We start from the raw sequence: 72,089 nt of genomic DNA, 5'->3' as shown, positions 1-72,089 counted from the left end.
TCTTGGAAGACCAAGTTGAGCACGTCGTCGGGTGTGGAGTTATGTGCCACATTTAGTTTGGTCAAAGCTTGCAGCAAAGCTTGGCGATGTGGGAATGAGCTTGACACTAGTTGCCAGACTGAAAGATCAGCCTTTGTCTTTTGTAGTTTCTTGAGTAGATGGTCGGTAGAGCCTTCTTCATTATCACTTGGTGTGACTACATTGGTTGGACCGTTTGCTATGGGACCATTTTGAGAAGTATTTTGGTATGGGCGCCCTGAACGAGTGAGGTGATCTACATCTTGATCTTCACAATTCTGGATTATTTCCTCACTGATTTTGACTAAGTAGTGTTCAGTGAGATACAGGTCTTCGTCATCATCAACCCATATTCCATTGATAGTAACAAGCTCCCTCATTCTTATGATTTCAGCTTCTAATTAGATAATCTGGTCGACTAGTTCATCAACCATGGCTACTACTTCTTGCATTGTGGTGTTTTGAGAGAAAAGTAGTGGTGCACATTCTTTAGGTGTGGCGTTGGGGCCACGTAAGGTTGCCACTGCACTCTCTAGTTCCAATACTTGCCTATCCACACTTTTTGCCCATGCGATGAAATCAATGATGGTTGGGAAAATGGTGGAGTAGTTCCCTTCATTTTCTATTGCATGAACTTTGTCTTCAACTGGGGAAATGAGATGTGAACAATCTATGGTAGATTCTTCATTTGTAATCACTAGAACTCCAAGAGGATTCTTAGTGTTGTTAGGCTTACCTCTAGGCGGTATTGGTAGGCGACTGTCTTCAATCATATCTTGAAGTACATTTTTCAGTTTGTAGCATTTCTCTGTATCATGTCCCTTACCTCTATGGTATTCGCAGTATGAATTCTCATCCCAGAACTTGGATTTCTTTTCTGGTTCAGACGTAGGGCCTATGGGTTGAAGTTTCCCAAGTTTCATCAATCTTTTCAGAGCGTTGGAATATGTGTCCCCTAGATTTGTAAATTTCCTTGGAGGGGTACTCTTCTTAGATGGCTCAAGGAGGTTAACTTCATCAGTCTTGCTAGTAGAGCCATAAGAACGACTCGTTGAGCCTTGGTATCCACGACCTATCGTTTTGGACAAGAGCCCTTTACGAATGTCATCTTCGATCCTTGTCCCTAGTACGGTCAAATCTTTGAAAGTCTTGATGTTTTGATACCTCAAGAGATTTGCATATATGGGCTTTAGGTTGTCCACGAATTTCTCCACAAGGGTAGCCTCATCCGGAAGTTCAACAAGTTGAGTACTAGTCTTCCTCCACCGACTTAGAAAATCGGTGAAATCTTCTTTGTCATTCTGGGTAAGAACCTCTAAGGTGCGCATGTTGACTTGGATTTCAGCATTATCCGCATATTGTTTAGCAAACTCGATTGCGGCATCGTCCCAAGTAGCGATTTTCTTGTGATCTAGCGAATAGAACCATTGTTTTGGGATGGTGTCAAGAGATGAAGGAAAGATCCTTAAGAAAATCTCGGGTTTAATGCCTTTGATAGACATGTAATCCTTGAAGGCACGGATATGGTTCAAAGGGTTTTCATGCCCCTTGAATTTAGGGATATCCGTCATGTTGAAGTTGGTTGGCAACTTGGAACTCACGGCCTCATACTTGAGATTATTCTCCCTATAAATGGCATCCCCTTTAAGATACATCAATTGCTCCTCTAAGTATTGGAGTCGTTTCTCAGCTGCAATCATACCCATGGGAGGGTTTTCATCCCCGAAGTCATTCATGAAGTCATCAACGATTTCACTTTCTCGAGGAGGCATCCTCATTTCCACGGCATATATTCGGCCCTCAATGGTGTCAAGGAGATCATGCACTTGGTTTTGAGTAACATGGAGACGAGCTAGCGCGGTTAGGATTTGATCATTACTATCCTGGAGTTGATTGGAGTTCACATCGCTTGTTCCAGGCATCTTGAAAACTGAATAAGAGACCGACGATGAATCAAAACACGATCAACCACTCTAGCACACTTACTTGAAAAGAAATGTTTGGACTCGTGAAGTGGGAGTGTGCCACTTGTGTCGTGAGCTTTGAGGAAATGACAAAGTTTGAAAAATGTTGGTCCTAGTCAACTTTAGTGTAGTTGTAGGAGTGGACTCGAAGTGAGGTTTTGAAGTGGGTTTTGAGGCCCGAATTTTGACTCGATATTTGGACAGAGTTTCGGCTTGTTTTGCGCTAACATTAGGCCCAAGTTCGAAATTTTACATGTTAAAGAAGGATTTTGAATTTTACAAAATTCGTCATGGTTTTGTTTAGAAAAGGGTGATCACGTATGGTACAAACAATATACAAGCATTATAACGGGATGCTGAGTGCATTTAGAAGGGTTTTGGTTTAAAGGGTGGGTTGCCATACCGAACATTCAAACCCGAATTCTGTGGAGAGGCTCGTACCAAACAAGAGTAAGGCCGATTCCTAGTCCATTTCCTCAAGTAGTGAAAGTTCTTGATACAAACAAGAGTAAGTACCATGGTATGGATGACATCAATCACTACCCATCCTTAGGCCCAAATAAGAATTAGGACCGTCTAGACGGGACAATTGGTCGAATGGGTTGGGTTGGGCCTAGGAAAGCCGAATAAACGATCTAAGAAGACCGAGTTATGAAAACCGACAATTGTCTTGTACAAATATTCCCTAACCTTGTTCAAGTTTCACCCTTTTGGCTACACGTAAGTGTATTATCCCAGTGGAGTCGCCAAAGCGTGGACACGGGCCACGGGGCGCTTGGGAAACAAGCGTTTGCATTTGTGGAGTCGCCACCAATTTATTGTGGGAAATTGGATTTTTGTCTTGTGTTAAGGGAAAAGTTATGCGAATTATTTATGGATCGAGAGTAGAGTAATGGAAATGAATTGAATGTTATTGTGGAGTTAGATTGAGCATGTTGGGAATTTTGGAGAGTATGCTCATCTTTAATTGGAATATCATATTTGAGGAGTAAGGATCGTTAATGACAGTAAGTGAGTTATGAAAGATTTTATGATTTATTCGTTAAGGAGTTAATTGGTCATCATACGTTTAAAGGATTGTTTAAGAGAGACAAACCATTATTTATGGACTTGTGAGATGTTAATGTTAAAGTACTCTAGCGTTGACTTAGCGAACGGACATGTTGACAATGACTGTAATGTATCGTGGTGTTCATCTTTTTAGGGTATAGAGATTATTATGGATGAATTAGTTAAGTGTGATTAGATGAGGTTTTTGAGAGTGGAAGGACTTGAGAGTTGGATGTCTTGAGAGTTTAAGATCTTGAGAGTTGAAGATCTTAAGAGTTAAAGGTTTTGAGATCAGTTGATAATCTGAGGAGGGTATAGTGTTTGTAAAAGGGGCAACTATATGGAGATTTGTTGGTCTTGAGGTATTCTGGAGATATGATGGAAGGATGTTAAGAGACGTTGTTACCTTAAGTGATGATTGTACGAGAATTGTAAGAACCTGGTTATCTGTTTTATTTATTTTATCTTAAGGTATCGTCTTCGCGTAGATAAACTTGTTTTGGAGTCGTCTATCCTTGTCATCCTTGCACGTGTTAACCATACCTCTTTTATTTGAACCTTCGGACCAAAAGTTCCTTTGTATCTTTGTCCTCTGTCTGTTTTATCTATCATTACTCTCTTTTTGTTCTTTATTTCTGTGGACACGGGCCACGGGGGTGCTTGGGAAACAAGCGTTTGCATTTGTGGAGTCGCCACCAATTTATTGTGGGAAATTGGAAACCGTTTGAATACCTCGTGCCATGTCAAGACACAAAGTAGTGACATGAACACCAAGAACTCGTTACCCTTAGCATTCTATATCTAGAATGACTCTCGTGGATGCCAATGAACACGGATGTTCACAGAGATCTGGAGTAAGGGGTGAGGGTACGTATTAGGAAGCTCTTTTGATCGAACACCTAATCCCTCCCACCTCGATAGCGGCCTCTACTAATGATTAGGGAAAATCGTCTATACTTGATATATTGTCGATTATATGCATGCAATGCAACATCCATTAAATTAATCCTAGCATGTGAGAATTAACTAAGTCGGTGAACACGTAATTTAGCATGCATTTGGGTCAAAGTAGGAATTAAGTTCAATTACATGTGAAGGCATACAAGTGATAAAAAGCACAATGATAAATAAAATAAAGGAAAATACAATAATGAAAATTACAATAATTACATCGGGTTTAATGATTTATGTCGAAAATACATCTAAAACGAATAATTTGGAAAAGAAAGTATAAACAAATTAACGAACAGATTATTAGGCGATAATACGAGTAATAGTTAATTAAATATGTAAACTAATAAATTAGGTCAAGGCAGCACGGGAATTCAGAGACAGAAGTCAACCAGGAACAGGCGCAGCAGAGCTGCGCCCTCTGGAAGAGACGCAGCAGTCGCTGCGTCTGTTCCTTGGCTCAGTTCTAGCTGTGAAGCCGGAATTGCAAGTCGTTAATGTTCCTTGGTGAATTTAATGATTGATCAATATTATTTACTCGGATGGAAGTGATTATCAGATTATTTACATGCGATTAACGGTCATAAAAGCAATAAACATGGATGAAACTAATTAGAACGAATTATTTACAAGATTAAAGAGATTAATGAGCAAATTAATGAACTAAACAAATTAATTAGGTTAAATACGATGAATTAATGATGGACTAATGATGAATATGATAATAAACAGGTGAGAATATATCAAAGATTGAATTCCAGAAACCCAATATGAACGAATCGAATTTCTACAACCCGGTTTGACTTTAATGACGAAAACCCGCAAATATTAATTACTTGGGATTTAAGTCGGGAATTAATGAGATGAATTAATTATGAAGAATTATGAATTATAGGTTAAAATTATCATGCTTAAATTGTCGTGTTAATGAAACAATGAACATTCGAAAACAAAGTGAAAAACAAAAGAACGAACAAAAAGCGAAGGAAGAAGAAAGGAAGCGAGAAGCTGGCGGCCCTCACGAAGAGGCGCAGCAGGTACTGCGTCCCTTCGAAGAGGCGCAGCAGTTGCTGCGTCCTTTCTCGACGGTTGTCCTCTGATAATTCGTTAAAAGGGTTTTAAGCAAGGGGTTTTAGAAATAGGTTTTAATTGTATTTTCGACATAAATCTTACAATATGATTACAAAAGATATATAACAATAAATAAAAGAGAGATTTACACCCTAGACTTACATGTTTGACGAAACGAGATGAACTAAGTTTATGATTAGTGATGCTCGACTCGAATGTAACGAAAGTGCCCTCGTAAGAGGAAAACGATTAAGATTGATTAAAGTTGATTATGGTGGAGTTGGTCAAATTGGTCGGTCATGCAAAACGAGGCTGGTACTCAGAAAGATCCGAGCTTACGTGGTCGAAAGTTCAAGCACGTAGACGCCAAAAAAATAAGAACGTGGTCTAGAATGCAAAGGGAGAAGAGAAGGGTGGACACTCGCGTGAGAAATATGTGAGACCGAAGGTCTCTATTTATACTAATCACGTGGAGGAAGTAGGGTTTTTCGGAGAAACTTTGGAAGTGAATCTCAAAAAGATATGAAAAGATACGAAAAATACGCAGAAAAGGACTTGGGAAGAGGCGCAGCAGGCACTGCGTCTCTTGGAAGAGGCGCAGCACCTGCTGCGTCTATTCCCAAGTGGTTTCCTCCTGCGGAAGAAAGATTTCCGTGTTTAGTTTATGGAATAACGGAATAATTTGGTTTTCCTTAATATTTTGTGTGAATATTTCGGGAAATTGTTTACCAAAGATTAAAAGATTTATAAAATATGGAATAGAAATATCCGGAACATTCCGACTCGGCATTTTAATGGTTATCAGAAAATGAAGACGGTTTTAGGCCCGGACTCCAAATGTACTCTAATTACTGCCAAAACGGCACGTAGATGACATTTAAGAGGTAGATATAAATGTTTGAGTGATCACTTGACGATAAACTTACGTACTGTCATAAATCGTTCCGCGTACCAAACATGCGGCCCAATCATCACCGGGTGGTTTGCGGGAGGTGTAGAAATGAGGTATCTACAATTTCAACTCCAGTTCCTTCTTCTTTGAGCTTTTGTAATTACCCCTTTTCACATTGATTTCTCTTTAAGTTTTTACTTCCAAAAGGAAGGTGTTCCTTTGCTTTGTGGTATTGCACGGAAATGTTTTGTTTTGGTTTGTAAGTTATTTATTATTTCATGGTAACTTGAAAATGTTTGAAATCTGTTTAGAGCTACTTGTGATCATCTCGTAGTGGGAGCTTGGATCCTTTTGCGAGCGATGTTTGTTGGAGCTTGTGTCCTCCACATTTAGTGTGATAACATATATAAATCTCTTATAGGTTCACAAGGGTATACTTAGTATTTTATCAGTTGATTAACGTTTATTAATAACGGTTGGCTTGCTAGAAGTTTGACGTTATTATCATACTGATAGCGGTGATCAACTGGTCCCTAAAAGTCACACCTAAAGGATGTGTTTGGGAGATGTGATTATATGAAAATATAATCACATTGATGCCTTATATGACTAAAATGTTAGTTCATGTATTTGAGTAAAAAGTTAGTCAATGTGATGATGAGACGATTATTTAATACTATTAAATAATACCAGCTGAGACGAATTAATTGTTAATTCGTAAATTGAATATAAACCGTTATATTTAATTATTGTATATAATATTAGCTTAAACGAATTAAGATGTTAATTCGTAATTAAACGTAAACGGTTATATTTAATAAGCAAATTATAAATATGCGATATTTATAGTTAATGTATATATTATACGATATTGTCATGATAAATGATGACGGACCGGTATTAAGTGTGTGGACTTATTAATACAGGACGACATAAATGACGATTGATAAATAATACACATTTTATACATTTTTAACAACAACCTAAAATAAGAAGATTTCCTCCTTATTTTGGTTGGTTGTTTTTCGGTCAAAGAGAGAAAAGAGGAAGAAAAATATCTTCCCATTTTTTACTCTCTTGGACGGTTAAAAGAAGAGGAAAGAAGATCATTTTTTTGACTTCTTTTTTGACCTAATTCTCATATCACACAAACCCTAAAAATCATAAGAAATTAGGGATCTATTCTAGGAAAGAAAAGAGGCATTTCTCATAGCATTTTGGGTGCAACGATTAGAAGAATATCGATCTCGATATTGTTCTTAGGCCATATTGCTAGGACTAAAGGTTGATTCTAATCTCTACTCCTTTTGTTTATGCAATTTCGTTTATGACTAGCAATTTCATAATTATAATTTCGTTATAATCCGAATTTCTTGATGAAGTATACCGATATTTCGTACAAGTGGTATCAGAGCATAGGCCACGAAATTATTTTTATATGATTTTCATAAATGAATTTAAACAAAAAAAAAATTTAGAAAAAATTTTACGAATAAAAAAAAAATTGCCGAGACCTTTTTTTTTTTTTTGTTTTTTTTTTTTATGTTTTGTTTCCATTTGATTTATTGATATTGTTGTTTTATTTTGTTAAGGTGATAATATGATAAATTTGTAGATGTTTCGATTTAATAAGAATTAAATTAAAATGTAAATGGAAATCGTTTTTGATTGATCTTGTTCATTTGTTTTGCTATATAGTTTTTGGCATACATGGTTTTAAATTGTTGTTTAGAATCATGATTCATTAAATTTAATAATGTTCAAATCAATTGTGATGAATCAAATATTCTGATAATTGATTTAATCATAATTTGGATATTCTTTTTAAGAGGCTAAATTGAATCATCTAGTTTGAATCTATATTAAAATTAAAAGTTGATGATTATGCCAATCTTATTATGTTAGCAACATTAAACAAATTTGTTCATAAAAGGGGTCAATTTTCGAAAAAAAAACAAACTTTTTTTTTGTGCAATAGGCCGCAAGCCATAAAATTTTTTTTTTGTTTTTGTTTTTTAGGGTTGCAAAGCTGTGAGCATTAAAAAAAAAGAAAAAAAAAATCTGTTTTTTTTTAAATGCCGAGTGCAATGTTAAAAAAAAAAAAAAAAAAAAAAAAAAAAAAAAAATTGTTCATTTTGGCCAATAATTAATTGTACATTAAATTTATAATGTATGATTGTTTGTTGTGAAAAAGTTCACAAATTTTAGATACCCAATTATTTTAAAGAGGTTTAAAATAATGTTGGATTAATTCATATCACTGGTTAATGTGAATTAACATTGGAATTATTGTGAGTAATTGAGGAATTGTCACATAATTTTGATAATTATAAAATAGGTGGTTTGGATAAATTACTCTACATAATTAAGGAATTATGTCTTGAATGAGTAATTTATAGTTGATGCATTTTATTTAGTTGTATGAATTGTTGAATGGTTTAATTTACGTATTTTTGCAATCGGTTGTAATTTGTAATACCTAGTGTGGCCTTAGTTAATTATGTTTTCGTAATGATGGAAACGTAATTTTTATGTAATTTTGAGATCTCGAATCTCCTTTGGTTTTCTTTAGTATTATGTTTTTGAAATTAGAATGTAAGTAGGTTTATTTTTTAATTTTATTGTAATTTTGAGAAGACTAAAGATGGAGATTGGATTACTCACTCCCGCTACATGGACCAAGATGGAACATCAAGACAAGCTTCTCGGGTCCTAGGAAGGATTCCAAAGTTGTATTTATGTTCATTTTGGTAGATAGGCCACACTAGGACTTTGTTTTTGTTTTACGTTTTTCCATTCTTGTTGCTTTTCTTCACATGATAGTTAGTGCATCATATTCCGCCTAAACCAAACCACATACTACTTATATGCATGAAAATTGACTCATATAGTTTGAATGTTAGTTTCATGGACATAAAAATGTCACACCTTTTAAGCCATCATCTTAGTTTATTCATTCTCGCATGCTAGATATTAGTTCACTTAAAATGAATTAAAATAAAGTTGATGGGATCTTCCTCTAAAACTAAAATTGAGACTAGTCTTTATAAGGGCAAACAACTATGAATCCCTTCTTCGTCGGTAGGCATATAGGACCTTATTCTCCATGTGACCCCTTCTACGCTGGGTAAGTAGTTTGTGTTGACTTATTTTACCTCAACATTATAATCCAAAGAGTTTCTCGTGATTATGATGGACTATAGATAGAATTTACAGAAATTTATCAACCAAGAATTCTAACAGTAGAATTAGCTAAGAGGTTGGCTTATCAATTTATAGATAATTGAGTCTTGGGATCATTTATATAATTCTTGAGGGAGGTCAATTGTATAAATGCTTGAATCTTCGCTTATAACAGTTTTGCATTAGACTTAAATCATAACGATGAGTATGCTTATTATGTTTTTATTCTTCTTTTCGCAGTGTAGAATTCGTTTTATATTGATAATCGCTTACAACAAATGGCTGGAAATAACGAAATCCCTATGCCAAGTGCCACACTTGCACGCGAGTCCTGGCTCAAAACTTTCATGGACCACATGAATCAGTCCACACGACTGAAGAATGACGGGTCCAACTTTGCGGACTGGGAGGCATCATTACGGAATGTTGCCATTCGACGTGTAAGCTCAAGTACTTAATCGAGCCAATACCGCCAAACCAGGCCCCAATGCAAGAGCTAACGAGTCAATTGCTTATAGTGACTTCGTTATGGAAGCGGGTGCGATAAAGAACGTACTCATTTTTGCAATGGAAACCAATTTGCAAAGACGCTTCATTGCCCAAGGTGCAAACAAGATTTTCACCACGCTCACTAATGAATTCTCAAAAGCACCGAGAATCGTTACTTATGAGCATACCTGTCGCTTCTTTGATGCAAAACTCCAGAAGGGCCAACCGGTTAGCCCACACATTCTTAACATGATTGAGAATGTCGAGAAACTGGAGGCACTTGATTGCAAAATCAGTGAGAGCATAGTAATTGACCGTATGCTTCATTCACTTCATGATGGTTTTGCCCTTTTCAGGGCAAATTACTACATGAATGACATGAAGAAAAGTCCTCATGAGCTACACTCACTTCTCGTAAAGACCGAGAAGGATATGAAATTGAGTGGGAGCATGAAGCAAGATGTTCTCATGATTTCCAACAAGAATAAGGGTAAGGGCAAAGCTCACGGCGACCTAACTGTAGGAAAGCCAAAGTTTAAAAAGTCAGGAAATGGTAAGAGTGGGCCTGGTGAGACTAGTGGCTCACTAGGCAAGGCAAAGAGCAAGGACGGTAACGTTGAGTGCCACCATTGTCACAAGACTGGGCATTGGAGGAGGAACTGTCCCGTGTACCGTGAGGACATAAAAGCAGGCCGCATCACTCCTGTTGGTATGTCATCTTATATTCATATGATTGAGATTAACCATGTAAGTTTCGGAACTTGGGTACTTGATACTGGTTGTGGTTCTCATCTGTATAATCATTTGCAGGGCCTAAAAAACATCAAACCTCTCGCAAAGGGTGATGTGGACCTGCGAGTCGGGAATGGAGCACGAGTTGCTGCAGTCTCGATGGGAACATACGTAATCCAACTCCCAAGTAGTTTTGAGTTATATTTATATAACTGTTACTATGTACCCAGTTTATCTAAGAATATTATTTCTGTTTCCGTACTTGATAAAGACGGTTTTTCATTTTCAATAAAGGACAATAGCTGTATTTTCTCTTTTAATGAAATGGTTTATGACAAAGCAGTTTCCATGAATGGAATTTATATCTTAGATCAAACCACAGAGATATTACATGTGAATAATAAGAAATTAAAGGTTGGTGACAAAGATCAAACTTATATATGGCATTGTCGAATGGGACACATAAATGAAAAACGTGTAAAGAAACTCATTGAAAGTGGAACTATCTCCACATTTGATTTCTCATCATTTGGCACGTGTGAATCATGTCTTATCGGCAAAATGACTCTAATTTCCTTCAAAGGTGTTGGAATGCGCGCTAATGACCTATTAGGACTCATACATACTGATGTATGTGGACCTATGTCAATCACCGCTAGAGATGGCTATAGATATTTTATCACTTTCACGGACGATTTGAGTAGATACGGATATGTCTACTTAATGAAGCATAAAAGTGAGTCTTTTGAAAAATTCAAGGAATACCAGAATAAGGTTGAGAACCAACTGGGAAGAAAGGTTAAAGCACTCCGTTCAGATTGGGGTGGCGAATATCTTTCAAATGAGTTTGATCAACACCTTAAAGACTGTGGAATAGTTTTATAGTTAACTGCACCTGGAACACCTCAATTAAATGGTGTGTCCGAACGGAGAAATCAAACACTACTTGATATGGTTCGATCCATGATGAGTCACACGGTAGTACCTGATTCATTATGGGATTTTTCTCTTTTTGTCAACTGCTCTTATACTTAACCGAAGTCCGTCTAAAGCTGTCGACAAGACTCCATATGAAATGTGGAAGGGAACGGTCCCTAACTTGTCCTTTATTCGGGTTTGGGGATGCGAGGCTTATGTCAAGTGGAGACACGAGGATAAGCTCGGCCCGCGATCGGTCAAGACATACTTTATTGGTTATCCAAAAGGAATGTTTGGTCATTACTTCTATTTGCCTACCGAACATCGAGTTTTTGTTGTGGCTAGTGCGAAGTTCTTAGAGAAAGAATTTCTCGAGAACAAGTCAAGTAATAGAACCTTCGAGCTGTCGGAGATTCAAGAACCAACAACCGAGGTACAGATGGAGGAAGTTGTTCCTTCAACTAATGATACGGTTAATATTCCTCAGGAACCTAGGAGGTCGGGTAGAGTCTCTAATCCTCCAGACAGATACATTGGTATGGTCGAGGAAAATGACGTTTTGCTCCTAGAGAGTAATGAACCCGCTACCTATAAAGGTGCCATGACCTGTTCCGACTCTAAGCTATGGCTTGAAGCCATGCAATCCGAGATGGACTCCATGTATGAGAATGACGTATGGGATCTTGTTGATTTACCTAACAAGGTACGACCTCTTGGCAAATGGCTTTACAAAATAAAGCATTCGTGCGTAGACGGGCAACCAGATACCTATAAAGCACGACTAGTGGCAAAAGGTTTCACTCAAGTGCATGGATTGCATTATGATGAAATTTTTGCACCCGTAGTTATGCTGCGTTCCATTCGGATAATCTTAGCGATTGCCGCTTTTCATGACTATGAAATTTGGCAAATGGATGTGAAAACCGCCTTCTTAAACGGTTATTTGGAGGAGGAATTGTACATGGTACAACCCGAAGGTTTCATAGATCCTGAAAACCTAAGAAAGTGTGCAAGCTTAAGCGTTCCATTTATGGACTTAAGCAAGCTTCTCGGAGTTGGAATCATCGTTTCGACCAGGTGATAAAAGAGTATGGTTTCACTCGATCGGTCGAGGAACCATGCTTATATGTCAAGTCAAGTGGGAGCAAGATTGTTTTCTTGATATTGTATGTCGATGACATACTCTTGATTGGAAATGACATTCCTCTCTTATCTTCGGTAAAAGGATGGTTGAAGAACCATTTCCAGATGAAAGATCTGGGTGAGGCACAACGCATATTGGGAATCCGTATCTATCGAGATAGATCACGACGGATGTTATCACTGAGTCAGGAGTCTTATTTAGATAAGATTCTTGAAAGGTTCAGCATGACCAACTCCAAGAAGGGGAACCTTCCAATGACGTCTGGGATGCATTTGAGCAAGCCTCAGTCACCCACGACACCTGAAGGGGTCGAGCGCATGAGTCGTGTTCCTTATGCATCAGCCATAGGATCAATCATGTATGCCATGATATGCACACGTCCAGACGTGGCATATGCATTGAGTATGACAAGTCGGTACCAAGGCAATCCAGGTGAAACACACTGGATAGCTGTTAAAAACCCCCTTAAGTACCTACGGAGGACTAAGGATTGGGTATTGACTTATGGAGGAGATACTAAGCTATGTGCAATCGGTTACGCAGATGCTAGCTTCCAAACGGATCAAGATGATTCGAAATATCAGTCTGGATTTGTTTTTACTCTTAATGGTGTTGCGGTCAATTGGAAGAGTTCCAAACAGGATGTTGTAGCAGATTCTACTACTCGAATCAAGTACTATGCCGCTTGAAGCGTGAAAGGAAGCTATATGGATGCGTCAATTCTTACAAGGACTAACCATAGTTCCTAGTTCAAATGACCCAATCACTATCTATTGTGACAATAGAGGTGCCATCTTCCAGGCTAAGGAGCCTAAGTCTAGCAACAAGTCTAGACATGTACATCGGAAGGCTCACTTGATCCGTGATTACGTGGAGTAAGAGGAGATAGTGATTGACAAGATTGCTTCGAATGACAACATCGCGGACCCTCTCACTAAACCATTGAAATATGATAAGCATGAAGGGCACGTTATTTCCATGGGAATTAAACGTGTTCCTGAGTTGTACTAGTTGCTTATGGATTTGATACTTTTTCTTTTTCATATGCTATTTATAACTTCATCGTTTTTCATATTTTGTTTTTCATGTGGATTGTACGACAACATTGAACGCCACAAAGTGAATTGAATTACATTATATTTGTTTTGGTCCGTAATCGCCTACATGAGCTGATAACTCTGGCTATTATATTGTGAAGTTGATTGATGGTGGATTCAACAAGCCATAAGTCAAACGGTTGGTTGATCGATCACAGATGCGAGTTATAACGATACCTCGTAGGACATTGTGACAACGTAATAGAGTCCTAAATGTTTAAAAACATTCGGTGCCAGGTCGTGGATTGGACGTCCATTGTGTTCCTAGAGTCGATTCTTTTGACTATCAACTGTCTTCTTAGATTAAGGCAGTTTTTGGGTGACTTTGGTTTTTTTCTCATGGTCGACCGTAACAGGAGGCTAAGCTGATTTTTCCGGGTCATTTCATCTCGTGCTTATATCTGCAGGATTCGAGTTGAAGAAAATATCCAACCTTTATCAGGTTTAGTCATTTCTCCGGGCCACTCGAGGAGTTAAATCGAAATGCATGGCCATGCTTGAATGATGATTCGTTTATCAGTTAAGTTACTCTCTAGTCGGGAAAACCACTCTTAATATTGATCACTTGTAAAATACGACCTTTGTGAATACGGATTTTGAAAATTGTTTTACATTGAGTGGGAGAAATTTTAGGATATGAGAATCGGTTATCGCACATACACTTGTGAGGACAAGTGGGAGTTTGTTGGAGCTTGTGTCCTCCACAGTTAGTGTGATAACATATATAAATCTCTTATAGGTTCACAAGGGTATACTTAGTATTTTATCAGTTGATTAACGTTTATTAATAACGGTTGGCTTGCTAGAAGTTTGACGTTATTATCATACTGATGGCGGTGATCAACTGGTCCCTAAAAGTCACACCTAAAGGATGTGTTTGGGAGATGTGATTATATGAAAATATAATCACATTGATGTCTTATATGACTAAAAGGTTAGTTCATGTATTTGACTAAAAAGTTAGTCAATGTGATGATGAGATGATTATTTAATACTATTAAATAATACCAGCTGAGACGAATTAATTGTTAATTCGTAAATTGAATATAAACCGTTATATTTAATTATTGTATATAATGTTAGCTTAAACGAATTAAGATGTTAATTCGTAATTAAACGTAAACGGTTATATTTAATAAGCAAATTATAAATATGCGATATTTATAGTTAATGTATATATTATACGATATTGTCATGATAAATGATGACGGACCGGTATTAAGTGTGTGGACTTACTAATACAGGACGACATAAATGACGATTGATAAATAATACACATTTTATACATTTTTAACAACAACCTAAAATAAGAAGATTTCCTCCTTATTTTGGTTGGTTGTTTTTCGGTCAAAGAGAGAAAAGAGGAAGAAAAATATCTTCCCATTTTTTACTCTCTTGGACGGTTAAAAGAAGAGGAAAGAAGATCATTTTCTTGACTTCTTTTTTGACCTAATTCTCATATCACACAAACCCTAAAAATCATAAGAAATTAGGGATCTATTCTAGCAAAGAAAAGAGGCACTTCTCATGCATTTTGGGTGCAACGATTAGGAGAATATCGATCTCGATATTGTTCTTAGGCCATATTGTTAGGACCAAAGGTTGATTCTAATCTCTACTCCTTTTGTTTATGCAATTTCATTTATGACTAGCAATTTCATAATTATAATTTCGTTATCATCCGAATTTCTTGATGAAGTATACCGATATTTCCTACAATGTTAGATACCTTAAGTTTGATGTTTGGTTATTTGAGGTTGATAACATAATGACAAAGTTGTATGTGAGTATGAAGTGGGACAACGTATAGAGTTGTGGGAAGGATTATTAATGGATACTGAGCTTAGGAAGTTTTGAGGATGTTTTTACTTTGAGTATATATAGATGTTTGTTTGTTCTATCTGGGGTTAAAGATGTTTCATTTAAGAGTATGAGTGTTTATTTGAAGGACATAGATTTATGCAGTCTTGTGGTGGATTTGTGACATTGAGATGATGTTCATGGATAGTAGACCGTGACTACAAATTGAGGTTATAAGCGTTGTTGTTATATGAGCACATGTGATAAGATTTATATGGTGATATTATTATATATGCGTTGATCGAGATGCATTGATGATAAGTGTGTTGTGGTACAATAGGTACTAGCTTAACCTATGGTGCATGATTATTGGGTGCATAGTAATGTCGTGTTCGTGAGTGTTCAAAGGAAATGACTTGGTCTAGCGAGTGCAACGAATGATTTTGTCATGAGATTGAGGTTGGATAGAATTTTGACAGTTTAGTCGAATTTTGAGGTTTGAGATTGATGACTTTGGATCTTTGTATATATACCGAGAATCATCGAGATTTGTTGAAGCCTTTTTGAGCTTAAGAGTTGTGATTGCTAGTAAGCACTACTCGCTTTGAGGATATTAGAGTAAGAGTGATTATAATGGCACTTGTGAGTGAAGGAGTTTTCCCATTCGAAAGATACTCTTTGTTTTGAGAATATCTGTGTCGGTTTTGGTTAATGTTTATCTTATGATGAAAGGTAAACTAGAATTGGAGTATTTATAAAAGGTTATGTGGATTTGGAGTAATAGTAATAAGTTTATACAGATTATGAGAGATCGTATATGTTTGGAAAAATGGTTAAAGGTAGTTGGATGAGTGTTTGTATATAAGGACTAGATGTTGGTTTAATGATCTTTTTGGGTTGCGATGGTTAGAGACTGATATGATCTTTGTGGTTGTAGAGTGTGTGAAGATAATAATAACATTGATGATTTAGGATCTTCTTTGTCATTCTGGGTAAGAACCTCTAAGGTGCGCATGTTGACTTGGATTTCAGCATTATCCGCATATTGTTTAGCAAACTCGATTGCGGCATCGTCCCAAGTAGCGATTTTCTTGTGATCTAGCGAATAGAACCATTGTTTTGGGATGGTGTCAAGAGATGAAGGAAAGATCCTTAAGAAAATCTCGGGTTTAATGCCTTTGATAGACATGTAATCCTTGAAGGCACGGATATGGTTCAAAGGGTTTTCATGCCCCTTGAATTTAGGGATATCCGTCATGTTGAAGTTGGTTGGCAACTTGGAACTCACGGCCTCATACTTGAGATTATTCTCCCTATAAATGGCATCCCCTTTAAGATACATCAATTGCTCCTCTAAGTATTGGAGTCGTTTCTCAGCTGCAATCATACCCATGGGAGGGTTTTCATCCCCGAAGTCATTCATGAAGTCATCAACGATTTCACTTTCTCGAGGAGGCATCCTCATTTCCACGGCATATATTCGGCCCTCAATGGTGTCAAGGAGATCATGCACTTGGTTTTGAGTAACATGGAGACGAGCTAGCGCGGTTAGGATTTGATCATTACTATCCTGGAGTTGATTGGAGTTCACATCGCTTGTTCCAGGCATCTTGAAAACTGAATAAGAGACCGACGATGAATCAAAACACGATCAACCACTCTAGCACACTTACTTGAAAAGAAATGTTTGGACTCGTGAAGTGGGAGTGTGCCACTTGTGTCAGTGAGCTTTGAGGAAATGACAAAGTTTGAAAAATGTTGGTCCTAGTCAACTTTAGTGTAGTTGTAGGAGTGGACTCGAAGTGAGGTTTTGAAGTGGGTTTTGAGGCCCGAATTTTGACTCGATATTTGGACAGAGTTTCGGCTTGTTTTGCGCTAACATTAGGCCCAAGTTCGAAATTTTACATGTTAAAGAAGGATTTTGAATTTTACAAAATTCGTCATGGTTTTGTTTAGAAAAGGGTGATCACGTATGGTACAAACAATATACAAGCATTATAACGGGATGCTGAGTGCATTTAGAAGGGTTTTGGTTTAAAGGGTGGGTTGCCATACCGAACATTCAAACCCGAATTCTGTGGAGAGGCTCGTACCAAACAAGAGTAAGGCCGATTCCTAGTCCATTTCCTCAAGTAGTGAAAGTTCTTGATACAAACAAGAGTAAGTACCATGGTATGGATGACATCAATCACTACCCATCCTTAGGCCCAAATAAGAATTAGGACCGTCTAGACGGGACAATTGGTCGAATGGGTTGGGTTGGGCCTAGGAAAGCCGAATAAACGATCTAAGAAGACCGAGTTATGAAAACCGACAATTGTCTTGTACAAATATTCCCTAACCTTGTTCAAGTTTCACCCTTTTGGCTACACGTAAGTGTATTATCCCCAGTGGAGTCGCCAAACTGTGGACACAGGCCACGGGGGCGCTTGGGAAACAAGCGTTTGCATTTGTGGAGTCGCCACCAATTTATTGTGGGAAATTGGATTTTTGTCTTGTGTTAAGGGAAAAGTTATGCGAATTATTTATGGATCGAGAGTAGAGTAATGGAAATGAATTGAATGTTACTGTGGAGTTAGATTGAGCATGTTGGGAATTTTGGAGAGTATGCTCATCTTTAATTGGAATATCATATTTGAGGAGTAAGGATCGTTAATGACAGTAAGTGAGTTATGAAAGATTTTATGATTTATTCGTTAAGGAGTTAATTGGTCATCATACGTTTAAAGGATTGTTTAAGAGAGACAAACCATTATTTATGGACTTGTGAGATGTTAATGTTAAAGTACTCTAGCGTTGACTTAGCGAACGGACATGTTGACAATGACTGTAATGTATCGTGGTGTTCATCTTTTTAGGGTATAGAGATTATTATGGATGAATTAGTTAAGTGTGATTAGATGAGGTTTTTGAGAGTGGAAGGACTTGAGAGTTGGATGTCTTGAGAGTTTAAGATCTTGAGAGTTGAAGATCTTAAGAGTTAAAGGTTTTGAGATCAGTTGATAATCTGAGGAGGGTATAGTGTTTGTAAAAGGGGCAACTATATGGAGATTTGTTGGTCTTGAGGTATTCTGGAGATATGATGGAAGGATGTTAAGAGACGTTGTTACCTTAAGTGATGATTGTACGAGAATTGTAAGAACCTGGTTATCTGTTTTATTTATTTTATCTTAAGGTATCGTCTTCGCGTAGATAAACTTGTTTTGGAGTCGCCTATCCTTGTCATCCTTGCACGTGTTAACCATACCTCTTTTATTTGAACCTTCGGACCAAAAGTTCCTTTGTATCTTTGTCCTCTGTCTGTTTTATCTATCATTACTCTCTTTTTGTTCTTTATTTCTGTGGACACGGGCCACGGGGGTGCTTGGGAAACAAGCGTTTGCATTTGTGGAGTCGCCACCAATTTATTGTGGGAAATTGGAAACCGTTTGAATACCTCGTGCCATGTCAAGACACAAAGTAGTGACATGAACACCAAGAACTCGTTACCCTTAGCATTCTATATCTAGAATGACTCTCGTGGATGCCAATGAACACGGATGTTCACAGAGATCTGGAGTAAGGGGTGAGGGTACGTATTAGGAAGCTCTTTTGATCGAACACCTAATCCCTCCCACCTCGATAGCGGCCTCTACTAATGATTAGGGAAAATCGTCTATACTTGATATATTGTCGATTATATGCATGCAATGCAACATCCATTAAATTAATCCTAGCATGTGAGAATTAACTAAGTCGGTGAACACGTAATTTAGCATGCATTTGGGTCAAAGTAGGAATTAAGTTCAATTACATGTGAAGGCATACAAGTGATAAAAAGCACAATGATAAATAAAATAAAGGAAAATACAATAATGAAAATTACAATAATTACATCGGGTTTAATGATTTATGTCGAAAATACATCTAAAACGAATAATTTGGAAAAGAAAGTATAAACAAATTAACGAACAGATTATTAGGCGATAATACGAGTAATAGTTAATTAAATATGTAAACTAATAAATTAGGTCAAGGCAGCACGGGAATTCAGAGAGATTTAAGTCAACCAGAACAGCGCAGCAGAAGCCGCGCCCTGAAGAGAGACGCTAGCCGATCGCTGCGTACATTTCCTTTGGCTCGATTCTAGTTTGTGAAGCCGGAATTGCAAGTCGTTAATGTTCCTTGGTGAATTTAATGATTGATCAATATTATTTACTCGGATGGAAGTGATTATCAGATTATTTACATGCGATTAACGGTCATAAAAGCAATAAACATGGATGAAACTAATTAGAACGAATTATTTACAAGATTAAAGAGATTAATGAGCAAATTAATGAACTAAACAAATTAATTAGGTTAAATACGATGAATTAATGATGGACTAATGATGAATATGATAATAAACAGGTGAGAATATATCAAAGATTGAATTCCAGAAACCCAATATGAACGAATCGAATTTCTACAACCCGGTTTGACTTTAATGACGAAAACCCGCAAATATTAATTACTTGGGATTTAAGTCGGGAATTAATGAGATGAATTAATTATGAAGAATTATGAATTATAGGTTAAAATTATCATGCTTAAATTGTCGTGTTAATGAAACAATGAACATTCGAAAACAAAGTGAAAAACAAAAGAACGAACAAAAGACGAAGGAAGAAGAAAGGAAGCAGGAACTGCGGCAGCCTCACGAAGAGGCGCAGCAGGTACTGCGTCCCTTCAAGAAGAGGCGCAGCGATTCTTTGCGTCCTTTCTCGACGGTTGTCCTCTGATAATTCGTTAAAAGGGTTTTAAGCAAGGGGTTTTAGAAATAGGTTTTAATTGTATTTTCGACATAAATCTTACAATATGATTACAAAAGATATATAACAATAAATAAAAGAGAGATTTACACCCTAGACTTACATGTTTGACGAAACGAGATGAACTAAGTTTATGATTAGTGATGCTCGACTCGAATGTAACGAAAGTGCCCTCGTAAGAGGAAAACGATTAAGATTGATTAAAGTTGATTATGGTGGAGTTGGTCAAATTGGTCGGTCATGCAAAACGAGGCTGGTACTCAGAAAGATCCGAGCTTACGTGGTCGAAAGTTCAAGCACGTAGGCGCCAAAAAGTAAGAACGTGGTCTAGAATGCAAAGGGAGAAGAGAAGGGCGGACACTCGCGTGAGAAATATGTGAGACCGAAGGTCTCTATTTATACTAATCACGTGGAGGAAGTAGGGTTTTTCGGAGAAACTTTGGAAGTGAATCTCAAAAAGATATGAAAAGATACGAAAAATACGCAGAAAAGGACTTGGGAAGAGGCGCAGCAGGCACTGCGTCTCTTGGAAGAGGCGCAGCACCTGCTGCGTCTATTCCCAAGTGGTTTCCTCCTGCGGAAGAAAGATTTCCGTGTTTAGTTTATGGAATAACGGAATAATTTGGTTTTCCTTAATATTTTGTGTGAATATTTCGGGAAATTGTTTACCAAAGATTAAAAGATTTATAAAATATGGAATAGAAATATCCGGAACATTCCGACTCGGCATTTTAATGGTTATCAGAAAATGAAGACGGTTTTAGGCCCGGACTCCAAATGTACTCTAATTACTGCCAAAACGGCACGTAGATGACATTTAAGAGGTAGATATAAATGTTTGAGTGATCACTTGACGATAAACTTACGTACTGTCATAAATCGTTCCGCGTACCAAACATGCGGCCCAATCATCACCGGGTGGTTTGCGGGAGGTGTAGAAATGAGGTATCTACAATTTCAACTCCAGTTCCTTCTTCTTTGAGCTTTTGTAATTACCCCTTTTCACATTGATTTCTCTTTAAGTTTTTACTTCCAAAAGGAAGGTGTTCCTTTGCTTTGTGGTATTGCACGGAAATGTTTTGTTTTGGTTTGTAAGTTATTTATTATTTCATGGTAACTTGAAAATGTTTGAAATCTGTTTAGAGCTACTTGTGATCATCTCGTAGTGGGAGCTTGGATCCTTTTGCGAGCGATGTTTGTTGGAGCTTGTGTCCTCCACATTTAGTGTGATAACATATATAAATCTCTTATAGGTTCACAAGGGTATACTTAGTATTTTATCAGTTGATTAACGTTTATTAATAACGGTTGGCTTGCTAGAAGTTTGACGTTATTATCATACTGATAGCGGTGATCAACTGGTCCCTAAAAGTCACACCTAAAGGATGTGTTTGGGAGATGTGATTATATGAAAATATAATCACATTGATGCCTTATATGACTAAAATGTTAGTTCATGTATTTGAGTAAAAAGTTAGTCAATGTGATGATGAGACGATTATTTAATACTATTAAATAATACCAGCTGAGACGAATTAATTGTTAATTCGTAAATTGAATATAAACCGTTATATTTAATTATTGTATATAATATTAGCTTAAACGAATTAAGATGTTAATTCGTAATTAAACGTAAACGGTTATATTTAATAAGCAAATTATAAATATGCGATATTTATAGTTAATGTATATATTATACGATATTGTCATGATAAATGATGACGGACCGGTATTAAGTGTGTGGACTTATTAATACAGGACGACATAAATGACGATTGATAAATAATACACATTTTATACATTTTTAACAACAACCTAAAATAAGAAGATTTCCTCCTTATTTTGGTTGGTTGTTTTTCGGTCAAAGAGAGAAAAGAGGAAGAAAAATATCTTCCCATTTTTTACTCTCTTGGACGGTTAAAAGAAGAGGAAAGAAGATCATTTTTTTGACTTCTTTTTTGACCTAATTCTCATATCACACAAACCCTAAAAATCATAAGAAATTAGGGATCTATTCTAGGAAAGAAAAGAGGCATTTCTCATAGCATTTTGGGTGCAACGATTAGAAGAATATCGATCTCGATATTGTTCTTAGGCCATATTGCTAGGACTAAAGGTTGATTCTAATCTCTACTCCTTTTGTTTATGCAATTTCGTTTATGACTAGCAATTTCATAATTATAATTTCGTTATAATCCGAATTTCTTGATGAAGTATACCGATATTTCGTACAAGTGGTATCAGAGCATAGGCCACGAAATTATTTTTATATGATTTTCATAAATGAATTTAAACAAAAAAAAAATTTAGAAAAAAAATTTCGGCCGAATAAAAAAAAAATTGCCGAGACCTTTTTTTGTTTTTTTTTTTTATGTTTTGTTTCCATTTGATTTATTGATATTGTTGTTTTATTTTGTTAAGGTGATAATATGATAAATTTGTAGATGTTTCGATTTAATAAGAATTAAATTAAAATGTAAATGGAAATCGTTTTTGATTGATCTTGTTCATTTGTTTTGCTATATAGTTTTTGGCATACATGGTTTTAAATTGTTGTTTAGAATCATGATTCATTAAATTTAATAATGTTCAAATCAATTGTGATGAATCAAATATTCTGATAATTGATTTAATCATAATTTGGATATTCTTTTTAAGAGGCTAAATTGAATCATCTAGTTTGAATCTATATTAAAATTAAAAGTTGATGATTATGCCAATCTTATTATGTTAGCAACATTAAACAAATTTGTTCATAAAAGGGGTCAATTTTCGAAAAAAAAACAAACTTTTTTTTTTTGTGCAATAGGCCGCAAGCCATAAAATTTTTTTTTTGTTTTTGTTTTTTAGGGTTGCAAAGCTGTGAGCATTAAAAAAAAAGAAAAAAAAAATCTGTTTTTTTTTTAAATGCCGAGTGCAATGTTAAAAAAAAAAAAAAAAAAAAAAAAAAAAAAAAAAAAAAAAAATTGTTCATTTTGGCCAATAATTAATTGTACATTAAATTTATAATGTATGATTGTTTGTTGTGAAAAAGTTCACAAATTTTAGATACCCAATTATTTTAAAGAGGTTTAAAATAATGTTGGATTAATTCATATCACTGGTTAATGTGAATTAACATTGGAATTATTGTGAGTAATTGAGGAATTGTCACATAATTTTGATAATTATAAAATAGGTGGTTTGGATAAATTACTCTACATAATTAAGGAATTATGTCTTGAATGAGTAATTTATAGTTGATGCATTTTATTTAGTTGTATGAATTGTTGAATGGTTTAATTTACGTATTTTTGCAATCGGTTGTAATTTGTAATACCTAGTGTGGCCTTAGTTAATTATGTTTTCGTAATGATGGAAACGTAATTTTTATGTAATTTTGAGATCTCGAATCTCCTTTGGTTTTCTTTAGTATTATGTTTTTGAAATTAGAATGTAAGTAGGTTTATTTTTTAATTTTATTGTAATTTTGAGAAGACTAAAGATGGAGATTGGATTGCTCACTCCCGCTACATGGACCAAGATGGAACATCAAGACAAGCTTCTCGGGTCCTAGGAAGGATTCCAAAGTTGTATTTATGTTCATTTTGGTAGATAGGCCACACTAGGACTTTGTTTTTGTTTTACGTTTTTCCATTCTTGTTGCTTTTCTTCACATGATAGTTAGTGCATCATATTCCGCCTAAACCAAACCACATACTACTTATATGCATGAAAATTGACTCATATAGTTTGAATGTTAGTTTCATGGACATAAAAATGTCACACCTTTTAAGCCATCATCTTAGTTTATTCATTCTCGCATGCTAGATATTAGTTCACTTAAAATGAATTAAAATAAAGTTGATGGGATCTTCCTCTAAAACTAAAATTGAGACTAGTCTTTATAAGGGCAAACAACTATGAATCCCTTCTTCGTCGGTAGGCATATAGGACCTTATTCTCCATGTGACCCCTTCTACGCTGGGTAAGTAGTTTGTGTTGACTTATTTTACCTCAACATTATAATCCAAAGAGTTTCTCGTGATTATGATGGACTATAGATAGAATTTACAGAAATTTATCAACCAAGAATTCTAACAGTAGAATTAGCTAAGAGGTTGGCTTATCAATTTATAGATAATTGAGTCTTGGGATCATTTATATAATTCTTGAGGGAGGTCAATTGTATAAATGCTTGAATCTTCGCTTATAACAGTTTTGCATTAGACTTAAATCATAACGATGAGTATGCTTATTATGTTTTTATTCTTCTTTTCGCAGTGTAGAATTCGTTTTATATTGATAATACTGCTTACAACAAATGGCTGGAAATAACGAAATCCCTATGCCAAGTGCCACACTTGCACGCGAGTCCTGGCTCAAAACTTTCATGGACCACATGAATCAGTCCACACGACTGAAGAATGACGGGTCCAACTTTTGGACCGGGAGGCATCATTACGGAATGTTGCCATTGCTGACGGTAAGCTCAAGTACTTAACTGAGCCAATACCGCCAAACCCAGGCCCCAATGCAAGAGCTAACGAGTCAATTGCTTATAGTGACTTCGTTATGGAAGCGGGTGCGATAAAGAACGTACTCATTTTTGCAATGGAAACCAATTTGCAAAGACGCTTCATTGCCCAAGGTGCAAACAAGATTTTCACCACGCTCACTAATGAATTCTCAAAAGCACCGAGAATCGTTACTTATGAGCATACCTGTCGCTTCTTTGATGCAAAACTCCAGAAGGGCCAACCGGTTAGCCCACACATTCTTAACATGATTGAGAATGTCGAGAAACTGGAGGCACTTGATTGCAAAATCAGTGAGAGCATAGTAATTGACCGTATGCTTCATTCACTTCATGATGGTTTTGCCCTTTTCAGGGCAAATTACTACATGAATGACATGAAGAAAAGTCCTCATGAGCTACACTCACTTCTCGTAAAGACCGAGAAGGATATGAAATTGAGTGGGAGCATGAAGCAAGATGTTCTCATGATTTCCAACAAGAATAAGGGTAAGGGCAAAGCTCACGGCGACCTAACTGTAGGAAAGCCAAAGTTTAAAAAGTCAGGAAATGGTAAGAGTGGGCCTGGTGAGACTAGTGGCTCACTAGGCAAGGCAAAGAGCAAGGACGGTAACGTTGAGTGCCACCATTGTCACAAGACTGGGCATTGGAGGAGGAACTGTCCCGTGTACCGTGAGGACATAAAAGCAGGCCGCATCACTCCTGTTGGTATGTCATCTTATATTCATATGATTGAGATTAACCATGTAAGTTTCGGAACTTGGGTACTTGATACTGGTTGTGGTTCTCATCTCGTATAATCATTTGCGGGGCCTAAAAACATCAAACCTCTCGCAAAGGGTGATGTGGACCTGCGAGTCGGGAATGGAGCACGAGTTGCTGCAGTCTCGATGGGAACATACGTAATCCAACTCCCAAGTAGTTTTGAGTTATATTTATATAACTGTTACTATGTACCCAGTTTATCTAAGAATATTATTTCTGTTTCCGTACTTGATAAAGACGGTTTTTCATTTTCAATAAAGGACAATAGCTGTATTTTCTCTTTTAATGAAATGGTTTATGACAAAGCAGTTTCCATGAATGGAATTTATATCTTAGATCAAACCACAGAGATATTACATGTGAATAATAAGAAATTAAAGGTTGGTGACAAAGATCAAACTTATATATGGCATTGTCGAATGGGACACATAAATGAAAAACGTGTAAAGAAACTCATTGAAAGTGGAACTATCTCCACATTTGATTTCTCATCATTTGGCACGTGTGAATCATGTCTTATCGGCAAAATGACTCTAATTTCCTTCAAAGGTGTTGGAATGCGCGCTAATGACCTATTAGGACTCATACATACTGATGTATGTGGACCTATGTCAATCACCGCTAGAGATGGCTATAGATATTTTATCACTTTCACGGACGATTTGAGTAGATACGGATATGTCTACTTAATGAAGCATAAAAGTGAGTCTTTTGAAAAATTCAAGGAATACCAGAATAAGGTTGAGAACCAACTGGGAAGAAAGGTTAAAGCACTCCGTTCAGATTGGGGTGGCGAATATCTTTCAAATGAGTTTGATCAACACCTTAAAGACTGTGGAATAGTTTTATAGTTAACTGCACCTGGAACACCTCAATTAAATGGTGTGTCCGAACGGAGAAATCGAACACTACTTGATATGGTTCGATCCATGATGAGTCACACGGTAGTACCTGATTCATTATGGGATTTTTCTCTTTTGTCAACTGCTCTTATACTTAACCGAAGTCCGTCTAAAGCTGTCGACAAGACTCCATATGAAATGTGGAAGGGAACGGTCCCTAACTTGTCCTTTATTCGGGTTTGGGGATGCGAGGCTTATGTCAAGTGGAGACACGAGGATAAGCTCGGCCCGCGATCGGTCAAGACATACTTTATTGGTTATCCAAAAGGAATGTTTGGTCATTACTTCTATTTGCCTACCGAACATCGAGTTTTTGTTGTGGCTAGTGCGAAGTTCTTAGAGAAAGAATTTCTCGAGAACAAGTCAAGTAATAGAACCTTCGAGCCGTCGGAGATTCAAGAACCAACAACCGAGGTAGGATGGAGGAAGTTGTTCCTTCAACTAATGATACGGTTAATATTCCTCGGGAACCTAGGAGGTCGGGTAGAGTCTCTAATCCTCCGCATGATACATTGGTATGGTCGAGGAAAATGACGTTTTGCTCCTAGAGAGTAATGAACCCGCTACCTATAAAGGTGCCATGACCTGTTCCGACTCTAAGCTATGGCTTGAAGCCATGCAATCCGAGATGGACTCCATGTATGAGAATGACGTATGGGATCTTGTTGATTTACCTAACAAGGTACGACCTCTTGATGCAAATGGCTTTACAAAATAAAGCATTCTAGACAGACGGGCAACCGTGAGATACCTATAAAGCACGACTAGTGGCAAAAGGTTTCACTCAAGTGCATGGATTGCATTATGATGAAATTTTTGCACCCGTAGTTATGCTGCGTTCCATTCGGATAATCTTAGCGATTGCCGCTTTTCATGACTATGAAATTTGGCAAATGGATGTGAAAACCGCCTTCTTAAACGGTTATTTGGAGGAGGAATTGTACATGGTACAACCCGAAGGTTTCATAGATCCTGAAAACCTAAGAAAGTGTGCAAGCTTAAGCGTTCCATTTATGGACTTAAGCAAGCTTCTCGGAGTTGGAATCATCGTTTCGACCAGGTGATAAAAGAGTATGGTTTCACTCGATCGGTCGAGGAACCATGCTTATATGTCAAGTCAAGTGGGAGCAAGATTGTTTTCTTGATATTGTATGTCGATGACATACTCTTGATTGGAAATGACATTCCTCTCTTATCTTCGGTAAAAGGATGGTTGAAGAACCATTTCCAGATGAAAGATCTGGGTGAGGCATAACGCATATTGGGAATCCGTATCTATTGAGATAGATCACGACGGATGTTATCACTGAGTCAGGAGTCTTATTTAGATAAGATTCTTGAAAGGTTCAGCATGACCAACTCCAAGAAGGGGAACCTTCCAATGACGTCTGGGATGCATTTGAGCAAGCCTCAGTCACCCACGACACCTGAAGGGGTCGAGCGCATGAGTCGTGTTCCTTATGCATCAGCCATAGGATCAATCATGTATGCCATGATATGCACACGTCCAGACGTGGCATATGCATTGAGTATGACAAGTCGGTACCAAGGCAATCCAGGTGAAACACACTGGATAGCTGTTAAAAACCCCCTTAAGTACCTACGGAGGACTAAGGATTGGGTATTGACTTATGGAGGAGATACTAAGCTATGTGCAATCGGTTACGCAGATGCTAGCTTCCAAACGGATCAAGATGATTCGAAATATCAGTCTGGATTTGTTTTTACTCTTAATGGTGTTGCGGTCAGCTGGAAGAGTTCCAAACAGGATGTTGTAGCAGATTCTACTACTGAATCCGAGTACTATGCCGCTTCAGAAGCAGCAAAGGAAGCTATATGGATGCGTCAATTCTTACAAGGACTAACCATAGTTCCTAGTTCAAATGACCCAATCACTATCTATTGTGACAATAGAGGTGCCATCTTCCAGGCTAAGGAGCCTAAGTCTAGCAACAAGTCTAGACATGTACATCGGAAGGCTCACTTGATCCGTGATTACGTGGAGTAAGAGGAGATAGTGATTGACAAGATTGCTTCGAATGACAACATCGCGGACCCTCTCACTAAACCATTGAAATATGATAAGCATGAAGGGCACGTTATTTCCATGGGAATTAAACGTGTTCCTGAGTTGTACTAGTTGCTTATGGATTTGATACTTTTTCTTTTTCATATGCTATTTATAACTTCATCGTTTTTCATATTTTGTTTTTCATGTGGATTGTACGACAACATTGAACGCCACAAAGTGAATTGAATTACATTATATTTGTTTTGGTCCGTAATCGCCTACATGAGCTGATAACTCTGGCTATTATATTGTGAAGTTGATTGATGGTGGATTCAACAAGCCATAAGTCAAACGGTTGGTTGATCGATCACAGATGCGAGTTATAACGATACCTCGTAGGACATTGTGACAACGTAATAGAGTCCTAAATGTTTAAAAACATTCGGTGCCAGGTCGTGGATTGGACGTCCATTGTGTTCCTAGAGTCGATTCTTTTGACTATCAACTGTCTTCTTAGATTAAGGCAGTTTTTGGGTGACTTTGGTTTTTTTCTCATGGTCGACCGTAACAGGAGGCTAAGCAGATTTTTCTGGGTCATTTCATACTGTGCTTATATCTGCAGGATTCGAGTTGAAGAAAATATCCAACCTTTATCAGGTTTAGTCATTTCTCAGGGCCACTCGAGGAGTTGTAACTGAAATGCATGGCCATGCTTGAATGATGATTCGTTTATCAGTTAAGTTACTCTCTAGTCGGGAAAACCACTCTTAATATTGATCACTTGTAAAATACGACCTTTGTGAATACGGATTTTGCAAATTGTTTTACATTGAGTGGGAGAAATTTTAGGATATGAGAATCGGTTATCGCACATACACTTGTGAGGACAAGTGGGAGTTTGTTGGAGCTTGTGTCCTCCACAGTTAGTGTGATAACATATATAAATCTCTTATAGGTTCACAAGGGTATACTTAGTATTTTATCAGTTGATTAACGTTTATTAATAACGGTTGGCTTGCTAGAAGTTTGACGTTATTATCATACTGATGGCGGTGATCAACTGGTCCCTAAAAGTCACACCTAAAGGATGTGTTTGGGAGATGTGATTATATGAAAATATAATCACATTGATGTCTTATATGACTAAAAGGTTAGTTCATGTATTTGACTAAAAAGTTAGTCAATGTGATGATGAGACGATTATTTAATACTATTAAATAATACCAGCTGAGACGAATTAATTGTTAATTCGTAAATTGAATATAAACCGTTATATTTAATTATTGTATATAATGTTAGCTTAAACGAATTAAGATGTTAATTCGTAATTAAACGTAAACGGTTATATTTAATAAGCAAATTATAAATATGCGATATTTATAGTTAATGTATATATTATACGATATTGTCATGATAAATGATGACGGACCGGTATTAAGTGTGTGGACTTACTATACAGGACGACATAAATGACGATTGATAAATAATACACATTTTATACATTTTTAACAACAACCTAAAATAAGAAGATTTCCTCCTTATTTTGGTTGGTTGTTTTTCGGTCAAAGAGAGAAAAGAGGAAGAAAAATATCTTCCCATTTTTTACTCTCTTGGACGGTTAAAAGAAGAGGAAAGAAGATCATTTTCTTGACTTCTTTTTTGACCTAATTCTCATATCACACAAACCCTAAAAATCATAAGAAATTAGGGATCTATTCTAGCAAAGAAAAGAGGCACTTCTCATGCATTTTGGGTGCAACGATTAGGAGAATATCGATCTCGATATTGTTCTTAGGCCATATTGTTAGGACCAAAGGTTGATTCTAATCTCTACTCCTTTTGTTTATGCAATTTCATTTATGACTAGCAATTTCATAATTATAATTTCGTTATCATCCGAATTTCTTGATGAAGTATACCGATATTTCCTACAATGTTAGATACCTTAAGTTTGATGTTTGGTTATTTGAGGTTGATAACATAATGACAAAGTTGTATGTGAGTATGAAGTGGGACAACGTATAGAGTTGTGGGAAGGATTATTAATGGATACTGAGCTTAGGAAGTTTTGAGGATGTTTTTACTTTGAGTATATATAGATGTTTGTTTGTTCTATCTGGGGTTAAAGATGTTTCATTTAAGAGTATGAGTGTTTATTTGAAGGACATAGATTTATGCAGTCTTGTGGTGGATTTGTGACATTGAGATGATGTTCATGGATAGTAGACCGTGACTACAAATTGAGGTTATAAGCGTTGTTGTTATATGAGCACATGTGATAAGATTTATATGGTGATATTATTATATATGCGTTGATCGAGATGCATTGATGATAAGTGTGTTGTGGTACAATAGGTACTAGCTTAACCTATGGTGCATGATTATTGGGTGCATAGTAATGTCGTGTTCGTGAGTGTTCAAAGGAAATGACTGGGTCTAGCGAGTGCAACGAATGATTTTGTCATGAGATTGAGGTTGGATAGAATTTTGACAGTTTAGTCGAATTTTGAGGTTTGAGATTGATGACTTTGGATACTGTATATATACCGAGAATCATCGAGATTTGTTGAAGCCTTTTTGAGCTTAAGAGTTGTGATTGCTAGTAAGCACTACTCGCTTTGAGGATATTAGAGTAAGAGTGATTATAATGGCACTTGTGAGTGAAGGAGTTTTCCCATTCGAAAGATACTCTTTGTTTTGAGAATATCTGTGTCGGTTTTGGTTAATGTTTATCTTATGATGAAAGGTAAACTAGAATTGGAGTATTTATAAAAGGTTATGTGGATTTGGAGTAATAGTAATAAGTTTATACAGATTATGAGAGATCGTATATGTTTGGAAAAATGGTTAAAGGTAGTTGGATGAGTGTTTGTATATAAGGACTAGATGTTGGTTTAATGATCTTTTTGGGTTGCGATGGTTGGAGACTGATATGATCTTTGTGGTTGTAGAGTGTGTGAAGATAATAATAACATTGATGATTTAGGATCTTTTCCTTGGTTTAAGCCTGTTGATATGGATCAGAGTGCGCAGCGGTTAGGATTCCGAGATTACTTTGGTTGATGATCACTTGTAATTCTTACCGGCTTTTGATCTTATCTTTGAAATTCAAGTTTCGAGGACGAAACTTCTTTTTAGGAGGTTGGATTGTAACACCCCTCTATTTTATAATAATATTTTATAATGAAAGTATTATTAAATTGATTATTTCGGAATTTAATAAAGTATTTTGGGAATATTTATATTTATCGTCTTCGTTCTCTATTTTATTATTTCTCATTTTAATCTATTTTTGGAAGGGTTAAAATGTCCGGGCATAATTTGACTATTTTAATTTAATAATTACTTTTCTTATTTAAGCTCTCCTAGCGTTTTAATAATACTCAATTGGTTTTGTAATCAGATAATCCATGGTATAAGCTAATGGACCCAAAGCACATTAGTTAAACCCTTATATAAACAAAACCCTAAGCAAGCAACTAGGTTGCTCTGTTTTATTTTCACTTGAAGAGTGCCACATGCCTCTTCCTTTGTTTCTCTCTTTTGTTCTCTTTTCTCCCTTTGACTCCATTGTTGAATATCTTTCCTTCTTCCAAACTCATACACAAATTATATTTTCACAATCCTTGCTCTTATCCTTACAACATATTCTTCTCCAAATATTTTTATGGGAATTATGTGTATAGACCTTTAGACCTACGTTTTTGGGTCTCTTATTTTAATGGGTAAAGAAGAAGAAAAGTATTTTTTATGGTGCTTTTATGGATTTGGATTCGGGTATTCTTAATATCGATTTTTGGGGATGTTGACACGTGTGGAGACAAGGCTTTGTTGGTCGTTTTCTTTATGGAGGTTTTCATTAATTGCTAAAAAGGTAACTAGGTGTTTTCTTTTAATTGTGTTTATGCCAATTGATGTAATTTACATGATTTAATTATTGATTTGTGTAAATTGGTACGTGTTTGATTGTTTATTATCATGTTTAATTGTGTTTGTGTGTTTACGTATGTGTTTTATTGTTTAAATTGTATAATGTATATTGCCTATGCTCCGTTGGGTGTTTGGGGCGTGCGGCTAAGGTTCCACATGGAAACCCTAGTGGCGGAGTGTTGGAGGTTGGTGAGAAGACCTAGAGTTATGGCTAAACTAGTATAACGTTGAGATTATGGCTCAATGTTATAGCTGGGTTGGTACAACTCTGAGGTCGTGATAAAGTTATAGGTGAAGCCGGTATAACTTTGAGATTATGGCTCAATGTTACAGCTGGGCTACTATAACTTAAGTCACATGTCAATGTTATAGCTAATGCTAATGTAACATTAGGCTAATGAAGTCAATGTTATAGTAGAGCTAATATAACATTGAGTTACGAGGTAAGGTTAATGTTAAAGTTATAGTTGGGGTACTATAACATTGAATGGTTAATGTTAAAGTTATAGCTGGAGTACTATAACATTAATTGTTAATACTTGTTCACATGTTGTATTGTGTTCAGTTATTAAATGACATTGTGTTTGCATATATATTTGGTTACACTTGTTCATATGATAAGTAAGATGGTCAGTTATACTATCCTATGAGTTGAGTCATGATGTTGTTCACGCATGTTAGTACAGTCAGTTATACTGTGCATTTGTGGTTTGCTAGTTTGAATAGATGACGGTAGTATCAGTTATATACTATCGGAACGAACTAACGTCACCCGTCGATGCGGGATTTCTTTGGTCTATGTTCGGGGGGGGGGGGGGTAGTAGAGGCAGTGGTTATACGCTCTGTTCCCCGAGTGTCGTTCGGTTTACCGAGAGTCTGGCCAGGTCTTAGACATATAGGCAGTGGTTATACACTATACATAGTACCGTGGAGGCAGTGGTTATACGGTCCATACCGATGGAGGCAGTGGTTATACGCTACGTCAGCTAGAGGCAGTGATTATACGCTCTGGCAAGTTAGAGGCAGTGGTTATATGCTCTAACGGGCGTTCGCTCTATTCGCTATGCTTTGTTGCTAGCTTTATGCCTTCTGTTGCTGTGGATTGTGTGTTACCGTGTTTGCTATGCTTTAATGCTAGCTTTGTGCCTTAAGTTGTTGTGGGTCGTATGTCGCTACTAGTCTTGTAAGTGTTCATGGTCTATTGCTTGCATATGGTCTAGGTTTGCATGTTTGCATCCGTCTAAGATTGATAAGTCATTGTAAGTTGTGTTGGGTTTTCATGAGTATAGATGGTCTCACATGTTTACTGTTTTTGCTTTTCAATTATTAATGATTGTTAGTTATATTCAATTGTTGTAAACATGACTGAGAGAGTATCTAGTTACTCCCGACTGATTGTCGACCCCCATTCTCAGGTTGAATGCTCGTCGCTGTTTGGAAGATGTTGTTTGGGATGCATCGAGGGGCGAGACGAATAATAATTAGGAGTTTGTTTTCATGTTATGAGAACCTTTGAATAATGTATTAGTTTGTTTTGGTTTTAGTAGCGAACCGGATTGGTCAGGTGTTTCCGCCACCTTGACCCTTTTATCAGTATCGTACTCTGATATTATTTTATATAAGTTTTTCCATTGTTTTATAATCCGGGTTGTTACAGTATGTGTGGTACTCGGTCGAGTAAGGTGGTGTACTCGGCCGAGTGTCCGGTCTGATACAGATTTGTTTCGCGGTTTTGATTAAAATGATTGGAGAGATATTTAAAATATCGCGTTAGTTCCTAATTTATTTTACGCAAAACCTAATCACACTATAAATCCTCTTTAGTCTTCTTCATCAATTCCCAAGCAAGGTTTAGGCAATTGTGAGTTTCCGGATCTCTCGTTTCCGTATCAATCGCTTTATTAAGTCTTTAGTACTTTTAGTCAGTTTTATTTATCTTAGAGGTTTGTCTAACCCTAATTTTGAAATTTGAGGGAATTGGTAATTGAGCACATTAGATTGATTATTGAGGGCTTAGTTAGTAATTGTATGTGATTATTATTTGTAGGTATCAATTTCATGGAGGATTGTTATTGCGATTACTTCTGTGTGCTTGGATTGCGAAAAGGTAGGGTTTCCATACTCAGTATGATGTTGTGTGATTATTGCTATGGTTGTGATTATTGTGGAATATGATGATTGTGATTACTGTGGAATATGATGGTGATATTATGATGGTGATATTGTGAGCCATATCGAGAGATGGTCTCACCCCCATTGTTTGCCTCTTGTGTCTCTCGGCGCAAGGAGGATGTGCACATTAATGCACTTGTGTTTGCTCGTTGCGATGAGCGGGGCTTTAGGTGAACTGGTTGCGGTTACCCAATGGCGGTGTAGATTACTTGTTGCGATGATAATCCGGCAGGGGCTACTAGCTGCGATTAGTAGTCGTGTCCGAGTTGTGGTTCAGGCACTTGTTCTTGGAGCTTGGAGATGGATGCTTGATTATGGACTTTTGAATGGGATTATATGTTGGAATATCTGCTGACGTTTGTGTCCTATTTTCTTATGTGCTTTGCTGTGATACATTTGATATTGCCGACAATGGTGAGTAGTGAGTTGACAGGTGTTGATATTTGAGCTAGCATGCGGGTTTGGATGGGACAACGATGATTCATTTTCGTTTCATAGCTTCCGCTGAGCCATTAGAGTTTTCCGTCTTTTGGTTTTTCAGATGTAATATGTTTTGGTTTTGAGACTTGTATTTACATTTAAATTTTACTTTATCTTAACAAATGCTTCATTATGGTCTATTTGATATACTCTACCTCGGACAACCGAGATGGTAATGCTTCCATTTGTTAAGGTAGGTCTTGGTAAGACTCTTTGGTAAATGGGGGTGTTACACTTATCCCGCCATTGCCACTTATCATTACTTACTCGTAATGTGTACAAAATTTTATACACTGAGGGTATGTTTGGATAACAAAAATGGAGGGAAAGGGAAGGGAGGGGAAATGAGGGAATGGAAAGGGATAGAAGGGGAGGGGAAGGGGAATGAAGTGTAAGTGTTTGGATACAATTTCCTTGTAACTCTTGCCTATTGTGGTGAGATTTTTATTAAGTTTGGAAGAGAGAAAATGGATCCCTCCAAATCCACCCCCTTCCATTTCATTTTCTCCTTATTTGCTATCCAAACAAGGGATATTAAATCCTCAATTCTCCTTCCCTTTCCTTTCCATCCTAATCCTTCAATCCAAACACACCATGAGGATGTGCTTGGATAGCAAAAGTGGAAGGAAAGGGAGTGGAGGGAGAAGGGGAAAGGGGAGTGAAGGGAAGGGGAAAGGGATTGGAGTGTGGTTGTTTGGATACAACTTTCCCTCCAAATCTTGCCTATTATGAAAAGATTTTGATTAAGTTTGGAAAAGGGAAATTGGATCTCTCCAAATCTCTCCCCCTCTATTTTCCTCCACCCTTAGTTGCTATTTAAACAAGAAATTTTAAATTTCCTACTCTTCCTCCCTTTCTTTTCCCTCCAAATAACTCAATCCAAACATACTCATATTATTGAAACAACTATTAACATACACAAGTTATACATCCAATTGCGTCAACATCCATTTGCACAAGTTATACTTGCATGTCCACATCCAATTGCTCAAATGAATCATATATTTGTTAGAACAAATCCTCATTCTAAGATTTTTTGTATTTTAAAAATACTCCACCTAATCAACACTAGTAGAAGATAGAAACCAATCCTCATGTGGTAAACTAAAAGATATCATATGTCACTAATTTCAAACTCGTGACACTTGTATATTTGGTGAAAAAGACTCAGCTTATCCAATCGATTATTAGTACATTCAATCCCACATTATAAATTTATTTTTTCACGTTTAACGTGTATTTTACGCGATAAATATCTTTAGCTATATATTTGCAAAAATTATAAAAATTAGATATTCTTAATGTAGTTCTAAAGACGAATTAAATAAGATCCACATGAATATATTTTCACTTACATATCGAGAAAAATCGACATTGAATGTTCACTTGTGAATAGTGTACAAAAGAAAAACTTGTAATGTTGAAGGAAGGGAGTATTACCCTATTCTACATAACTGGCCCAGTTTTCATTTTTGTCTATTCGCAATGATGTCACATTGTCCGTTTTTGGTAAACTTTTATTAGAGCTGATCAAATGGCCCAAGTCCATTGGCCCTACCCGGCCCGACCCGGTTTTTTGAAGGGCTTGGGCCTTTAGTTTTGGCCCAAAAAAGCCCATGGGCCGGCCTAAAAAGGCCCAAAATATTTTGGGGCCGGGTTTGGGCCAAGCGTTTGGCCCAAATTTTGGCCCGGCCCGGCCCATATTTATTAACAAAGAATATTTTTTCTAATAAAACCTATTAAAGTAGCGTTAAAGTTGTACTCAACTCTTTACAAACTCAAGTATATTTTTTTAGATTTATAAAACAAAGTATACATAACATAAATCATATCTAAGAATACATGATTAAGCATTCTAAAGTGGCGATTTTTGTCATTATTTTATTTTAGAGAGCAATTAATATGCATTTCATCATATTTTGTGCAATTTTATACACTATGTATGTTTTAAAAGTTGTAACTGAAGGTATTACGCTAATTATTTCCTAGAGTAAGTCGTAAATTTTAGGGCCCGAAAATGCCCATTTAGGCCCAAAAGCCCGCATTAGCCCATAAGGGCCGGGTTTGGGCTTGCTAAATAAGCCCACGCCTCTGGGCCGACCCGGCCCGGCCCACACAAATGGGCCGCTTTTGTTAGAAGGGCCCGGCCCAAGCCCGCACTGGCCCGGCCCATGATCACCTCTAACTTTTATATTTATTTTAATCAATTCAACCCACAACAATACCCCACCTTACTCCAAAACAATACTTATTTTAATCATTTCACCTCACAACAATACTTATTTTAATCACGCTACCCACAATAATACCACAATACTCCCCAATTACGTCACCCCACCACATTACTTTACATTATTTAACTCATTTTCTTAAATCTTGTGTCATTTGAACAATGGGACAATTATGTAGAATAGGAGAGAGTATTATTTTCTTACAAAAACTCAAGCAAAATTATTGGAGAGTTTAGATTTAATAGCTAATGTTCTACAAAAGTGGTGTAGAACACAATGATTTATTTTATTATGCACTATATATTTAATTTAGTGATAATAATATAAGATGAACAAATTTTTTAAACTATAAATCCGATAATCTGATAATAAAGTTGAACTACAAATAAGCTCTAACAAATTGCTCCGAATGATAAAAACATATTGACTTTCCAAATGAGATTCAGACTCGATAAATACAATTGAAACCTAACTGAAATTAAAGCGAGTCGATGTGGGCCAAATTAACTTACTTAAAACGATTTGTTTTTTTATAATTATAATCCACACACTCATAAAGCTCTTAGTGACCTAATTTGAAATTGTTCATCGTCTATAGTCAAAGTTACACTATAATAAAACTTACCAGCTTAAATAGATCCAATACGATAGAATAACCCACTTTTCAGACATAACAAAATCACAAAGAGCTCGTCTTACTCAGAGTATGTTACTTAAGAGTTAATACTATGTAAATTTAAAATACAGAAAATATAATTAACATTGTGGCTACGGTTAACTGAATCTTATTGTGTAAAATAAAAAATGTCATTTTAAGTTAAAGCTATGTTTGACATGACACTTTAGGTAATTTATATTTGACCAAAATTTCAACTAGAGTAACATTTGAGATTTTAGGCACTTGAAATAAGTTTTCTTCCATTTCTTACACTTTCAGTCTATAATTAAATAATTATCATATACTTTTATGTCATTTTACTAAAAATCGCCTATTCAAATTTCGTTTTTTAACCATTTCTTATATAATCGATTCCTTATTGAATTCTTTTTCAGGTTTGATTAATTTTTCAATTTTAAGTGCTTAACTTTTCAAATTAATTTTACCAAACAAAGCTTGTAATTTCAAATGTCTCAATAATTCTCTCAAATTGGAATATCACACTTGATTAAACACTACAAGCAATTAAACATTAAACACTACAAGTAATTAGTAGAAGAAGAGCAACCAGAAGCAAAGAGTTTGAACAAAAGAGACAAGAGTAACAACCTAAGACAGATTGACAGAGAGAGAGGCATGGGAGGTGAACAAGTAGTTGATAATAAAGTAGCTCACATACTACTACTCCCACTCCCACTACAAGGCCCGGTCAACTGTTTCCTCAAACTAGCACACCTCCTCTCCACCGGTAACGACAACGACTTTCACATCACCGTCGTCAACGCAGCCTTCATCCGCCTCCGTCTCCCTGACCTCCCGTCTCGCTTTCCCAAAGTCAGCTTCGTCGAAATCTCTGATGGCATCGCTGGGGACCACCCCCGGCCGCCGTCGGAATTTTCGGACATGGTGAGGAATTTCGAGACAGGGTTCATTTCTAGGCTGCCGGAGTTGATGCCGGCGACGTGTCTGATTGCGGACGGGGTGTTTCCGTTGGCTGGAAAGAAGGCGATGGAGATGGGGATTCCGGTGGTGTATTTTTCTACGTTGAGTCCGTCTTGTGTTTGGGCTAGCTGTCGCTTGGTTCCTATGCTTGTTGACGCCAGACTTGTCCCCTTCAAAAATGGTACTCTCCCCCCTTCCATTTCATACTTGTCTTAGTTTTCCGGTTTAAAAAATTGGGTATTTTATTTATTAATTTGCCTTCAAATCTTCAAACATACTCTAGAAAATTTCTCTAATGAATGATGAATACTTTCTACTTGGTGGGTCTAGGAGACTTGGATGAAGCAGTAACTAACATTCCGGGATCAGAGGCGGCTATAAGGCGGCGTGACCTCCCAGGCATATGCCGAGCTCAAGACATGGATGAACCTTACGTCCAACTAATTCTAAGGGAGTGCAGAGAATTGCCAATTGCTCAAGGCCACATTCTCAACACCTATGATAAACTCGAGGGAACTGCTCTTCTTTCTCAACTGCGTTCCCTTTTCCCGAACCTGTACACCATTGGTCCAATCCACTCCCTCGCCAAGACCCGGATTCCTCGAGATATGACGGATCCAAAAATGGGTCAATGTAGTAGTTTTTGGCATGAAGATAGAAGCTGCCTTAAATGGCTTGACGAACAACCCTCAAAATCAGTGCTTTTTGTCAGCTTCGGGAGCATTATATCGTTGACAGTTGATCAGCTGACCGAGTTTTGGCACGGCCTGGTTAATAGTGGAACACGGTTCCTGTGGGTTCAACGGCCAGATTCTAGTGTAAGAGCAGATGATGACATGTTCCTATCAAAATTGCCGCCAGAGATTCTGAAAGGCGGGAAGGAAAGAGGTCGGGTTGTTACGTGGGCCCCACAAGAGGAAGTATTGGCACACCGAGCAGTAGGTGGGTTTCTGACTCACAGTGGATGGAACTCGACTCTAGAAAGCGTGGTGGAAGGGGTGCCGATGATTTGTTGGCCGAAAGGGATTGATCAACTGGTGATTAGTAGGTTCGTAGAAGAGGATTGGAAAATCGGAATTGACATGAAGGATAAATGTGATAGAGTTGTGATAGAGGGTATGGTGAGGGATCTTATGGAAAGGAAGGATGAGTTTTTTGAAAAGGCTGAGGTATTGGCCAAGTTGGCCAGCGAGGCTGTGAATGAGGGAGGGTCGTCTTGGTGTGCTTTGAACCGTTTGATTGAGGACATAAAATTCAGGAGACTTGTCATTCCTCAGTGATTAATGTAACGCATTCTGCGTATAATTGTCTAATGCCAAATGCAGTTTATTGTGATGATTTGAAATGCTCTAAACCGATGAAATAGTTATTCGATTACTACTAGATTGAGAAACCAACGACAAAAATGCTTAATAGATTGCTTACAGGCGTACATGAGTAGTCGTGGTGTGATGGAATTAATGTCATTACAATCCAACTGATAATACTCGGTAATTATGAATGTCTTATTAGTACAGAGTATATTAACTGTAATCTGTATGTACAATATATATTGGATTTAACTAGAGAAAATGGTACGAGAAATTGTTGGTGACTATATATGAGAGACCGTGAGTAACTCGGTATACTCAATAAAGTTGTTCTGCAACGTGATAATGTTATTCTCACGGACTTAAAGTGACTGGACCTTGTACAAATGCTAGCAGGTTCAAAGGATTTTCACATCTAGCAAATACGAGTACTGAAGATGGACAAGGTGCATACATCTAGCAAACATCATGGACGAATCAGAGTTTTCTAAATGTAGGTGGGATGATATATGAACTGTTTGACATTGATTTCGTGAAAAGCATGGATGGTGTGTAAGAAGTATCCATCAGTTGGATGGTCCCAACAGAAATTGGCGTTTATTACAGTTGGTAGTTGGCCAAAAGATGCACAGTTTTAGACTACACTGTACGTTTGTTATTATTATGGCCTACCCAGCTACCCGCCATACCATCATCATCAGTCATCACACACTCACACACACACACAGTTTAAACCAACCAATCAACCAACCATTCTCATACCAGGGTGAACCTAGAAACCAATTTCTCCTCGTATTATTTTATACTTATGTTAAGATTCATATTTAAGAATTTTGGGTTACAAAAATCGATAATTTTAATTACTTTTTGGAATTTTGGAATAGTGAGTGCTGTCCTTTGCTACTAGCTAGGTTCCCTATGTATAACAACCCCACATGGTTACATATTATATTGAGGAGCTCACTTATATCCTTTATTCCAAAAGATTATAAAATAAGGTACACCCTAACTAGTAACTAATACTCCAACACTAGTAAGATTGGTTAGTCCGGGCAGATATGGCTGGGCCGTCGCGGAAATGGATGATACTAGTGGCAACGATATGGATACAGGCGTTAACAGGTACCAATTTTGACTTTTCAGCGTATTCATCCGAGATGAAGGTTGCGTTAGGAGTGTCACAGGTGCAGCTTAACTACTTAGCTACCGCCTCCGACTTGGGCAAGGCCTTGGGATGGACTTCCGGGTTGGCTTTGATGTGGTTGCCTCTTTGGGCTGTTTTGTTCATTGCTTCTTTTATGGGGTTAGTTGGTTATGGCCTCCAGTGGGCTTTCCTTCTTGGTCTCTTCTCTCCCCCTTATTTCCTGGTTTGTTTCTCTTTCCCTACCTACCTCCTTTTTACTTGCTCACTAATTTAGCTGATTTCGCATGTAAAACTGTTTCATACAAGAATCATCGTCTAAACAATTATTTCGATTTTGTTTCGCAGGTGTTTTCCCTATGCTTATTAGCAGGATGCAGCATCAGCTGGTTCAACACAGTGTGTTTTGTTCTCTGCATCAAAAATTTCCCGGCAAACCGAGCCCTTGCAATCTCCCTAACAGTCAGTTTCAATGGTGTAAGCGCAGCTTTATATGCTCTAGCAGCCAATTCCATTAACCCATCCTCATCTTCCCTCTACCTTCTCTTAAATGCCGTCATTCCACTCTTGACGTCCCTAGCTGCCTTAATACCGATTCTAAGGCAACCAGAACTCGACCCTCTCCCTCCTGATGATATCAAAAGAGACTCTTTAATATTCCTTTTCCTCAATGTCTTGGCAGTCATGACTGGACTGTATCTCCTCTTCTTCACCTCATCTACTAATGGTTTAACTTGTTCTAGACTTCTCTTTGGTGGGGCCATTTTTCTACTGATCTTCCCTACATGTGTTCCCGGGATTTCGTATGTCCGGGAATGGTTCAAACAGGTTCATTCAGGTTTCAGGATTGATGGGTCTGGTTTCATTTTGGTAGATGATTATGATTTGGAGTTTCACAAGGAGTTGACCACACGAGGAGGCAGTACAATGTCGTTGCTAATAGATGGAGATGGACCGTCTTCTTTTAGCTTGGATGGAGGGAAGGGTGAGGTGTGCTGTGAGACTGTTATTGCTAAGGATCAGTTGGTGATGCTTGGAGAGGAGCATTCGGCTTCATTGCTGGTGCGTAGGGTGGATTTCTGGCTATACTATGTTGCCTACATTTGTGGAGGTACAATAGGATTAGTTTACAGCAATAACTTAGGGCAGATTGCTCAGTCTCTCGGGCAGAGTTCCAGCACCACAACTCTCTTGACATTGTATTCTTCCTTCTCATTCTTTGGCCGCTTACTTTCAGCTACTCCGGACTATATTCGTGCGTAAGTACATTTATAATTTCACATTCAAATGAGGCATCTGTAGGTGCTTAAATATGTGATGCATGTAGGTTTGCCAATTCTAGACCCAAATTTTTTCATGTCTCATCAAAACAGGAGTTTTAAGTTGTGTTTCCAACACGAGTAAGGCTAGACTAGGCAAAACCGACATTTCAAAAGACCCAATTTCCAGGACTCGTAGTCATCACTTTGGAAACTACCCAAAACCCAAAAGACTAGTACCTAAGATGACCTATCAACAACAACAACTTTATCCCAGTGCACTCAAGGGTTTGCCACAAATGATGACTTAGATACATTGGATGTACGCAACCTGACCCTATATTTACAACGTACAAGGTTGTTTCCGAATGATTTTGAGTGAAACTAAGTCCCAAATTGTATGGAATTACGGCCACTTCAGAATAAAAGGACAGCCAATTTTGCGAGTCATTTTACTGAACTACTAATGAAGAACGTCAGATGACTAGACTTGAACCTTTCTATAAGCGGGAGCCTTTAACTTGATGAATGAATCAAAGCTGCTGTCGTAAGCTGGTTTTCTTTTCGACAAGTTGTAAGTCGTTGGTTGTTAAATTAATAGCTCATTATGTACTGAATCAACATGTCTGGATGATTATAAAAGTTGGTTCACGGTCTAAATTGACATTCTTTTGGCACTTTGTCTGCTTCCGCATCTTTGTTACACTCTTAAATTTATACCATACTTTCCCTTTTGCATATGTGATTATACATTTTCCTGAACTTAACCAACAATCCTCCATTACTAAACTTCAAGCAGGAAGTTCTACTTTGCAAGGACGGGATGGCTAGCACTTGCACTGACCCCAACACCCATTGCTTTTTTCGTGCTCACTTCGTCAGGAAGTGTCCTGGCACTTCAGACTGGCACAGCCCTGATGGGCCTGAGCTCAGGCTTCATATTTGCAGCAGCCGTGTCCATAACATCTGAGCTATTTGGGCCTAGCAGTGTAGGGGTCAACCACAACATTTTGATCACCAACATCCCTATTGGATCTCTGGTTTATGGTCTACTTGCTGCTATTGTTTATGACTCGAATTCTGGCTCAAGCCATAAAATCGTAATGGTTACTGATACAATGATCTGTATGGGAAGGCAATGCTATTACTGGACGTTTGTGTTGTGGGGATGCTTATCACTCGTGGGGCTTGTTTCTAGTGTGGTGTTGTTCTTGAGGACTAGACATGCTTATCGGCAGTTTGAACGAGATCGGATTTCATCCCAACTTGATTAGGGAATGAGTGAGGAATTAATTTGTTCAGAAAAGTTTTAGCATTATCTCTGCACTGTAAATTGTCTACTTCCTATATGGTAAAGAAGAGAAATAGGTGACAGTGCTACGAATTCATTTTCTTGGTCTTTTCATTGCTAATTACTAATCTGCAGTTTAGCAAACAGAGGTATTTGGTGATTAAAACTAAAAAAAATTCATAATCCTTTTATTTGAGGTATCTGCTTATCAGTTTCTTCGGGTGTGAGAAAATGCAACAACAATACAAATACAAATTGTGACTTCTGCAACAATGTCCTCAGTTTCTACTCGGTGAATCACAATGACAGTGCGTCATATTTTGGTGCCAAAAATAGTGATCACGATGACAGAAATGCTGGTGTAAATTGCATTCCAGAACAGGATTATTGCTCCTTATTAGGGAGCGGAGCATGTTTAAATTTATATGTTCATAGGATTTCGTCCAATATTTGAACTTTTTTTTTTTTGTAAGGGTACCCCACAATTTGCGGGAATCATTGAGGCACGAGTAATGTTCTTGTTTGTCTCTGTAATTATACTGAGATTTGCGTCTCCTTGTAACCAAAGAAAAACAATCAAGTCAATAGAGTTCAATTGATGGCGTAATACTATCATCGTCCAACAGAGCTTATATACTTACTCTTGGCAATGATATTCAAACCTACACATTCATGCCAGTAACATTGTACTCTGTACTTATTTACTGCATCAAAATTACCATCCAAGAAATCAGGTTTTTCTAGTTGGTGCAACAGGTGAAGGCTTACGATTATTCCTTCCTTTAGCATTAACTCCGATAGTTACCCTACTTGATTTTGCATTAGGTGGAGGCCATAGTCCAGTTGACACTGCCATGTCCTTATAGTTTTGTAGCCCTTCAAGTGTTAGTACAACCATCGGCATCTTTGGCCTGTCCTTCGGGTTCAAGCTCACACATTGTAGCGCCAATTGTGCCATCTCCTTCGCCCCCTTAATCGAGTATTGCCCTCCAAGCCTAGGGTCCATTATATATCTTAGCCTCCGGCTCCTAGATAAATACGGCCTCGTCCAATCAACTAGGTGTTGTTCTCCCTTTGGCCTTGATTTTTCCATTGACCGCCTTCCAGTGAGTACTTCTAAAAGTACCACCCCAAAACTATAGACGTCACTCTTTGTTGTTAAATGTCCTGTTATACATTCAATACCAATGGCAGCATTAGAAGAAAAACAAAGAGTGGATGTCTTCTGGCTTGCTACTCTGTACCACCAGCAACCATAATTGGTACTCCCTCCCAGTCGCTATAATGTTCCCTCTTTCCCAAAACGGATTATTCAAGTAATGTTCCCCTTTCTATTTTTAGAAACTTTTACTCTTATTTTATTCATTTCTCTCTCCTATCACCAAACCCCACACAACTATTTTACTCCTATTTTATTACTTTTCTTTATGTTTTGGCCCCACAATTCTTATTTAACTACTAATAATTCATCCCTCTCTCCTACCACCAACCCCACCCAACTCTTTTACTAATATTTTAATACTTTTCCTTAAGTATCGTGCCCATATCAAAGGGGAACATTATAACGACTGGGAGGGAGTAATAATTAGCAGATTTACGGATCAATGATTGAGATAAATAAGCGACAAATGGATCGAAACTGAAGCTAATATTAAATACCATGGGTTGTAGTGTTTTGTACAAGATGTTTACATACAGTCAAATGTGAAGTCATAGCATTACCTGTTGAAACATACTCTGGAGCTGCATAACCATAAGTACCCATAACTCTTGTAGTAACATGAGTGTCAGACCCTTCAGGTCCCATCTTTGCTAGCCCGAAATCCGACAATTTAGCAGTAAAATCCTAAATCAAGTTCAATATTGACTATGCTTCAACAGATTGATGTACAAGAATTTTTACATGAAAATCCAACTCCATAATTTTCGACATTGCATCTTTCATTAAGGGTTTTAGACAACACGAAAGTGAAAACACTGGTTTTCAAAAGGATGACAATTGACAAGTAAACTTACAGAGTCAAGCAAGATGTTAGAGGTCTTAAAATCACGGTATATGACTGGTGCCTCAGCTTCATGCAAGAAGGCTAGACCTTTGGCTGCTCCTATTGCTATCTTTAGCCTTGTTCCCCATGGCAATGATAATGAAAGCCCTGTGTCATTCATATAATCAAGGCCTTAAATAATAGTGAGCTGAACAGTGACATGGCATCGCGGCCACCTGCTAAGGTTCTAAAGGTTACTGTCATCGCATTTTCAGGATGTCGCTCATTTATGACTTTGTTAGTCAACCAATATCAACTTTGTCGGTCATAGTCAACTGGCCACCACAATTTAAGGAAGACGGTTAATTTGGAATGAAGGATGCATATTTTTCTTAACAATTACTCCGTAAATAACAAGAGTTATGAATTGACTTACTCTTGAAGAGATGATTCTCTAGGCTGCCTCTGGGCATGAATTCATAAACAAGAAGACGTTCTTCGTCTTCACAGCAATATCCTACTAGTTTTACGAGATTTGGATGCCTTAGTTGCCCTAAAAAGACCACCTCAGACTGCCCAATACAAACTTAAATCAGAATATGGTGAATTCTCATTTCTCAAACATCACCACCATAAGTCCATAATAAATATGTACTCCCTTCGTCTCGTTAATTTGTTACTTATTAGTAAGGAAATGAATAAAATAAAATAAAATAAATAAATATTAAGACATAATGCATACCATCCATTCTCTGTGTCCTTGTAATCCTTGAATATTCAAGTGTTTGACAGCAACAGCCTGAGACTTCAACCCATGCCTTAGACCTTCATCAACATAACCCTTATGAACTTTACCAAACCCACCTTCTCCTAACAAAAAATTGTTAGAAAAATTGTGTGTTATGGCCTTCAACTCACTCAACTCAAAGTCAAACAAGTCTAACCCAAATGACTGAGCCAAGTCCTCATTGATTCGCTGTGACGAGCAACTACTGAGGTTACTTAGGTGGCCGGAATATGCTAGTCGTCGAAAAGATGGAAGTGGTGCAATGTTTTTTGACATTAGGTCTGAGGTTCGAGACTTGTTGAAGTTTATTCCTAGGATTATGGAGTCCTCTACTGAGCAACATTTTGTTGCTGTCATAGGTTTCCATGGCTTTGGTTTCTCTGGAATTGATGCCTTTGTCATAGAGGAAGAAAATAAGTTTTAGAAGGGTTAATGGAGCGGAGAAGCTCTCCTTGATTATGTAATTATAAATGCAAGAGTTGTTAAGGAAAAACAAGGGAGGTGAATGGTGATGTGATGCTTTCTACAACTGCTCCAACAACTCTACTAATTTGGCTAAGTTTTGTAACTAATTATATTTATATGACACATATACTTGATCTTATGTTTCTTCATGCCAATGTTGCCAAGTTCTTTTCCTTTTTGAAAAAACAATACGCGTCACTGGATATTACTCAATTTTCGTACCATAAATTGACAGTCAGACATTGATAATTACAAACGGTAAATTGTTTTAGAATGACAGCAACGAATTCATCTTATGAGAATTCTTCGTATTTCACGACACCCAACAGAATAAATTACTATACAAGTATTTTTTAATAAAAGAATAGAATAATTGTTCGGGAAAAATGACTTTACTTAATTAATATGTATATTAGTGTAAGGAAGAATAGTCCAAAAAAGTCACCTAATCAACTTGGGTGTCTTTGATCACCCTCCCAACAGATTTAGAATAGAGTTATGTACTTATGTTGGTATGAAGTAAGGGTCATTTTGTGTACAAGTAATACATTTTGTCGACTATTGTTTAGTATCACAACCCCATGCAAAGAATCGTCCATTTTACTAGTCTTATGTTGACGTTCTTTGTCTTCAATTTCAAACCTGGACATTAAATAATTTATCTGTTTAATTAAAGATAATCAAGGTTTGTCTTTACTCATATGGAAAGTCAATTTTATTTGAATTTGGAAATTGGAAATGGCCAATGGGAAAGTTGTATGGTAGGTGAGAAATTTGTAGTAATATCTCATTTGTGTTGTAAAAGAGGCTGATTAGACTCGTTAGAGTGTTGTACTAGTATAATTATATGCAATCTCTATACTCCGTATCAAAGAAGTACGAAGTTAAAAAGATGTTATTATCTAAGGAAAATGTAGTGGGGGTGGTAAGTAATGAGGTCGTTCTCCATCCCATTGTTTATTCCTCCAATATATTGCGATAACTATCCTCAATTCAAGAAAGCCCTTTCGCTAAAAGACGCACATAATGCAACGAGAAAAAAAGCACAAAAGTCATGCCTGTGAGAAAACTTATCCCAATCATAATCATAACGGTGTAGTGTAATTAAATAAACAAAACTCAAGTCCACCAAGAACTAAGACTACAATCTTGATGATGCAACATGGTTAGATGTTCAAAATCTGATACTCAATTTACACTTAAAACATAGGGAGTGTATCTACAGTTTCACTATGTTTTCAGATTCATTATCTAGATACTGTCCATTAAACTATGAGTAACCCAATAACATTTTAAACAACATAGTAATGCTCTAAACTTAGCAACAGCTGAAGTACTCACAGATTATATTTCAGGCATACATATATGATTGCAATTTCTTATTTTAGACGGACTATTTTCATCTGAAATAGTAGCATCTCATTACTAACTAGTACAACAACCAATACAATGAACAAAGTATATGAATATATTGCGATTATATATATATATTTATAGTATTCAGTATAACTTATGACAGATTGCCTGTTAAGGCTGAAATGCTATAAAAACACTCACATCAACATCAACGACGGCCCGAATGACGACGATGTCCACTGTGATCATCAACAAGATCATCATCATCATCATCACTAATATCAAAATCCATTCTTGCAGAAACTTGTTTAGCCCATTTAACAATCTTCTCTGCTTCCTTATTAATCTTTTCCTCCTCCCTTATTGCTTCTTTCATCCTTCTCTTCTGCTCTTTCGACGAAAATGACCTCAAATCACTCAACAGTTCCTCATCCTTCCCCCAACCAAACCCTAATTCCCCACCACCACCACCACCACCACTGCCACCCTTCTTCTTTTTACTCGAAATCCCCTTTGGAGAAAAACAAAGGCACCCTCCACCACTTTTCGCTGCGGTTTCTTCCTCAGAGTCTGAGCAAAATGAGAGTGACTTAGGTTTTGAATTTCCCATTTTACCCTTGACATCATGTTTTCCACTTTTCAAATTGGGAGAATCCATATAACCAGATGAAGAATCTGACGGAGAAGAGACATACCCACCTTTCGAATTTCCCATTTTACCCTTCCTACCACCTGAACCTCCCTCAAAGTTAGGAAATTTCAACTGCCCATCAGGTGAATTACCCATTTTACCCTCCCCAACATCAGAATTTCCCTCAAGGTTGGAAACTTTTGATTGCCCAGATGGTAATTTTAAATTTTCCACTTTGTCATCCCTATCAGTTTTTGGAGCGAGTTGGGGTTTAGAAGAGGAAGGAGGAGGGAAAGTTTTGAGCTTTTGGAAGCGAGTTTCGAGGTGAGAAGGAAGTAGAGAGTGAGAGAAAGAAGAACAATTGATTGCGGAAATTTGTTCAAGGACACAATGATCCATTGCTTCAGCAAGAATTTGATCAACTTCTGATTCATATGGTGATGAAGAAGATGAGAAATCCGCCATTGTTGCAATGTTTTGAGAATGCGAAATTGAATTAACTCACTGAACTGGTTTTGCTACGTAATGCAGTGAAAATGGGAAGCGGCCTTTGGAATAAATAAAACAGAGAAAATAACGAGTTCGTGATGTAAGCCGAGTAACCGACGCATGAGAAAAAATGCAATGTGAGTGGCAGGCGCAACGGCTACTTGATGATGTTTGTCATCAACGTAGAATAATAATAAGCGTGGGGAAAAAGATTTTGTTGAAATGGTCAACATTTGCTACAATAATATACGGAGTACCTTTTTTTTTTTTTTTTTTTTTTTTTTTTTGGTAATAAAACTAGATTGATTATTTGGGTTAGAATTAGCATATCTCATCTTTTTGAATGATTGAGGTAAATTGGAGTCACCGACTTTCAAACCACCTCGAAACCAATAGAAACCATAAAATCAGCAACCTTGTTGGTTTCATGGAATCAATGTTTAATTATGACTTCGTCGAAACAATGAAGATCTAATTCACATCCTTGACAATACTAGAAATTTCCCAAATAATTTGCCAAGTATTACGAATTGAGTTAATAACACATAAATTATCACCCTCCACAATAAGCTTTGAGATTCCTAAATATTTAACTGCTAAGATGACTTCTTTTGAAGCGAGAGCTTCCGCAACAAAAAATACTATTGTATCTGCATTTTTTTGCTCCTAACAAAACGACATTACCATTTAGACCTGACAAAAGCAACCCGGCCCGAGTGACCCGACTCGAAAAGGCTGACCTGAGACCCGAAGTAACCCGAACTACATCACCCGAATGTGACCCGAACACCCGAATTAATTCGACCCGACCCGAACATGATCCGAGCTTTGTCGACCCGTAACTGACCTGGCCCGAAAATGACCCGATCCAAAACCACCTAACCCGAAAATGACCCGACAAAATACAACTCTAATTGAACCGAAAAGATTTGAAATGGCTATTTCTCTAATATTCATTGACCCGAAAATGACCCGACCCCGAAACAACCAGACCCGCTTGTCCCAAAACAGACCGGCCTACAAACCCGAAATAGACCCAAAATGACCCGTCCCGACCCGAATTAACCCGAAATCAATGAAAGACCCGAACTGTCCCGACCCGAATTGGCCCGACCAGAACCCGACCAGTTGAACCGTCAAAATTTAGCTTTAGGAAATCTTTTCTAGGTTTCTCCCACTAGATTTTTTCCTTACTAGAATTGGTTCTAGTTGACTCGTCTTTTTCAGGATTATTGAGATCTTTATGTCTAGTCTCGTTCCAGATCTTAATGCTATTATTACGTAAATTAATAAGTTTGCTGATATTGATATGGACATTGTTAAGATAATGTCATTTCTATAAAACCAGGCATTCCACCACAATAACGTTACTACTTGTATAGAAAAAGGTTATTGTAAAACTGTCAGTTAGTTTACTTAATTAACCGGAATGTAGCAAATTAACCCCATAACTTATGAACTATTTGCAAATCAGCCCTCTTAGTTTCACTTATAGTAAATTAGCCTTAGAACTTTCCCAAAATGTGCAATTACATACAAATCAAGTTTTTACAATTTTTTAAACTAAAACCTATTGTTTTCTATTATAAAAACTATTATAAATATATTTTTTAAATAATTAAATATAATATTTACATATTCAACGAAAAATGCGAACCGATTTTAATATAAACAAAAATTTGGTCATGTAACCTTTCATTGTAATATCATTAACAGTTCTCATATTAGGAACATTTTTCGCCAAATAAATTTTAAAAAAATATTTGAACATGTTTTTTTAATAAATAAGAATTTTATGATTAAAATCTAATCAATAATTTTGATTTTCAATAATGGTAAAATATTTAATTAGCAAATTTTATTCTTAAAAATAAGATATGTGGTTAATTAAACATTAAGAGAAATTTATGGAATTGATTTGCTACATTTATAAGTTAAGGGGCCAAAATTACACATAGTATCAAACTTATGGGGATGATTTGTTATATTTCCCCTTAACCTATCCCACCTCTACTAATCATCATGATTTTGATTTGTTAATGAGGACATAATGTATTTTGTTAAGGGTTTTGAGGATTCCTTTTCACCCTCTCTTTCAACTTCTAGTATATATTGCGTGGGGTCGGATGGCAAGTGGATGATGTCATTTATATTATATTTTAACCGATTATTAAAGGAGAAGGTAGATAATAATTCACAAGGGTTTTATAATGCAAATCGTCTCATTGTAAACGAAAAATATCCGTCTAAAGTTATAGACAGATAGTAGCCCTCTCACAAAATGCAAGTGGGAGGCAAGTGGGGGTATCCATTTCCCACCCACTTGCACTATCAACTCTCATTTTGTGAGAGAAACACTATCTGTTAACAGTTTTAGACGGATAATGTCCGTCTAAAGTGAAAATTTGTATTTATAATGTTTTATCGTAAAAGTGTTTTGTCCGTCTAAAGTGAAAATTTGTGTTTATAATGTTTTATCGTAAAAGTGTTTTACAAGAGATTTACTATTTATTTGGGGATCCTGCCAAATAATTTTAACTTTTCCAAAATCTCAGAAAATACGGATTGTTTAGATTTAAAGAGTTGAAATGGATCCTTTAACTTGGTACTCTACTTCCTTATATATGCCTCACATTTCATTGTTGACATATTCATTAAAATTACCCTATTTTCATGTTTTTGTTTATAAAATCTTCCTATTTTATTGGTGAGACCTATTTGCCCCACTCACAATCTTTTAATTCTTGTGCATAAAGTAAATGAGGCATTTTCAAGAATCAAAGGGAGTAATAAGCTTCGTTTGATGTTTTGAGATGAGAAGATTCACGTTTTAAAACCACTACGTCGTAAATTTTAAATACTAGTTTTAAAGCCTTGCACAAATGCAAGGGTTTGGTATATGAAAGAAAATTCGATATATATGTTAGCTAGTAAAAATTGCCAAGGCAAATATAACAATCAAAACAGATTTTATATTTATTGTACAAAACTAATAAAATGATCATATAATAGTAATAAAATTTTGAAAATAATTACAATTGTTAATAATACCTAGATTTATAGACATACAATCTAAATATTTCATATACAACAACTCTTTTGTAGGATCATCTTGTAACATATGATTACCTCAATAAATGTAAAGATCAAATTAACGATTTTAGTATATTTTTACGTAGTTGCTCATTCATGGACGAGTTTTACTCTTTCATGGACTTTTTTTCATTACTTTTCCATAGCATGCCCTTTGCCTAGAAAAAAAAAAAAAAACCTCTCTAATTCTCTCCCTCACAAAATTAATCGAATCCACAAAATTAGTCAAATCCGTCAAATTACACAATTATGGATAGTAATTCTCGTATCGATCGAGTTATAATTCTAATTCTTAATTTTATCAATTATATTATAAAAGTATCAAATTAAAGAATTGATTTACATTAATTAATTTAGGGTTTGTTTAAACCGTTCCGACATTGGGGTGAGGGACGACCATGAAAGAGTATACAATATACTTCCCGTCGGCAGTACATGAACAGATTGAACACAATGTTACTACGTTACTCCTTTTCGTTTTTCAATTTTCTTTTTTTTGGGTTAAATGTTTTTTATTTCTTTTTTTATTATCTGAGGAGGTTTTTAAGACGGCTGGTGGTACAAGGGAGGCAGCAGTGAGGGTGGTGGATGGTGGTTGACGGTTAGTGGTGGTTGTATGGTGGTAGTTAAAGTGAGAAAAGAGTAAATGAAAGAGATAGAGAGAGTGCGATGAAAGAAGGGTATTAAAACGAAAATCATTAAAATAAAAAGGGTATTATGGTCATTTACGTCCATAAAAGAGTAAAACTCGTACATGAATGAGCACCGCCCTATTTTTAAACTCTTACTTTTGTTTTGATAACTTCATATCTTATACGGGGTGCTAAAAACTAATATATTTAAAATTTCAAACATGCAAATTATCAATTTCAAATATCACGTCATTAAAATAACGTATTTACTAGATCTTACAAAATAATTTATCACATCCTAATATCCAACCTATTTTCCATATTTTTTCGTTAGTAGCCTTCACCTTAAGAAAAAAAATACAAAATAATTAAAAATAATATTAATAAATTTGTGGACAAGGCCCTCGGGAACTGCGTCCGCGGGATCCACACTAGGCATAATCGACTCGAGGTTCTTTCGAATCGAATTAAGACATATTAGAGTCGCCACCAAGTTTTTTGGGAACTTGGAACCGTTCAAGTCAACTTTACACCTTTCATCGAAAAGCATAAAGCCAATCGACTACGAGTGATTAAAGATAAAGACTTGTACCCTATATCACTCGATTTGAATGACTCTTGTAATCCAATGGTATTTAGACGGATCCACAAACCATAGATCTTGAGTAAGGGGTGAGGGTACGTGTTGGGAAGCCCATAAGGACACCCAACCCCGCCCGTCAATAACGGCCTCTACTAAGTCAAGTATGGATTTCAAACAAGGTCATAGCTACTACGATGTATGATATGCAAACGTTGTTTTAACCCTATCATGTGACAACAATTTCTATGTCGTTTTAGATGCAACTAAACTAACTTTGTCAAAGTTGTAATTTAGCATGTGGGTTGATTGATCTAACAACATACAAACGAAAGCAAACAAGGCTTAGGGGGAATGGGGGAGCCGTTGGGATCTACCTATTACAAACCAGGCATTTCATGCCGACACAACAACAAATTAAAGATACAACTCGATCTAAATACAAAGCTATACACACGACGCAATACATGGCCGTTTGGCCTAGAAAACCGTGCACAAGGGGGGGGGGGGAGTGACTCACGGCCTACATGACACACGGCCTTGGGCCACTCCTCGTAATGCGTGCTTTCACTTAATCTCATCGAATTAGACATAGGGCTACGCACCAAAGCATGCATTAGCATAAACCGGGCCATGTTGCTTTAAACAACATGCGGTTTACTACGCTCCTACAAGCATTGGGGAGCAACCGTCTAACCAAATAAGACTAAGGTTTTTTGAAGAGGTTTTGACTCGTAAAAAAAGAAAACTAACTCGAAAGATTACAACCCGACGAGCAAACGATAAATTACAAGCTATCAAACGACAAAGAACAAAAGATATAAAACAAACGAGACAAAGAGAGGCATGACCAACCCCACGGCCTAAAGCCACGGCCACAGACATGGCTACCCTAGTTCCTAGGTCGGGTTCATTAGTTAGATGGATTTGCAAAGCGATACGGGAGATACATTAGAAAACGATGATAAAAAAGGTCAGAAAGCTTCGCTTAAGATCGAGTGTTCCACACGGCCCAAAGGGGTTGAATTAGGTCAAGTTTGCAAATTAAGTTAACTCATCGAGTGTTAATAAGAAGGTGCTAATCACGCACTCTTATACTAGCGAGAAATTAGGTGAAAGAGAAAGATGCGTTCAATTATTTACAGAATTGTTAGTTGATTTTTAAAGATATGTCGATGTACCCTAAAGTGTCTAATTAGATTATTAAATTAATTTAATGTCATCTAAATACGTCATAGGTTAACAATAAGAGGTTAAACTAACATACAACGGGTCCTAGGGTATGTCGAATTGGCCGAAATAACAAAGGGGTCAAAAGCGAAGAGCGAAGTTAGAAACTCGTTTTATTTATGCCCTACCTTGAACACGAGGATATGTAAATGAGACGGGGGTGTACGACCGACTGATGTAGCGGTTTCTTTTCCCATCTCAAGTCAACGCGGGTGTTCATGGTGGTACTTTAACTCATACTCGGACTAACTAGTTTCATAGTTAATTTAAAACAATCGAATAAACAAAACGAAAAACAAACAAAAAAAGACAATAAAAACGAGCATAAAACAAACGAAATAAAAGGGAGAAGAGGAGGATTTGATGCACCCTCAACCTACATGTATCGTTGACACCGTCTTGGGTCGTAATCGATGGTAGATTTTATCTCGAGAGGCCGTCGTCGACGAAGAATAAAGCAAACACGCGTTTTGGAAACTTTCTGGACCGCGATTTTCAAACGATGATATCTCCCTCGTTTCACGACGAAAATTCGATTTGAAAGATGTTTTGAAAACTAGAAAGAGAGGAGAACAGGAATCTTAAAGCAATCCCTGCTCGTTTTGGGTTATTGGGCACGAAAAACGAGCACAAACAGAACTGGACAGACAAGAATAAACCGCGAAAACAGAGTGTTATTTCACTCTGTTTTTCGAGGGATTTCGTGTACTCTCAAGGGCAATTTGGCTCGTAAATCTTTGTCTAATATGTAGATGGATGTTATGTGGTTAATTAGGAGCAAGAAAATCGAGTTTTGATGGAGGTTTGATGGAGGAACGAGTTGCTTTTCGAGGAGGACACACAAACAGTTCAGTTTGTGTGTCGGTTTTGTTTAGGGTTTTTGGGAGGCAATTAGGGTTTGTTTATGAGGTTTAAAGCTTGTGGGTGATGGTAGGATGTATGTAGAACTTAGAGGAATGAATGTATGGTGAAGGGGTGGTATTTATAAGGAGTTAAAGTAGGGTAAAAGAGAGGAAGAGGCAGTCGGGCCTGTTGAGCATAGCTGCTGTCCAGCAGCTTTTGGGAGGGTTTGAGAGGGGTTTTCTTGGTGATTAAGCTAGGATAATATGGGTAGGATGCTAGGGTATGGGTTAGGGTTAATGGGTACGGGTTTTGGTGGTATTTGGAGCGGGTTTTGGGCTCGGGATTGAGCTGCCAAAACAGGGGGGCTGTTTGTATGCGCGGGCTGGTTGGGGGGTGTTTGGGATGGAATTTTGGGCCGTGGATAGGGGGTTCGAACTGGGGTGGATGGGTATTGGTCTAGGTTGGTTAGTGTACTCGATATTCGTGCCAACTCGCAAAGAAAACGGGCCCAAAAACCGAGCTAAAATCGAGCTCAAAAACATGCTTTTAAAACGAGTTTTCTTCGCTTTTTAAATCGATTTTTCAAATCAATTAACACATTAAAATAAATGATTTTTCAAATCAAATATATTCATAAAATGATTTTTCAAATCAATTATTTATTTTATTTTCAATAAAATAAACTTGGGAAAATAATTTCAAAATAAGATATAATAAATTGAATTCATCTCAAAAAACCATAATTTAAATATCATTTAAAATAACAAAATGAACTCACTAAAAAAAACATTAATTTAAATATCATTTAAAATAATAAAATACTTCATCGACGGCGCCCATTCTACATCGTAAAACGAACCCAAATAATGACAATGACAACTAAAGAATACATGTGTCCTATCATCATCGGGTGTTTGTCGGGTTTCCTATAAATTCCAATATCGACGGATACGGGTATCTACAAAATTCCAAAATCCCACTATTTCAGCACCCTAACAACCCATATCCATCCTCCCACTCCCCTAGTGTCGACTATCTCCACCCCTGCGTCGTCGACCCCGTACCCGCCATCGATCCAACCTCTTCGTCGCTTATCACCTACGAACGTCGTCAATTCAACCTCTCTCCCGCTCATCACCAATGAACGTCGTCGACCCAACTCCTTTTCCGTCGCCGCCGACGCAACCCTTTTACCGTCTTCGTCGACCTTACCCATTCGGCACCGCTGGTTGTCTGGTAGGGGTGGCTGGAGGGGCGGCGTCCTTTGTAATTTCAACCTTGATAATGACACCTTCTCTCTCTTTTTAAGGTTTTTTGTGGGTAAGAAATGACAGGAGCAAACTCAGAATTAGGTGTAAAAAAGTGCGGAATATAGTAAAATTGTGTGTGTGATTTAGTATATCCGTAAAATAAAATACATTGGGCCGATCTTAAATAACAACCCCTAAATTCAACGGACGGCTCTTAATTGTCAACCCCTATTGTAATGCTCCCTATCTTCTTTGCTTGTTACTTGGACGAGTTAATGACACTCGGTCTAGTGACTTCTGGTGTACTCGATCAGTCGAGTAGCTTAGTCGAGGAAGATGCTGGAAATTCTAGGGGGTTTCACTTGGTCGAGGAGCATCTTGCTCACTCGGTCGAGTGATTTGAGGCACTAGTAGAAAAAACCTCTATTGCGTCTATTGAATTACGTCGGTTGTGTGCAAAACTGACATATTTGATCAAATACATCAGTTGTTTCCTACAAGCGACGTATATAATAATAATAATTGCGTCGGTTTTGTGCAAAACTGACGTATTTGATCAAATACATCAGTTTTTTCCTTCAACTGACGTATTTAGTATTTAATAGAAACCGACGCAAATGATAATTAATTACAAAAAAAAACTCATATACACTCGCACTCACAACAAAGCTCTCTAACTCATTATTCTCCTATCTCCATCTTCTCTCACGCAAAAGCTCTACCTCCTTCGCTTAATCACCACCGTAGCCATCGGCCGGCCTCCGCCTCTGTTGACGACGCCCAAGTCACTATCAACGACCTTTATGACTTACGAAGACGCCCAAGTCAGCATCGCTCAATCATTCTCCACCATCACTCACTCGATTAATTGTTCGCCAACGGCACCACGCCGTCAAGTCGCCGCCTTCATCACCGATCCGTCACATTTTAGGTATTGTTTATGAGAAGTCTAATTATTTTATATACTATTGAATTATAGCTTAATTTGATTTAGGGTTATGTTTATACCAAATTTAGGGATTTTTCGTTTGGATTTGATGGGTGTATGGAATTCATACTCTTGTATTATTATCGTTCTGCTAGTTGATGGCTTGAATCCCGAATTTCTGATTCTTTCATCCCAATTTTTTATTAGTTTGGATTGATTCTCAGTGTGTAAATAGGGTCAGCCTTTTTTTTGGATGAATGATGGATTAATCCGCCTTTCTGCTGAAAGTGTGGGTATCCATCGTTAGTTGTTTCGATTTGAAGTGACTTTCGCAGATAATGTATATGTTTAAATGTATTGGAGATAAATGGATTGATAGCTTGTTTTTGCTAGGATTAATCTGCCTTTTCTTTCCTATTTGTGTTTATTTAATTAGGTGATCTTCTAATTCATTTTAGTAATCTTTGTTTAAATTATGCTAATGATAATATTCTAGACAGTATTGTCTCGAACTCAAGCTGAAGTGGTTATCTGTGTAGCGGAACAAGCTTGATTCTTTGAAAGGCATTGAATCCGTCACTAATCTTACTGCAATTTCTTTAATTAACTTTCGTAATTGTGTTGTAGTACATGTGAATTAGTGTTATTTTTCGAAAATGTCGTGTTTTTATTGGTATTGAGTTCAATTAGGTGTGTAATGCTGGAAATAATCAGATGAGTTATGAGTTTTTATGTTGGTTGTGTTACCTGCAGATAATGAGATTTCCTCTATTTCAGGGCTTTATCAAATTTCGAGTTGAACACTCTTGGTATGCTTATGCTGTTTCGTAGTTATCTTATACTATTAGTTTCTCTTTTATTTATTAGCCTTTATAACAATTTCTTATTTTTCAGCCATTGTGTGTTCTGAATTGTTTTCAAACTTGATATACTTACTGCCTTCTTGTTTAGACTCTGCTTGTAAATAGTCAAGGATCATCAAAATAGGAGCCTTAAAAATTCAATGTCAACAGTGGAAACTGTTGCACAAATGTTATTAATACTGTCTAGTTGTGGTCAAGTTTCAGCGGGTGACATGTACTGTGCTTGTTCTTTTTACTTAAACATATTGATTCCATACCGTATTCTCCACCGTATTTAAAAAAAATTATTGGTTGTTTCTTCTTCATATACATATTTTATAAAGCTATCAGAAGGTATTAGTAAGATGCTACCAACCTAGGGACACATTTCAAGAATGCATTTGAATCAACATGGAAATAAGTGTAAACTTCTAGTTAAATAGGAGGGAGTATTTGTTTCTTTGGTTCCATTTCTTACTTGATGCTATGTACTATGGCATCTTGTTCCAGTTAACTTTGTACTTCTTGTGGTAAACGAATTCCTTTGCATCACTTAGGTCAACGCGAAGGACTTTAGTTTAGGCATTCAACCTTCTTTTACCATGGCTATGTGAATAATCTTTTGTTCCTATACATGCGTGACGATAAATTCTCTCCATTCCTAATAAAAAGTGCTGTTGTGAGCATGGTTTATTTAAATATTTATCTTTTAATCTGTTATGAATGTCTAAGCTATGTTCATGCAATGGTGTTTTTGTTGACACAAACTTGCAGTACTGTCTTCCATCTAGGGAATATTTCTTGGAAGAAAAAGAAAGTACGTGTGCTCATTTCTGATTTTCCTTTTACTCTTCCCATTGATATTCAGGTGCTAGTTAATATGCATCAAATAGTCATTCCTTTTTCGTCAAATCCTGCAATGTTATGGTGAGTATATCTTAAACTTTGTATTATTCTTTGCCCTTCAAAAGCAAATCTACACAATAATTTTAATTAGTTGCTTGGGATTTGCAGTGACTTCTTAACAAGATCATATGATATTGGTGGAGTTGTCAGTGTTATGGCTCTGAGTGTACTCTTTATTCTTATGACCAAGTATGGTTTGGAATATCCTAATTTGTATGAATCTATATTTATGGAAAATCATCGTGAAAATTTTTTTGAGGCGAGGCTATATACTTTCTAGAACTTAGTTTGCATTTGCATTCATGAAAAAATTATCTTCTGACTTCTCTTCATTAATGAATTTATTTACACATGTAGCTATTGGAGGCCTGTTTGAAATACCCGCTTCTTCCTGCATATTTAGCTGCTGCCTTCACAAAGAAGTTAAGCAAACTGTCTCTTCAAGTGCCTCCTTCAGGAGCACTGGTTATCATAGCACTGGTCCACAATCGACTTCGAAGGCATCCATCAATTAACTGTTTGGTTCATCAGGTGGGTTAGTATGCAATTGGGCCTTTTAATAATGCTTACCGCTTCAGTGATTTTCTAATTACCTATTAAAGCTGATGTACTTGCCTTTGAGTCTTCTTTCATTTGCTGATATGAAAATGATAGTGGTTATAATCTGGATGGCACGCATGGTATGAAGTAGTTTGTTGTTAACACATCTCATGGCCATGATTTTGTGCTCTTTGCTTCTTTTTATTCGTTCATAAAAGAAAATGCATGCCCTAAGAACTAGGAGTTCTCTACTGTAGCATTTTGGTCCGGTGCTTGAGATTTTTTTGCCTTATTGGTGAAATTTCCTAGTTCTTAAGTAAGGGTTTGTCTAAGCTAGAACTCAGTTTTAAGTTCTTTCGTTTGTGGATTCTTGGGATGTGAAAGCATAATGCTACATAGATTTCTAGTGAATAAAATATTTTTCGCTGCCCTTTATTCAGGAAATTAGCAAAGAAACCAAACTAATAAATGACACGACATCTTCAGAAGAGCTCGTTAGAGCCGACGCAGATGCCGCTGTTGTGTCCGAAAGAGAAGAATAAGGCATTGACCTTTTTAATGATGAGGAAGGTGACCTCAAAAAGTTAAACGAGTTTAGTTATAAATCTTATAATGAAACTAGTGATGGCCTGCATTTGCTCCATTGTTTACCATTTTTAACATCAGCTGACTCAAGTACTGTTTACCATTATACTTAAGCAGGTGGATTTCATGATATGATTCTGAGCATGCTGTAATTTTCTTGCATCTTTAGGTACATGGACAACCATTATTTTGTAGATGTTATATTCACCAGACGAAATCATGCTATAGGAAATCAAAAAGGACACGCAACACACTCAGAGTTCAGAGCAAAAGTGAGTGTTGTAACTGGTTGCTTCAGCTGGTGGTAATGACATGTGTGTATCTTAAGTTAGCACTATTACTCAGTCATTTGTGTCATTTGTAATCTAGACACAGGTAATATAGTTTTATGTAAATTAACTAGATGTTTAGAGAACATTTAGTATAGATTAGATTAGTAATTAAGACTTTTGTGGAATTATTTGTACTTTGAATTGTATTTAGAACATTGTTGGGTTGAATAAGTTGTAATGTTGTTTTACATGTGATGTATTATTGGTTGGTTGGATTTCTTGTTGGAGGTTTTTAAGTTGGTATTCGGATTGTGAGTTTTATGTAATTTCAGCAGCAAATTTTTATATATAAAAAAAAGCATTAATAAATTGCGTCGGTTCTTCAAAGAAATGATGCAAATGGGAAAAATGAATTGGCCCTAAAATAAATTGATATCAGTTATGATAACAAATGACGCAAAAAATAAAGAAAATGCATCGGTTTTACTATAAAGAACTGATGCAAATGTTGAAGCATTTGCGTCGGTTGTACCTATAATTGCGTCAGTTCTTAAAACACAACTGACGCAAATAGTGCTTTTTTGCGTCAGTTTTTAAGACACAACTGACGCAAATGTTGAACTTTTTGCGTCGGTTCCACAACTGACGCATATCAAATACGACCCCTCGATATACGTCAGTCAAAAACCGACGCAAAAGGCCCTCTACAACTGACGCAATAGGGGGTTTTTCCATTAGTGAGGGCACTCAACCGATTCGGGCGGTTCAGTGGGTTTTGATGGTTTTTTATTTTGTTTTGAGCAAAAGTTTTACTTATAACACATTTGTCAGTTCTAAACTCTTTTAACAACCCTAAACACATTTTAAACTCATGTACACTCTTTTCTAATCATCTTGAGAGAGAGATTCGTTGCGGATTTGTCGAATTAGGGATTCGATCTACACTTTCATTCGTAATCCTTGCAATAAGTCTTAAATCTAAATTACATAATTAGTTTTTCATTTGAATCTAATCCTATATTTCGAGATTTGAGGGAATTACTATAATATGAGTCATTGATTGAAATATTATAGTGATTGTAAGAATTGGATTATGTAGGTGACGAGTTCGTAGAAGAGCGATTTTGATTACTTGCTTTACTTTTCGGAATATATTACTAAGGTAGGGTTATCCCTATTCAACTTTCACTTTTCATATAATCCTCCTTATTTTAGTTCTTCTCTTTAGATTCTCTGCAACATCTTCTTCCGTCCTTTTTTTTGTTTGAGCCGCCTTCGATCATTTTGCTTAGTCATCTTCCATGAATAATGTGTAATCCTGGAATGTGTAATCCCTCTCTGTTACAAACCAAAAACTTTGATTTTACAATTCCATCACTGACAAGGCTAGGTCCTATACCTATTCAAAGATAATCCCTAAGGACATCAACTAATGAAGATAGTGAAGTTAGAGGTGGAACCACAAGGTAATGGAATTAAACTATTTATCTATGGACTAATTCTAGACTATGGATCATTAAGTTTTGATTTGGATTGTAACTAAAGTGAATGTAGATAAGACGAATTTAAATATATTAAACAAGTCTGGAGGTTTAGATTCATAATGAATATCAATTAAAGAGATTTAGAGTCAATCAATTAAAGCAGAATTGATTTAAGGTTGAAGGATACAAGTGAGAGAGATATACATTGATGAAAGTAAGATAATCATGTCCCCTAGCTTTTAGGATGCACGTTTTTTCCTTCTTAATATCAACCATTAATTCTTTTTAATCCATGGGTTGTTAGGAAGGCTTAGGGACTCAATTTTATTAGAAGACTTAATCAATTGCGAGAGGGTGCAGAGGGAAGGTTGGAAAGAAGGCTGATAACAATTAATAATTAGGGATCATATAGGAGGATACCAAGTAGAGTAAGATGACATCATTAATTAGCCTGCAAGTTAGAACCTCTAATGGCCTAAAAAATACATAACGTCTTATGACCTAAATAATACATTGAATTAAATTTATTTCTTTGTAACTGACCCAATATCTCAAATCGTCTATAAATTAAATTTATGTTCTTAAGTTAGTCCATAATTGAATTTCGTAACCTAAAAAAATGAGTGCGAAATTTTGTTCGCGAATTCATGAGTTACAAAGGCATAAATGTTAAAATTTCGTGGGTCTTAGCAAGTGACGATAATGAATAAATATTACTCCGTATTATTTCGAAATGGATAATCTAAAAGTCAATGGAACTAATTCAGAATTATAATTATCCGTTTTTTATGATTTATTAATCCTTTAAATAAATTTTATTTTTTGGTGAAATGTGAGAAATATATTAAGCTCAAAAAATATTTACAAGGATATTTGAGTAATAAACAAGCCTATTACACAAAATAGAAAAACCATCAAAATACAAACAAGCTATATGAAAGAACTACAAAAAAAAAGAGAAGTATAAGTCACACTCCCCATTTGGTTAGCCAAATTTGATCACTACTATTCACTGGTATCTTAATCTTCGATCTGATTTTTCTCTTTCCTTCATCAATAATCTGATCAGCCACCTTGAAGGGTCTTAGCAGCACACTATTGATCCTAGCATTGTTCCTCTGAGTCCAGACCTGGTAGTAGCAAGCAGACCACACCAGATAATGGACCTTCTGTTTCAGACACGACTTTGCTGGTAGTCCATTCCTTGACAGGATGCTAACTGATATGGGGAAGCCACACCACATTTCCACCAGCTTGATGATCTGTTGACTGTAGCTGCACCTGAAAAACAGACGATCCTGTGTTTTAGTGACACTGTCACAGATGGTGCATCTGTCATCATTGCAATATCCAATTTTGAAGAGCTTATCCTTCACATTTAGACCATTATGCATAATAATCCACACAATAAGAGCATGTTTGGGGATGTTCCAATTATTCCAAACTAAGGCAGCCCGGTCTTGCTTAGGTTGGTGTGTCCTAAAACATTCATAACCATTTCTGATGGAGTATCCTCTATGATCAGCTGTCCATTGTCCATCTGTATATCCATTCTTCATCAATTCTTTCACCTTGCATATGTTTTTCCAAGACCAGGTAACATCAGCAGTGGGGCAGTAATCATGCCAGTCCTCACCTTTTAAATAGATTTGATTCACCCATCTAATCCACAATCTATCACCTTTCCCATATATCCAGTCTACTAATTTTACAATTGTAGCATAGTTCCATGTATGAGCCCTTTTAATTCCCAACCCACCCTCATCCTTAGGAAGAGTAACCTTCTCCCAAGCAATGAGAGGAACTCTGTGGTACTCTACAGTGCCATCCCAGAGGTAGTTTCTACAGATGGCCTCAATCCTCTTTATAGCACTCTTAAGTATAAGAAATATGCTTGCCCGATAGGAGTAGAGAGTATTAAGAACAGAATTGATCAAGACCACCCTAAATGTATAGGAAAGCTTCCTTACTCCAAGACTTCTAATCCTGCTCACCATTTTTTCAGACAGTATATTACATTCAGTTTTGGTCAATCTGCCTGCCTGAATTGGGACCCCAAGATACCTGAAAGGCATGGACCCCTTCACAAACCCTGTAGCCTGGTGAATATCTTCTTTCAACTGCTGCCCAACTCCATTATAATACACTTCAGATTTTGAAGTGTTCATTGTAAGTCCAGATGCTTGGGAGAAGGAGGAGAAAGCCCTAAGAAGAAGCATAATAGATTGGGCATTTCCTTTGCAGAACATGAGCAGGTCATTAGCAAATACCAGATGATTCAACCTAGTGGCCTTGCATAAAGTATGGAATTGAAATGGCCATCTAGTAACAACATATTTAATCATTCTGTTCAAGTAATCCATATAAATGGTAAAAATGAGAGGTGAAATGGGATCACCTTACCTAAGCTCTTGTTTTGGGTGGATTCTGCGCAAGGCTGAATCAGGTTAGGGTAGAGTAATTGTAGGGTTAACTAGATCAACTATATGGACTATGATTTCAGGATAAGCTAATATGTGCGTAAAGTAAAGCAAATAAAGTAAAAAGTGACAACAGAATTTGTACGTGAAAAACCCTTGAATGGGAAAAAACCACGGGCATCAAGCCAGGAGAGGATTTCACTAAGTATTGTGGAGAATTATTATAAAACTAGTACCATTTAGAGTATTTTTCCTAAGCGTTGTAATGTTCTTGCTTGCTTGTTGCGTAATAGAGTGTGCTCCAGAGTGATCTTGGCTCCTGTTTTTATAGTAATATTTTTGTAGCTGAATTACATCTACAATTAAGGCGTAATATTTCCTCTTAATGACACCATTAATTACACCTTCAATGCTCTTTAATACCCGGATGAATGCTTGATGATATGATATAATCTTCTCCTTAATTGCTCTCTTAATGGGTGTAATAATACTGAAGTATTCTCCATAATTGTCCTTGACAATGTCAAACAATATCTTCTTTCTTGATCGTTGTTCTCTCCTGCCTGGTGCCGATCTTGAGCTGTCCTGACATTTCTGTCCTGATTGTCAGGCCATGGTTGAACTTAATCATGAAAACGGTGCAGGGGTCTAGGCTTAGTCATCTGGTACCAAACTTGAACTTCCCTGATGGCCATACCCTGATCATCAGGTAAGGATAGGCGTGGAAATATCAGGCCCAACAATTGCCCTTTATCTTCTTATTATCGTTGGGTCAGGCTAGAAATGAGAAGATAACTATCCATCTGACTAAGTAACTTCTTCAGGAAGGTTGATTATGCTTATCGCAAATAACGGCTAGTCGGCTTAGTTATAACAAGTGTCTTATTTACTGCAACCACTTCAATTACTGCATGTAAGTTGCAGTAAACCCTAAATATTCACCGTGCTATAAATACTTCTTTAACCCTTGCTCTATCTTTCACCAAAACTCGATCAATTCTTTAAAAATCTTCAAACTTCGCCTTCAATCTTCATCTTCAACCTCTCAAATTTTACTCAGTTTTCTAGAAACTCGCAGAAACTAATACCATGGTTACCAAAAGAAAATCTGCCTGGGGTGTTGTTGCTCGTAGCAGTCCATTAACCCAAAAACCCGCCGAAATCGTTTATGAAAACCAGCCTGAACCTTCTGAGAAAACTTCTATTGTCCCTCCTATGGAGATGGTATCCATCTTCCACAAGGAGTTCGAATTCAAACCCGCGAAAGCACTTGATGAACAACAATCTCCACCCAATCGTCTCAAACCTGAATTTGTTCAAATTTTGAAGGATAAAGGAATTATTCCTACTAATGCCGAGGTGTGAATTCCTGAGAATTCTCCCATCAAGGCTGACTAGTCCTGTCCTGGGTGGTTTTGCGTCCACGACTGGGCCTTCAGGATAGGCTTTAAGCTTCCTCATTCTCCATTGATGGTCGAGGTGATCAAAGAAATTGGTATTCCTCCTTATCAGATTATGCTTATGATCTGGAAGGTGGTTCATTCTATTGAATATCTATGCAAAAAACACACAATCTGTCTTTCTCTCTTGAGCACATGAAAAGCTGTTATTCTTTGAGAACAAATAGCCCTGCCAGGGTTAGTTTCAAGCTCAGTAACTTGGACAGCAGTCATGATAAAAATTGGTATGCTGGCTATATGTTCATCAGGACCAACTCGACCGGGCCTGATCTGGCATATCTTAACTTTGACGTCTGCCTTGTTGGTAAGTAACCTGAAAAATTCTCTTCCTGCACTAAAGTTTATTAATACAAAAATGAATAATTCAAACAAGGTGTACCTTTCTTGTAGTGGACGATTGGGAGTCCCATATTGATTATCCTTCTGAAAGGGTATCTACTTTCCTGGCCATCCCCTCAACGGAGAGAACATGGCCATTCTGCTGTGGGGTGGAGCGTTTTCCTCGTTGCCTGAAAACTGATGGACCTACGAAAGTCCCTAGGCCTGCTAAGGCTATTGGTAATTCAACTTCTGGCAGTAATATCCTTCCTTATGATTGTATACTTATCTCTTCTTTTGATACAGCAGTTACTGTATTGCTGATACAGTCGCTCGTTTTGTAGCCACTAGATCATCTACTAGGCTGGCCAGGTTTGGCATAGCTGACCTGAATGACAGGCTTGCCAAGGTGAAGAAGGAGGGTTCACAAGGCAGTGGCAGTTCTGTCTCTGGCAGTGGAACAGTGCCTGATCAACCGATCGACTTGACTGATACTCCTGTTATCCTTGTTGAGACTGCTCCACCAGCCCAGAAAAGAAAGCAGGAAGAGGCTGATATCAATGCTCCTATCAGGGAGGTGAAGGCTAGGGTGGAAAATCTTGATGCTATCTGGGAGAAAATTCAGAATTTTGTTGCCCCGTCCTCTCCTTCAATGTTGTCAATGGACCCCATTGAAAGTTCCACCAAGGTTGTGGCTGCGGTGGATCAGGCTGTCAAGCTTTTGACCAATGCTTTTGGATCTATGCAGGAGGTACTCTATTTCTTTTCTTCTTTCCTGATTACTTTCCCTGCTAGTTTTTCTGTTTTTACTCCTTCTAAACCTTTTTATTTTCCTGATCAGGGTGTATCAGCCAGCCTGTTGAATGCTTATCAGGCTACTTCACTAATGGCTAGGATTAACATTCTCAGCTCTGATTTTGATAAGCTGGAGTCTGATTTTTCCTTTGCCCAAGCTGACCTGGTTGCTGCTAAGGCTGATTTGCAAAGGGTGCAGGCGGAACTTGATGCTGCCAAGCTTGAGGCTAGGTCCAGCAAGCAGTTGCTGCAAGAGGCGCTGAACATGAATGAGGAGCTCTGTCTTGGGAGAGATGATTTAGAAGGCAAACTAGATGATGTCACCTTCTATTTCTTTATTAAGGGCAAGGCTGCTGTTATGTCTGAGCTTGTAGAAGCCAGGCCTAATTGGAACCCTGAAGCGAAGATAGCTATTGTTGATGCCAGGTATCCTGACCTACACAATCTTGGTGAGGATTAGGAGGTTGATTCTCCTGAGAAACAGGATGCTGAGGATGTCGAAGAGGCTAAGGATGATGATGTTGATGCTGCTTCTAAGGGAGAGCAGTAGTTTTTAAATAATGTTTATCTGGTTTTTGGCCCATCCAGGGGGGGATGTCTGATGCGTGCATTTTATATAGTCTTTTTTAGCCTTATTTGCATGCACTTCCATGCAATTACCGTAGTTTTAGGCTACAAAATGCCCCGAATTTTCTACTTTAGTTCGTTTGGCTTTAATTGCAGGAATGGACCTGAAAGAAGCAGAATTGAGCCTTTTACTATCTCGGTAGCTTGTATTTAGGAGATGGAAGAATTGGAGCGAGAATATCACTGTCTCGGGATGCGTGAAGTCGCCTTGGAAGAAAGATCATACGTCCTTTGGCTTGATTCAGTGGCAGTTAGCTCGATCGAGTAGTTTTGCTGGCTAAGTTGCTCGATCGAGAGCTTTAGGATGGAGAGAAGACCTCGATCGAACCCCTGCTGTGTTCCATCGAGAGGTGGCTATTTGGAGGTCCTCGATCGAGTGGTGCTGTTACTCGATCGAGAAGTTTTGTTGAGGAGTTGTTCGATCGAGAAGAATCAAAGTGCTCGATCGAACACTCTGCTATCTGACCCGGGATTTTTCTCGCATGAACTTATTTATTTTATTATCTTAAGATTACGTGTTTAGGAATAAAATATCTTTCCTATATAAAGGAAAAACGTAATTAGGTTTAGGTTATCAAATTATCAACCTTTAATCTGTCATTATTTTCTGAACTCTTGAATCTCGTTCGACGTTGCCTTTCATTTTCCGGATCTCAACTTTTGTAATCTCTTTACTCTTCCTCGTTTAATTTAATTCTCTTTTGCAAACTTTATTTCTTGTCTTTAATTTCTGTTATTTACTAGCATTGTTATTTGATTTATGCGATTTCTCCTTAATCATCTCTTTACCATGTTTAGCATAGTTTATTTAATTGTTGTTGTTTTATTTATCGTCATGCGTAGCTAATTTCTCTAATGCTAGGATTAGGGGAGCCATGATAGTAAAGCAATGATGCGATAATTAGTTTAGGAGGTTTTTGTTGTGAGAATTGTTTTATAGCAATTTAATACTAATTATTAGGTTGAGTGCACGCGACTGAAGTAATTAAACTGGTTAAATTCAGATCTAGATCGGAAGATTGGAATGAACAGACCTGCTATGAGCAATAGACTACCCTAATCATAGCGGAAGCTATTTATGAAGAATCTAGGGCGGATAGCGGACCAGAAGGACCTTTCCAGTACCCTTCTCACATCAGACCGACTGGCCTTACCTTTAGCTGATTTGTGTAATATCATGGTGAACCGACATCCTGACATATTTCTCTCTATTTGATTAAATTTTATTTCTTCCTTGCTATTTTTGATTATTGTCTCTTTTATTGTTTTTATTTTAGTTCATTAGTTTAGTTATAAATCAAAACCCCCCATTTTGTGACCTTAGACAGACTGAATAACAAGTAGATAGTGACCGCCTCCCTATGGAGTACGATACCCGACTTACCTCTGCTATATTAGTTATTGTCAGTTGGCTTATTTTTGATAGGGTTGCGACAGATGTGTCAAATTTTGGCGCCGTTGCCGGAGAGGCAACTATTTTATTTACTTGTTTTTATTTAGTTTGTTTTAGTCTCGAGGGATTTTTAATTCCTTGAGACAGTTCTTATTTTTTTCTCTTAGTTTTGTTTATGCCCAGGTCCAACGGGTCAGAGTTAGTACCAGCTGAACCTGAACCGGAGAGGACTTTTCGCCGTAGACAAACGCTATTGAGAGAGAATCGTCGAGAGGAAGTCTTGAGTACTCTTGAACCTGTTCTTGAAAATTTCACTTTTGCAGAAGCTCAGTCTTTAGAGGAAGACACTTCTATTTTTGCAACCGTTACTAAATCCGCGAAGATGCCTAACATTGCTAGTCATTCTGAGCCGACAGCTGATTTTATTCTTAAAGGTTTCAAGCTTGCAACCGATGAGGGGAGTACCTTTGATATTCGCCCTTGTTATATCAATCTGCTGGAGAGAAACCTGTTCAGAGGAGTAGCTGGTGAGGATCCGAGGAAGCATATGGAGGTCTTTACAGATTATTGTTTTATTATCCCTGCTACTAAGGGAGTGACTGAAGAGAAGATTAAGAAAGTCTTGTTTCCTTTTTCTCTTACTGATGGAGCCCGAGAATGGTTAACTGACTTGGATAGGACTGCAACTGGGATTACCGATTGGGAAACCTTGGACCTTGCTTTCTACAAGAGATACTACCCTCCACAGAGAACTAATGCATTGCGAGGGCAGATTACAAGTTTTAAACAAAATCCGACTGAGAACTTGTATGAAGCATGGTGCAGGTTTAGGAAGCTGGTTAGGTCTGTCCCACATCACGGGTTTGGTTAGTGGTTTTTGTGTAACCAGTTCTACAATGGGTTATATGACGATCACCGCGCTATTTTAGATGCTGTAGCTAATGGAAGATTTCAGAAGAACATTGATGATGATAATGGCTGGCATATTATAGAAGAGATGGCTACCCATTGTGCTGAGTATGGGAATCCAAGAAGTGACACTAGAACAGTTGCTACAGATAATAGTGCGCTTGTGTCTCAATTGAAAGCCATGAATGAAAGATTTGATAAGTTAAAATTGCAAGCTGTGAGAAATCAACAGACGGTTCATTTGTTATCTAGACAAGAGACCGTCACATGTGAGAGATATGGTACTGAGAGACATAGTGCAGTGGAGTGTTTAGCTGAGAAGGAGCAAGTCTTTGCTTTTCAACAATTTAGGCAAGGAGGCTCTTATTTTAACAACCAAGCTGGAGTTCATCCTAATTTTAGGTGGTCTAGCCAGAATGTGTTGAATCCTACACCTCCACCGCGGCAACAACAAGCTTATGTTCCACCCCATCGGAATTAACAACAAGGCTTTCAAAAGCCTCCATCTTTCCCACCGCCGCATCAACAAAAAGCATCTTCTAGTGGAAATAACGATATAGCTGAGTTGAAATCACTAATGCAAACACTTGCACTTCAGATGAAGAAAAATGAACAAACGAGAGATGCATCTTTTAAATTGCTCGAGTCCCAGTTAGCTCAATTGGCTACTAAGCAATCTTCAAGACAACCGGGCCAATTACCGTCACAACTTGACAAGAAACCACATGAGACAGTAAATTTGATCAGTTTAAGGAGTGGTCTTTCTTATGAGGGATCCAAAATGCCAAATTCGGGAGTTGAAGTTGTTGTTCACGAAAAGGCGTCTTTTGACGAAAATATGATTAATTCACGAGATGTCCTCGATCGACCGATTTCTGATGGTCGATCGAGTGAATTTGCTGAAGATGTGCTCGATCGAAGAGATGAAAGTGGTCGATCGAGCAATGCAGAAAAAAGGTCTCTCGATCAAGCAACTCAAATTTCTCGATCGAGCAAAAATGAAGATAAAAGCTTTCGATCGAGTGGTGGTGTTACTCGATCGAGCAATATTGATGCTGAGGATGATCAATTGTCGGCTAAATCTAATTTAGACGATAATTCTGCAATTAAAGATAATTCCTATAGACCCCAGGTTCCATTTCCACGGCGGCTACGGAGGATGAAAGCGGAACAACAATTCGGCATATTTGTCGATCTTTTGAAAAGTCTTAAAGTCAACATTCCGTTTACCGAGTTACTTACCCAGGTACCCTCTTACTCGAAATTCATGAAAGAAATTCTTTTACGTAAGAGGAATGTAGACGAAACTGAGATGGTGCCTTTGACTGCGGAGTGCTCGCTCCGCACTTCTTCAGAATAAGACTCCACCAAACTGGCTGACCCGGTTAGTTTCTCAATCGCCTGTCATATTGGAACTTATTTAATTGATAATGCGTTGTGTGACCTAGGTGTTGGGGTTAGTGTCCTTAACAGTTAGTGCAAGGACTTATAAACCTCTAAAAGGATCAAAGGGTATACTTTGTATTATTATCAGTTGATCCACGTTTATCAATAACGGT

At 37.3% G+C, this 72,089-nt stretch overlaps 4 protein-coding genes across 5 annotated transcripts; 2 read left to right on the top strand and 2 right to left on the bottom strand.

Annotated features, from left to right (window-relative positions):
* The first annotated feature begins 38,293 nt into the window (after nt 1–38,293).
* Nucleotides 38,294–40,047, top strand: LOC141587067 (7-deoxyloganetic acid glucosyltransferase-like). The gene is made up of 2 exons (XM_074408487.1): nt 38,294–38,890; nt 39,040–40,047. Exons 1-2 carry the CDS (start codon nt 38,404–38,406, stop codon nt 39,987–39,989), a joined length of 1,437 nt encoding a protein of 478 aa, XP_074264588.1. The 5' UTR covers nt 38,294–38,403; the 3' UTR covers nt 39,990–40,047.
* A 662-nt stretch (nt 40,048–40,709) lies between these two features.
* On the top strand, nt 40,710–43,923 carry LOC141587065 (protein NUCLEAR FUSION DEFECTIVE 4-like). Of its 2 annotated transcripts, none has more exons than XM_074408485.1 (3): nt 40,710–41,386; nt 41,509–42,419; nt 43,219–43,923. In XM_074408485.1, exons 1-3 carry the CDS (start codon nt 41,078–41,080, stop codon nt 43,691–43,693), a joined length of 1,695 nt encoding a protein of 564 aa, XP_074264586.1. In that variant the 5' UTR covers nt 40,710–41,077; the 3' UTR covers nt 43,694–43,923. The 2 variants fall into 2 exon arrangements, with proteins under 2 accessions (XP_074264586.1, XP_074264585.1); XM_074408484.1 differs by having other exon boundaries at nt 40,969–41,386; nt 43,216–43,923.
* A 367-nt stretch (nt 43,924–44,290) lies between these two features.
* LOC141587066 (putative serine/threonine-protein kinase PBL15) lies at nt 44,291–48,690 on the bottom strand. The gene is made up of 6 exons (XM_074408486.1): nt 48,505–48,690; nt 46,438–46,875; nt 46,132–46,267; nt 45,727–45,863; nt 45,433–45,556; nt 44,291–44,877 (listed from the first exon to the last, which is right to left on the bottom strand). Exons 1-6 carry the CDS (start codon nt 48,574–48,576, stop codon nt 44,441–44,443), a joined length of 1,344 nt encoding a protein of 447 aa, XP_074264587.1. The 5' UTR covers nt 48,577–48,690; the 3' UTR covers nt 44,291–44,440.
* A 14,886-nt stretch (nt 48,691–63,576) lies between these two features.
* On the bottom strand, nt 63,577–64,971 carry LOC141588431 (uncharacterized). Its single transcript, XM_074409874.1, has one exon. It carries the CDS (start codon nt 64,969–64,971, stop codon nt 63,577–63,579), a length of 1,395 nt encoding a protein of 464 aa, XP_074265975.1.
* Between the last annotated feature and the right edge of the window lie 7,118 nt (nt 64,972–72,089).

Source organism: Silene latifolia, chromosome 6, assembly GCF_048544455.1.
Source record: "Silene latifolia isolate original U9 population chromosome 6, ASM4854445v1, whole genome shotgun sequence".
In the NCBI taxonomy this organism is placed as follows: domain Eukaryota; kingdom Viridiplantae; phylum Streptophyta; class Magnoliopsida; order Caryophyllales; family Caryophyllaceae; genus Silene; species Silene latifolia.
Note: the sequence above shows the minus strand (reverse complement) of the source record. Positions and strands in the feature narration are given on the sequence as shown.

Bases quoted from the DNA above. Each gene is read 5' to 3' on its own strand.
- LOC141587067 (XM_074408487.1), top strand. From the start codon at position 38,404: ATGGGAGGTGAACAAGTAGTTGATAATAAAGTAGCTCACATACTACTA. The intron at 38,891-39,039 runs GTACTCTCCCCC...TGGTGGGTCTAG, and splicing joins ACTTGTCCCCTTCAAAAATG to GAGACTTGGATGAAGCAGTA.
- LOC141587065 (XM_074408484.1), top strand. From the start codon at position 41,078: ATGGCTGGGCCGTCGCGGAAATGGATGATACTAGTGGCAACGATATGG. The intron at 41,387-41,508 runs GTTTGTTTCTCT...TTTGTTTCGCAG, and splicing joins TCTCTCCCCCTTATTTCCTG to GTGTTTTCCCTATGCTTATT. The intron at 42,420-43,215 runs GTAAGTACATTT...CTAAACTTCAAG, and splicing joins ACTCCGGACTATATTCGTGC to CAGGAAGTTCTACTTTGCAA.
- LOC141587066 (XM_074408486.1), bottom strand. From the start codon at position 48,576: ATGATGATGATGATGATCTTGTTGATGATCACAGTGGACATCGTCGTC. The intron at 46,876-48,504 runs GTGAGTGTTTTT...TCTATGACAAAG, and splicing joins GGGCCGTCGTTGATGTTGAT to GCATCAATTCCAGAGAAACC. The intron at 44,878-45,432 runs GTAATGCTATGA...AATGTATAACAG, and splicing joins TCCAGAGTATGTTTCAACAG to GACATTTAACAACAAAGAGT.
- LOC141588431 (XM_074409874.1), bottom strand. From the start codon at position 64,971: ATGGATTACTTGAACAGAATGATTAAATATGTTGTTACTAGATGGCCA.